A 72,089-nucleotide genomic window follows, 5' to 3' on the forward strand; every position below is an offset into this window, starting at 1 on the left:
TTAGACTAAGAGAATAAGAGGCTTTCAGAAAATGGACTATCTCATCTATGAGATCTTTTACACAGACCTGAATGGTAATGACTAAACAAAAAATCAGAAGAGAGACACAAATAATAAATAAAGAGAAAACTGGGAAAACCATCATAGAGAGCCACCCAGCTCAATTGGTAGTCTGGAATACACAGGGTGAGAAATAAGGGAAACACAGAACAACTATAAAACTAGCAATAAAATGCAGCATTAAGCCCTCATATATCAATAATCACTCTACATGTAAATGGATTGAATCCACCAATCAAAAGAGACAGAGTGGCTGTATGGATTAAAAAAAATACCCAACAATATGCTGCTTCCAGGAGACACATCTCAGCTATAAAGACAAACACAAGCTTAGAGTAAAGAGGTAGAAAACAATACTCCAAGCTAATGACACACAAAAGGAAGCAGATTTTGTCATACTTATATCAGACAAACTAGACTTCAAGATAAGAAAGACAATGAGAGACAAAGAGGGACAGTGTATAATGATAAAAGGGACACTCCACCAAGAGGACTTATAACACTTATAAGTATATATGCACTTAACAGGAACACCAAAGTACATAAAGTAACTATTAATTGACCTAACAGGAGACATTAACAGCAACACAATAATAATAGGGGACCTTAAACCCCACTTTCATCAATGGATAGACCAATCAGACAGAAAGCCAGCAGGAAACAAATGAAACCAAATGAAAAACTAGACCAGGTGGACTTAATAGATATATATAGAACACTGCATCCAAAATCAGCAGAATATGCATTGTCTCAAGTGCACATGGAACATTCTCAAAGATAGACCATATATTGGGAAACAGGGCAAGCCCCAATAAATTTAAGAAGATTGAAATCATATCAATCATCTTTTCTGATCACAATGCTATAAAACTAGAAATCAACTACAAGAAAAAAGCTGGGAAAGTGAGAAAATGGAGACTAAACAACCTGCTGCTGAACAACCAATGGATCATTGAAAAGTTAAAGGAGAAATCAAATATCTGGAGACAAATGAAAATGAAAATATACCATACCAAATCAGAAAATACACTCATACCAATGCAGTAAAAGCAGTGCTAAGAGGGGAATTCAGAGCAATACAGGCACACATTAACAAACAAGAAACATCTCAAATAAGCAATCTTAAACCACACCTAACACACTTAAAAAAGGAGCAAGTGAAGCCTAAAATCAACATAAGGAAAGATATAGTAAGAATTAGACCAGAAATAAATGAAATTGAAACCAAAAAAAAAAAAAAAAAAAACCAGTGGAAATGCTCAAAGAAACTAAGAGCTGGTTCTTTGAGACAATAAACAAAATTGACAAATCTTTAACGAGACTCACTTAAAAAAGAGAGAATGATCAAATAAATAAAATTAGAAATGAAAGAGGAGAAATTACAACAGACACCACAGAAATAAGAAAACACTATGAAAAACTGTATAGCAACAAATTAGACAATCTAGAAGCAATAGATAAATTCTTAGACTCATGCAACCTCACAAAACTGAATCAAGAAGAAATAGAGAATCTGAATAGACAAATCATAGTAAATACATTGAAGCAATAATCAAAAAACTCCCCCAAAATAAAAGTCCAGGACCAGATGGCTTCTCTGAAGAATTCTACCAAACATTCAAAGATTTAGTGTCTATCCTTCTCAAAGTTTTCTAAAAAATTGAAAAAGATGGAACCCTTCATAACATACTTTATGAGCCCATCATCATCCTGATCTCAAAGTCAGACAAGGACAACACAAAGTAGGAAAACTACAGGCCAATATTGCTGATGAACATAGGTGCAAAAATCCTCGACAAAATAGTGGCAAACTCAATACAACAATACATCAAAAAGATCATACACCATGATCAAGCGGGATTTATACCAGGGACACAGAGATGGTTCAACATCCACAAATCAATCAATGCGACACACAACATTAACAAAATGAAGAGTAAAAACCACGTGATCATCTCAATAGACACTGAGAAAGCAGTTGAAAAGATCTAACATCCATTTATGATGAAAACTCGCAATAAAATCGGTGTAAAAGGAAATTACCTCAACATAATAAAGGCTATATATGACAAACCCACAGTAAACATCGCACTCACTGGGGAAAAACTGAAAGACATCCCTCTGAGAACAGGAACAAGACAAGAGTCCCCACTCTTGCCACTCTAATTCAACATAGTACTGGAGGTTTTGACTAGAGCAATTAGGCAAGAAAAAGATATCAAAGGTATCCATATTGGCAAGGAAGAACTGAAACTCTCACTGTTTGCAGATGAAATGATTTTATATATAGAAAACCCTGAAGAATCCATAAGAAGACTATTAGAAATAATCAACAACTATAGCAAAGTTGCAAGGTACAAAATCAACTTACAAAAATCAGTTGCATTTCTATACTCTATTGAACTAACAGAAAGAGAACTCAGGAATACAATCCTATTTACAGCTTCAAAAAAAGAATAAAATATCTAGGAATAAATTTAACCAAGGAGGTAAAAGACTTATACAATGAAAACTATAAGACATTATTGAAAGAAATCAATGATGATGTAAAAAAATGGACAGATATTTCATGCCATGGATTTGAAGCATAAACATAGTTAAAATGTCCAAATTACCTAAAGCAATCTACAGAGTCAATAAGAATCCCAATGACATTCTTCATGGAAATAGAACAAAGGATCTTGAAATTCCTCTGGGGCAACAAAACACCCTGATGAGGTACAGCAATCCTGAGAAAAAAGAAGAGAACTAGAGGCATCATGATCCTTGACTTCAAAATATACTACAAAGCTATAGTAATAAAAACAGTACAAATAGTACAAAAATAGAAGCACATACCAATGGAACAGAATTGAAAACCCAGAAATAAAACCACACATCTATGGACAACCTAATCTTTGACAAAAGAGCCAAGTCATACAACGGAGAAAAGAAAATCTCTTCAATAAATGGCGTTAGGAAAACTGGACAGCCACATGCAAAAGAATGACATTAGGCCATTATCTTTCACCATACACAAAAATTCATTCAAAATGGATTACAGGCTTGAAGGTAAGACATGCAACCATGAAACTCCTAGAAGAAAATATAAACAGTACATTCTTTGACATCCGTGTTAGGATCTTTTCAAACACCGTGTATACTTGGGCAAGGGAAACAATGAAAAAAATAAACATCATGAACTAAAGAGTTTCTGTAAGGCAAAGGAAACCAGGAACAAAACAAAAAGACAACCCACCAACTGGAAGAAAATATTTGCAAATTTTATATCTGACAAGGGGTTAATCTCCAAAATATATAAAGAACTCACACAACTCAACAGCAAACAAACAAACAATCTGATAAAAAAAAAAATGGGTGGAGAATGTGAACAGACATTTTTCCAAAGAAGATACACAGATGGACAACAGGCACATGAAAATATGTTCAACATCACTAATCGTTAGGGAAATGCAAATCAAAACTACATTGAGAAATCACCTTACACCAGTTAGAATGGCTATAATAACCAAAACAAAAAATTACAAATGTTAGAGAAGATGTGGAGAAAAGGGAACTCTCATACACTGCTAGTGGGAATGCAAACAGGTGCACCCACTATGGAGATTTCTAAAATAATTAAAAATGGAAATATCATATGACCCAGCTATCCTACTACTGAGTATTTATCCAAGGAACTTGAAATCAACAATTCAAAGAGACTTATGCACCCCTTTGTTCATTGCAGCATTATTCACAATAGCCAAGATGTGATAGCAACCCAAGTGCCCACTGACTGATGAATGGATAAAGAAAAGGTGGTATATATACACAATGGAATATCATTCAGACATAAAAAAGCCAAAATCATCCCATTTACAACAACATGAATGCTTAACTATTATGTTAAGCAAGATAAGCCAGACAGAGAAAGACGAAAACTGTATGAGTTCACTCATGTGTGGAAGATAAACACATGGACATTAGAACAGATTAGTACTTACCAGAGGGAATGGGGTCAGGGAGTGGGCATAAGGGATAAACAGGCACAAACATCTGGTGACTGATAAATAATAATGTACAACTGAAATTTCACAATGTTATAAACTATTACCACCTAAATTAAAAAAATTGATAAATACTACATAAATACATAAATATGTTTGAAATGTTGATATATCATTATTATATACTTCTAAGATTTAAAAAAAGATCCAATTAGAAAGTGGGAAAAACACATGAAAAGACATTTCCTTGAAGAGGATATATAGGTGGCAAATAATAGGAAAAGATGCTCAGCATAATTTGTCTTTAGGAAAATATAAATTAAAACCACAAAATACAAATTGGAACCACAATATCATCACACATGCAATAAAATGGATAAAAAACATCATGCCAACACCAAATGCTACAAGATTGTGGAGAAACTGGATTTTCCAGATATTTACTATAAAATGACAAAATAGTAAAATATAAAATTCACACATTGGTTGTAAGATGTTAGAAGCACTTTGGGAAAAGTTTGTTACTTTCTTATAAAACTAACATGTAATTACTATACATCTCAACATTTGCACTCTTGGGCATTTATCACAGAGAAATGAAAACTTAAGTTCACACAAAATTCTATATGAGAATTTTCATAGTCACTTTATTTGTAATAACCAAAAACTGGAAATAGCCCAGATTTCTTTCAACAGACAAATGCATAAACAAACTGTGGTACATCAACACCATAAAATAGTATTCAACAATAAAAAGAACAAACTATTAATAATGCAACTAGTTGGATGAATCCCCAGGGAATTGTGTGGAGTGAAAAAAGCCAATCCCTGAAGGTTATATATGGTATAATTCAATTTTTATAACATTTTGTAATGACAAAATTTTAGAAATGGAGAGCAGATTAAAGATAAGCAATAACCAGTGCTGGGAAGGATGTGCAGAAACTGGTATTACATACAATACTGGCTGGAACATAAAATGATATAGCCACTTTGGAAAATAGTTTGGCAGTTTCTTAAAACTTTAAACATAATCATAACATACAACCCAGCAATCCCAAGAAGACTGAAAATAGGTGTCGACAGAAAGATTTATATATAATATAAATAGTAATATTACTCTAAATACTCTAATGGTAGATACTCAAAATGTGTATAAATTTGTGAACAGATAAACATTACGTGGTACAGCCATACAATGGAATATCATTCAATAAAAGAAATGAACTACTGACAAATCTTACAACATAGATGAACCTCAAAAACGTTATATTAAGTGAACTAAAGACAGACCCAAAAGACTACATATTGTATGCTTCCATAAGATAGTAAATCTATAGTAACAGAAAGGAGATTATTTTTTGCCTGTGGCTGGAGATTGGAAGTGGGAATTAATTGCATACTACTATGAGGCAAATTTTTGGGCTAAAGAAGACATTCTAAAACTGGATTGCAATATTGTTGCATAATTCTATATTTACTAAAAATTCATTGATTTTTACACTTCAAATAGACTATTTCTTCAACAAAATATTAGCAGACCAAATTCAACAATACATTAAAAGAATCATACACAACAATCAAGTGGGATTTATTCGTTGGATGCAAGGATGGGTCAACATCTCCAAATCAATCAATCAATGTGATATACCACATTAACAAAGTAAAAGATAAAAATCATATGATCATCTCAATAGATGCACTAAAAGCATTTGACAAAATTCAACATCCGTTTATGATAAAAACTCTCAACAAAGCAGGTAGAGAGGGAACATAACTCAACATAACAAAGGCCATATATGACAAGCCAGAGCTCACATCATACTCAATGGTGAAAAGCAGACAGTTTTTCCTCAAAGACCAGAAACAAGACAAGGAGGTTCACTCTCGCCACTTTTATTCAACATAGTATTGCAAGCCCTAGCAGAGCAATTAAGCAAGAAAAAAAATAAAAGTCACCCAAATTGGAAAGGAAAAACTGTCACTATTTGCAGATGACATGATATCACATATCCTAAAGATTCCATCAAAAAGCTGTTGAAACTAATAAACAAATTCAGCAAAATTGCAGGCTACAAAATCAACATGCAAAATTTGTGGCATTTCTTTAGCTTAATAATGAACTATCAGACAGAGGAATTAAGAAAACAATCCCATTTACAATTGTATCAAAAATAATAAAATAACTAGAAATAAATTTAAAGAAGGGGGTGAAAGACACGAATATCAAAAACTATAAGACATTAATGAAAGAAATTGAAGAAGGCACAAATAAATAGATCAAAAGAATTAATATTGTTAAAATGTCCATATTGGGGTCAGCCCAGTGGCATAGTGGTTAAGTTCACATGCTCTACTTCAGCAGCCTGGGGTTCGCTGGTTCGCATCTCAAGTGCAGACCTATGCACCACTCATTGAGCCATGCTATGGAAGAGTCTCACATACAAAATAGATGAAGAGTGCCACAGATGTTAGCTCAAGGCAACTCTTCCTCAAGCAAAAGGAGAAAGATTGGCAACAGGTGTTAGCTCAGGGCCAGTCTTCCTCACCAAAAATAAACAAATAAATAAAAATAAAAATGTCCACAGCATCCAAAAAATATACAGATTCAATGCAAACCCTATTAAAATTCTAATGGAATTTTTCACAGAAATGGAGCAAACAATTCTAAAATTTGTGCTAATGACAAAAGACCCCAAATAGCCAAAGCAATCTTGACAAAGAATAAATGTGGAGGCATCATGCTCCTTGATTTCAAACTATATTACAAAGCTATAGTAATTATGATATTGTGGTATCAGCATAAAAACAGACACACAGATCAATAAAACAGAATAGAGAACCCAGAAATAAACCCAAGTATATATGGTCAACTAATTTATGACAAAGGAGCTAAGAATATATAGTGGGGAAAGGACAATCTCTTCAAAAAATGAGATTGAGAAAAACTTGACAGCCACATGCAGAAGAATCTTACACCATACACAGAAATTAACTCAAAATGGATTGAAGCCTTGAACATACGACTTGAAACTATAAAACTCCTAGAAGAAATCATAGGTGCTAAATTCTTTGACTTAGGTCTTGTGGATGAATTTTGAATCTAACACCAAAAGCAAAAGCAACAAAAGCAAAAATAAATGAGTGGGACTACATTAAACTTCAAAAACTTCTATACATCAAAGGAAATCATCATCAAAATGAAAAGGCAACCTACTGAATGGGAGAAAATAATTACAAACCATATATCCGATAAGATATACAATATACAAAGAACGCATGCAACTCAATAGCAAGAAAACAAACAATTCAGTTAAAAACTGGGCAAAAGACCTGAATAGACACTTTTCAAAGAAGACATACAGATGGCCAACAGGTACATGAAAAGAGGCTCAACATCATTCATCCTCGGGGAAAGGCAAATCAAAACCACAATGAAATATTTCCTCACACCTATTAGAATGGCTGTTATCAAAAAGGCAAGCAATAACAAGTGTTGGCAAGGATGTGGAGAAAAGGGGACTCTTGTGGAATGTTGGTGGTGAATGTAAATTGGTGCAAACACAATGGAAAACTGTATGGAGGTTTCTCAAAAAATTAAAAATAGAATTACTATATGATATAGCAATTCTACTTCTAGGTATTTTCCCAAAGAAAATGAAAACACTAATTCAGAAAGATATACGCATCCCACATTCATTGCAGCATTATTTACAATAGCCAACATATGGAAACAACCTAAGTGTCCATCAATGGATGAATGGATGAAGAAATTGTGATATACATATATACAATGGAATATTATTCAACCATTAAAAAAATGGAGTCTTGCCGTTTGTGACAACATGAATGGATCTCAAGGGCATTATGCTAAATAAAGTCAGTCAGACAGAGAAAGACAAATACTGCATGATCCCTCTTATAAGTGGAATCCAAAAAAAAAAAAATCTCATTGATGCAGAGAACAGATGGGTGGTTGCAAGAGGCAGGGAGTGGGGAGTGGGAGAAATGAGGGAACATGTTTTTTTTTAGATTAAATAAATTAAATAAAAATTCTTTTAAAAGAACAGAAAAGAGGGCAGTGGGGCAGGAGGGAGAGGGCCAGGCATAGTGCAATTCCCCTTGCTCCATGGTGTTTTTGAACTGCATAGCCAAGCCGTGTGCAGCACTGGTGGTCTGGGAAGCTTCCCTGAAAGAGAAGTCAAGATCAGAACCTCAGGTCCACTACACTTGGGGAACTCCATTTCTGCCAGGCCACCTGTCTGAGTGATGCCTGGGCACTTCTGCCTCCCCAAATACCTCATGAAGCTGGAAGCCAGTTCATGCTCAGCTTGTTTCCAAGCTAGACTCCCAATTCAGCCAACCTTCAGAGGAACGTGACTCCTCTCCAATGACCCCTCTCTCACCCCTGCCCCATCACGCACCTACACGTGGTGTTCACAGAAGTCTAGCCTTTGCCCTTTTATAACTCCACCTCCCCAAGTAGCGCCGTCTCCAGGTTCTTGTTTCTGTCAGGACACTGGGAACTTCCTCTCAGCCAGGCATGGACTTCTCCCTCTTCATCCCAAGTGTTCAGGACCCTGCGATGCCTGTGTGATGGCTCCCCTAGAGCCAGGCCTTCCGGAGGACTGAGCCAGCTGGTTTAGAGAAGGTCTGGGACCTAGCCCAGGGGAGAGGTTGGATGAGTGCTTACTCAGGCTCCTTTCAGGATTCTCAGGGAGCAACTCTGGGCAGGCAGAGTGGCTAGACTGATGTCCAGGAGGCTGCACAGTTTCCATCTGTTTCTGCTGAAGCTAGAACTAGAGAAAAGTAGTGTAGGTAGAAACATTAGAGATTGAGGTGAGAAAGACCAGAGTGTGGACCCAAACTCCTAAAACAAGTGTTTGAGATCTTCATAATCAGATCCCACTTACCACTCCTCACATTCACTCCTGTCTCTCCACCGCTCTCATGCCTTTGCCTGTCCAAATCCCACTCAGCCTCCATGATCTTTCATCAGTCTCACTTCTTCCAAAAAGCCTTACCTGACCTATGTGGCTACTTCTTTGAAATCCAACCACACAGATTGTACTACACAGTATAGCATTTGGAATCTTAGCACTTCAAGCCTGGCAAGCACATCCCTAAGACTGTCAACTCTTTTCCTGATTGACTTGGTTTCCAGGCCTTGTCCTCTGACATATCCTTTTGCTTATCCCTGTGACACTCTGGGGACCAGACTGGACATGCTGTACCACCTGCAGACTGTCCTTGACATTGCACAGTGCTCTATCCCCTTCCTGCTTCTGACTGCCATGTTTCTGTTAATACATCGCAAGTTGATATTCACTTTTTTCAGCAGTCATAAAAGTGACAAAAAAGAATATAGGTTTAGAGCGAGAAGCAACTCTACTGTCTACTAGTTGTGTAACTTGGACAAGTCTGTTTATCTCCTGCCTCAGTTTCCTGTTCAATATAATGGAGTTGAAAATAGTACTTTCCTCTTGGGGTGTTTGTGGGAGTCTTGAGAAATAAGATGTTGGTAATTTTTCTAACTGTGCCTAGCATATAGCATGTTCAATGAATGGTTCTTCTGATAGTTCTGCTTCATTCAACTTCCTGCTCTTAAACAAAAAAGTAGATATATTTTGTGATGTGTACATTATATCTCAATAAAGCTCTTATAAAACAACATGGATGAATCTCAAAATCAGTTTGTTGAGTGTAATATGCCCTTCACAAAGAAGTGCAGACTGTATGAGTACAATCATATGAAGTTCTAAGACTGGCTGAACTGACTTATAGTGAAAAATATCAGAACAGTAGTTCCGTCCGCTGGAGTGGAGTGGGTATTGCCTGGAATGGAACATAAAGGAAATGTCTGATATGATATTTGATATCTTGACAGTAGTTTGCTGGTAGTGGGTGTATATAGACTTGGAAAAATTTTGCAAATATACACTTGAGATTTATATATTTCACTTTGTAAGTTCTACCTCCAAAACTATAAACAAATATTGATACGCATAATGAAATGTTTATGAGCGAAATGTGATGTTTACAACTTGCTTTGAAATCCAGAAAAAATAAGGTGGACTGATTAATGGGTAGAAATACGAACAGATGTGTGAATTTGCAAGTATCACAAGATGTTAATTATAGAATCTGGATGGTGAGACCATGCGTGTTCTCCATATAGTTCTTTCAATTTATTTATTTGAACATTCTTATAATGAAATATTGGAGAAAAGGAAACCAACAGGTATTACTCCAACTAAAACTGTTTGGTAAAGTTTGTAAGCCACTCACATTTAAGACCATCTTATCCCTTAATATATTTGGTCAGTGTAGGGATCTTACTGTTTTCATTGAGAAAGAAGCACTTTTCATTTCTACAAAATCCTTGATATCACTCAGAGGTTTGTGCAGTGCTATTATCTCAATCCTTCAAAAGAAGAGTCAGTATTGCTACCACATGTCTTTGCTTCCAACTAGGATTCTGAGTAAACTATAGAAAGAGAGATGACTGTGGAGCAGCAAATGGCTTGGAGGTTTACAGGATAAAACATCAGAATCTCCTAGTTGATCCTAGTTTCCTGTTTGTGGGCCCCTGGTTTACAGAAGTGAATTGAAGGCAAATGTGATATCTGGAATAAACATTTTTGGGACAATTATTTAATGCTTTATTTTTCCTTTAAAAGTCATAGCTCAGTACAAAAACATCTGTCAAGGCAATTGGCTGTAATGTAAAGAAAAATGGGTGAAATAGCCCAAATTGCATGCTTGTATTTCAAAACATTTAGGCTAAATACCTGATACTTTCTATTTTATAAACCATTTCTAGTCTTCTCATCCAAAATGTAATTTTAATAAGTTTCAATGCTACTTACTGTTAGCAAGTTATAATTACATTTCATTCTACCTCTTTATATTTGCTTCATTCTTTGATATAAAAGTGTGCTATTTTCCTTTTCTAGTTAAACCATTAAACAAAAAAAATAAAGACTTCTGTTATACTTAATAGTAATATCAATTTCTTTCTCTCTGTGTAATATGTGAAACTATATGTATTTATTTTTTATTGTACTATATGTTACTTTAAAGGTAGAAGGTCTTTATTTTTAATAACTAGAGTAACATTTTTCTTACATCTTTTTGGGAACTTTCTCCATTAAATTTAAATTATGGTCTTTTGAGAGAAGAGTCTTACATGTGCCTTTTTGTTGATTGCAAAAGCTTCTGTTTACGGAGAACATAGGAACATGACGTACAATAAATGGGCTGTCAAATGAATTAAATAAGCTGTTGCTAAAGAAACTTCAAAATGAGTCAGTAAGCTGCCTCAGCACATTTGGCACTGATGTTTTGTGATGGTCCTATGTGTAGTCATAGGATTTTGACACTGATAAGCAATACATTTCTTGTTTCAAATATCATTTAAAAGGTAATATAGGTTCACTTGCTATATTTCAGGTATCATCAGTAAGGCTTTGGGAAACGGCTGGCAGTACAAGCCAGTTCAAAGCACTGAAGTCAGCAAGGGATTCTAAACGCCAAGAACATGGAGAGTGAGCAAAGTCTAATGTAAAACAAAACAAAACCCTAGAGTTGCCATTATTCCAATGGGAGAAAAACCAACGTCATGTTTTTTTCAATGAGTTTTTATTTTAGAATACTTTCAAACTACAAAAAAATTGTGAATAGATAATAGAGAGAGTTCCCCACAGTCAGTTTCAGCTGTTGCTAATATTTACATTAGTATGGTACATTTGTCACAGTGAACTAATATTGATACATTATTATTAACTAAAACCCAAACTTTATTCAGATTTCCTTGGTTACTACCTAATGTTCCTTTCTGTCGCAGAATACCGTATTACATTGAGTCATCATATCTCCTTAGATTTCTCTAGATTGTGACAGTGTCTCAGACTCTCTTTGTATTTGATGACCTCAACAGTTTTAAGGAGTACTGATCATGTATTTTATAGAATGTACCTCAATTTGTGTTTGTTTGATGTTTTTCTCATGATTAGACTGTGATTATGGGTTTTGGGGAGAAAGGCCAAAGAGGTGAAATGCCATTCTCATTGCCTCATATCAAAGGTATATGTTATCACCACGATTTTTCACAGTTGATGTTGACCCTGATTGCTCGGCTGAGGTAGTGTTTGTCACGTTTCTCCACTGAAAAGTTCCTCTCCCTTCCCTCTTTCCAGACCATACTCTTTAGAAGGAAGTTACTATGTGTAGCTCACATTTAAGGGGTGGAGAGTTATACTCAGCCTCTCCGAGAGGAAGATATCTACATAAGTTGCTTGGAATTCTTCTGCATGGAAGATTTGTCTGTTGTCCCCAATTTATTCATTTATTTAACCATTTATTTATATTGGTATAGTCTCATGGATATTTATTTTATGCTTTGGGTTATAACCCAATACTAAATTAATTAATTAATTATTTTTTTAAAAATATTGGCACCTGAGCTAACTGTTGCCAATCTTTTTTTTTTTCCTGCTTTTTCTCCCCAAATCGCCCCCAGGGCATAGTTGTATATTCTAGTTGTGGGTCCTTCTAGTTGTGGCATGTGGGACGCCACCTCAGCATGGCCCGATGAGCAGTGCCATGTCCGCGTCCAGGATCTCAACCAGCGAAACCCTGGGCTGCAGAAGCGGAGCACGCGAACTTAGCCACTCGGCCACGGGGCCAGCCCCATAAATTATTTATTCTGTTGCTTAAATTATTGCAAGAATTAGGAGCTTTGACAGTTGTCTACCGTGCCCTTTTGACATACTACCATTGTTGTTGTGTGTGTATGTTTTGGTATTTCATTACCTAGCATTTCTACCACTGACAAGATGTCCCAAACTCATTTTGTATATTCCCTGCCCCAGTTGTGGAATAAGCCATTTGCCAAGGAACCCTAGCTCCTCTTATGGAGAACAGTATTGGAAAGCAAGATATAATCTCTGGGTGTGCTCATTGTTTCTGGATTACTATTGCTTCTAGTTTCACTCAGATAAAAGAGTTTGAAAATATGTGTGAATATTAGCCACTTTTTAAACACATTTCTATAAATATTTTATATATATTTTCATCTGTCTGTATATCTACCCGTATCTATCTATTTTGCATCTGTATCTATATTAAAACATGAGTTCATACTGTTGTCTCCAACTATAATTCAGTCCCACATGATCATTCTAACCTTGTCCACTTGCTTTTCTGTAACTTCGCACTCCAGTAGTGAGAAATCTGGTTCCCACCGTCTCCATCTATTTGCTTCACTGTTTCATTACATATACTTGGATAGTGGTTTCAGAATTTCAACATCATATCTTAACGACAAAATAAAATTATGTTAGGCAAGGTCATTCTTGAACTCTGGATATTTTTCTCTAGTAAGATAAAAGGCTCTGTACTAAGTACTCATAAGAAATATTTTATGCATTTAAGGAAAGTAAAATCCCATTAAGATGAATAATTGAGAGTAAACCTTAGTTTTTTACCTCCTATTCATATGAGTTATTATTAGTATTGCTACTTAAAAGTGAAGAGGTAATTAGAGGAAAATAGATAAGCCAATTCCTTGGCTTCACTGTTGTGGTCAGAAAGAATGAATGCACCCAGTTTATAATTAGGAGAAAGTAAATATTGCAATGAAGAGGCCCAGCTTTAATCTACCAGATATATGAAGACCTACTCCTTAAACATGAAGACGGTTTCCCTTATTCCCAGCATCATCAAGCAGTCTTGATGTCATCTTTTGGTGACTATTATGTTTAAAATTACAGAATCCTAGATTTTTAGAGCATAAATATCATAAAAACTGGAAACTAAAGGTATACGTCAGGTCTCTTTGCTTATTTTTTTCTAACAATTATCTTGGTATTTTAAAGATTAATAACTCTACAAGCATTAACACTATGTTTAATTCAACTTTACAAAAAGTCTGTGAATGTGAATCTAATGGGCCATTTGGTAAGTCTTCTCTAATTCATAACAGTAAGAGATGTTAATCATTGCATAGTCACATTAAGAATCATCTGGATTAGGCATCAGGTTCTGCATACTGTAATTGATGATTGTGAGCTGTTTATTCTGTTCATGTTCAATATAAATACATTCTGTTGGTAAATGTTTCTGACATTTGTGCTGGTCAGTAAGGAAGAAAATGAAAATGAACACTATCTTTACCACTATCCAATCAATGATTCAAAAACTTAATAGGTGTGGATGTTAAGAAGATATTTGATGCAAAAAATAACAGAAATTAAAACTGAAATCACTTATATTGCTTATTAACTCCTTAAAATAAGTCAATTAAACACAATATTTTCAGATTTTATTAGGGATAAACATTCTACCTATACTTCTAATGCAAAATAGTTTTAGAGACATCCTGTGTTATTAAAAGGAAATTTATTCCATATGCAAAGAGTTCAACTTTGGTTCAAATAACAGTAAAGCAATTTGATCTTTAATTTCTATGTATTTCTTTGTTTGCAATGTCTTTATGTTTCTGTTCAGATTGAATCTTATTAGCTGTCATAAGCCTATAATTAATGGCTTTTAGGTGGTTCTATAAGCATATCCAATTATATGTTTCTGTTAATTTTAGATATAGATATCTTAGACATATGGATACTGTCTTGCTGAATATGGTAAGATAATCCATTTATTCTTTCAACAAATATATATTCATCACCTACTATGTGCCAGGTGTATTGCATAATACCTTTTTCATTTTTTTTGCATTTGCCATAAAAGTTGAATAATAAAAGTAAAACTTTACTCAAAGATACATGTAAGGACACAATTGTGATCCTCTGAGAATAAGCACTTTTTCACACTGCGCTAGTATTGTGAGTAAATATAACAACCTATGCATTATTGTTTGTCTTTTTTTTTCCTTGCTGAACGAGAACTTCTTATACTTTTACATACTGAGCATACAGACTATATAATGTCACATTAGCTGTGCATTCCTAATTCTTGGCCTAATACTTGTAACTGCACTCTTTTAAAAGTTTTTCTATTTGAAAAAGTATTTCAAATAAAAATAAATGCACCATTATTATAGAAAAAACAGTCTTTTATTTCAAAAATAATTAATTCAGTACCTTGAATTTTTGACTTATTATATGTTGTTGGGCTGTGTCTAAGGCAGTGAGAGCCTCAGTTTTGCTCATTGCTTATTTGTTCTCTTTTCTCCACCTCTCCAAGATCGGGTGTTATAGCTGGGGAACAAAATCCTGGGAGGATGGATTTCTTTCTTTTTCTGTCTCAATAATTTAAACTAATTATGTGAATCTAAACCTCTCTTACAAATAGAAATATACTATGATTTATTGTTATTATTATTTGGGGGATTGGTGCTGTATTTTAACTGAGCCTTTACTCCTACTTACTCAGTTCTCTGGCTTTACCCAATTTTGATATGGCTCTCCTGGCAGCAGAGTGGTGTTCCATGGGCTGGATTCAATCCATAGATCTGTTTTGTTTGAGTCATAGAGTTTTGGCATATCTGAACATCTTAAAATCAGAATTCACATAAAAATCCAGATTTCTCGTGAAAGTTGTAAATCTGGTCTAGCTGGTTGTTGGTTTCCACAGGAGAATTATGGGCTGGGTGGAGTAATCGCTACTCTCTTTGAATGTAGAGCCATAGGCCTCACTGACTGCTTTTGGTTTCCCGAGACTGAGGGCAAGAGTCACTTTGCATTTGCTTCTGCATTTTTACTTTGCCTTTTTCAGAGTAAGAATTAGGAGAAAAATAAAATCTTTTCTTTTAATTTTTGTTGAGATTATGATAGTTTACAACCTTGTGAAATTTCAGTTGTACATTATTGTCAGTCGTGTTGTAGGTGCACCCCTTCACCCTTGGTGCCCACCCCCCACCCCACCTTTCCTCTGGTAACCACTAATCTGTTCTCTTTGTCTACATGTTTAACTTCCACATGTGAGTGGAGTCATACATGGATTGTCTTTCTCTATCTGGCTTATTTCCCTTAACATAATACCCTCAAGGTCCATCCATGTTGTTGTGAATGGGGCGATTTTATCCTTTTTTATGGTTAAGCAGTATTCCATTGTATATATATACCATATCTTCATTATCCAATCATCAGTTGATGGGCACTTGTGTTGCTTCCACATCTTGGCTATTGCACATAATGCTGCAATGAACATAGGGGTGCATGGGGCTTTTGGAATTGCTGATTTCAGTTTCTTTGGGTAGATACCCAGTAGTGGGATGGCTGGGTCATATGGTATTTCCATTTTTCATTTTTTGAGAAACCTCCATACTGTTTTCCATAGTGGCTGCACCAGTTTGCATTCCCAGCAACAGTGCATCAGGGTTTCTTTTTCTCCACAACATTTCCAACATTTGTTACTTTTTGTTTTGGTTATTTTTGCCATTCTAATGGGTGTAAGGTGATATTTTAGTGTAGTTTTGATTTGCATTTCCCTGATGATCAGTGATGATGAGGATCTTTTCATGTGGCTATTGGCCATCTGTATATCTTCTTTGGAGAAATATCTGTTCATGTCTCCTGCCCATTTTTTGGTTGGGTTATTTGATTTTTTCTTGTTGAGTTGTGTGAGTTATTTATATATTATGAAGATTAACCCATTGTCGGATATATGACTTGCCAATATTGTTTCCCAATTAGTGGGTTGTTTTTTCGTTTCAATCCTGTTTTCCCTTGCCTTGAAGAAGCTCTTTAGTCTGATGAAGTCCCATTTGTTTATTCTTTCTATTGTTTCCCTTGTCTGAGAATACATGGTGTCCAAAAAGATCCTTTTAATACTGATGTCAAAGAGCCTATATTTTCTTCTAGAAGTCTTATGACTTCAGGTCTTACCTTTGGGTCTTTGATCCATTTTGGGTTTATTTTTATGAATGGTGAAAAAGAATAGTCAATTTTCATTCTTTTACATATGGCTTTCCAGTTTTCCCAGCACCATTTTTTGAAGAGACTTTCTTTTCTCCATTGTATGCCCTCCAGATGTGCCATTTTATTTCTGGGCTTTCAATTCTGTTCCACTGATCCGTGCACCTGTTTTTGTACGAGTACCATGCATTTTGATTACTGTAGCTTTGTAGTATGTTTTGAAGTCAGGGATTGTGATACCTCCAGCTTTGTTCCTTTTTCTCAGAATTGCTTTAGCAATTTGGGGTCTTTAGTTGCCCCATATGAATTTTAGGATTCTTTGTTCTATTTCTGTAAAGAATGTCATTGGGATTCTGGTTGGGATTGCATTGAATCTGTAGATTGCTTTAGGTAGTATGGACATTTTAACTATGTTTATTCTTCAAATCCATGTGCATGGAATGTCTTTCCCATCTCTTTATTTCATCATCACTTTATTTCAGGGAAGTCTTGTAGTTTTCATTGTATAGGTCTTTCACTTCCTTAGTTAAATTCAATACAAGGTATTTTATCTTTTTGTTGTGATTGTGAATGGTATTGTGTCTTGAGTTCTTTTTCTGTTAGTTCGTTATTACAGTATAGAAATGCTACTGATTTATGTAAGTTGATTTTATACCCTACAACTTTGCTGTAGTTGTTGAGTATTTCTCATAGTTTTCCCATGGATTCTTTGTGGTTTTCTATATATAAGATCATGTCATCTGCAAACAGCAAGAGTTTAACTTCTTCACTCCCTATTTGGATTCCCTTGATTCCTTTCTCTTGCCTAATTGCTCTGGCCAAAACCTCCAGTACTATGTTGAATAACAGTGGTGATAGAGGGCATCCTCATCTTGTTCCTGTTCTCAGGGGGATGGTGCTCAGTTTTTGCCCATTGAGCATGATTTTGGCTGTGGATTTGTCACATATGGCCTCTATTATGAAGAGTTAATTTCCTTCTATCCACATTTTATTCAGAGTTTTTGTCATAAATGGCTGTTGAATCTTGTCAAATGCTTTCTTTGCATCTATTGAGATGATCATGTGGTTTTTATTCCTCAATTTGTTGATGTGGTGTATCACGTTGATTGATTTGTGGATGTTGAACCATCCCTGTGTCCCTGGTATGAATCCCACTTGATCGTGATGTATGATCCTTTTGATGAATTGCTGAATTCGGGTTGCCAAAATTTTGTTGAGATTTTTGCATCTATGTTCATCAGCGATATTGGTCTGTAGTTCTTTTTCATGCTGTCCTTGTCAGGCTTTGGTATCAGAGTGATGTTGGCCTTGTAGAATGTGTTAGGAAGTGTTCCATCCTCCCTAAGTTTTTGGAATAGCTTGAAAAGTCTAGGTCTTAAATTTTCTCTGAAAGTTTGGTAGAATTGCCCAGGAAAGCCAACTGGTCCTGAGGTTGAATTCTTTGAGATGCTTTTGATTGCTGTTTCAATCTCTTTCTTTGTGAGCTGTCTGTTCAGATTGTCTGCTTCTTCTTGACTTAGCTTTGGGAAGTTGTAGTAGTCTAAGAATTTATCCATTTCCTCTAGGTTATACATTTTGTTGGCATATAGTTTTTCATAGTATTCTCTTATAATCCGTTGTATTTCTGTGGAGTCTTTTGTTATTTCTCCTCTTTCGTTTTTTATTTTGTTTGTTTGAGCTTTCTCTCTTTCTTTCTTTGTAAGTCTGGCTGGGTGTTTGTCAATTATATTTGTCTTCTCAAAGAACCAGCTCTTTGTTTCATTGATCCTTTCTACTGCATTTTTTGTTTCAATAGCATTTATTTCTGCTCTGATTTTTATTATTTCTCTCCTTCTGTTGACTTTGGGCTTTGTTTGTTCTTTTTCTAATTCAGTTAGGTATAATTTGAGATTGCTTATTTGGGATGTTTCTTGTTTGTTAAGGTGTGCCTGTATTGTGATGAATTTCCCTCTTAATATGGCTTTTGCTGCATCCCATATAAGTTGGTATGGAATGTTATCATTTTCATTTGTCTCCAGATATTTTATCATTTCTCCCTTAATTTCTTCAATGATCCATTGCTTGTTCAATAGTATGTTGTTTAGTCTCCAGATCTTTGTCCCTTTCTCAGTTTTTTCTTGTAATTAATTTTTAACTTTATAGCACTATGATCAGAGAAGATGCTTGTTACTATTTCAATTTTTTTTAATTTATAGAGGCTTGCCTTCTTTCCCAGCATATGGTCTATCCTTGAGAATGTTCCATGGCACTTGAGAAGAAAGTGTATTCTGCTGTTTTTGGATGGAGTGTTCTATATATGTCTATTAAGTCCAAATGTTTTAGCTTTTCATTTAATTCCACTGTTTCCTTGTTGATTTTCTGTCTGGATGATCTGTCCAATAATGTGAGTGGGGTGTTGAGATCCTCTACTATTATTGTGTCATTTTTGATATCTTCTTTTAGGTTTGTTAATAGTTGCTTTATGAACTTTGGTTCTCCTGTGTTGGGTGCATAGATATTTATAAGTGCTATTTCTTCTTGATGGAGTGTCCCTTTCATCATTATATGTTGGCCCTCTTTGTCTCTCTTTAGCTGCCTTATCTTGAAATCTACTTTGTCTGATATAAGCATTGCGACACCTGCTTTCTTTTGTTTGCCATTAGCTCAGAGTATCATTTTCCACTCCTTCACTCTGAGCCTGTGTTTGTTATTCGAGCTGAGATGTGCTTCCTGGAGGCAACAAATTGTTGGATCTTGTTTTTTAATCCACCTCACCACGCTCTTTCTTTTTATTAGAGAGTTCAATCTGTTTACATTGAGGGTGATTATTGATGTATGAGGGCTTAATGCTGTCATTTTGTCACTGGCTTTCTGGTTTTCATGCAATTCCTTTGTTTCTCATCCTGTGTGTTTTGGTCTACCCATTGATTTCTACAGTTTATTATGCTGCATTTATTAATTTTTTCCTTATTTATTTTTTGGGTCTCTGGTCTGCTTTTTAGTTTAGTGGCTACCCTGAAATTTGTATTCAGAATCTTGTGTATAACATAGTCCATTTTCTGATGGCCTCTTATTTCCTTAGTCTAAACTGAGTCAGTCCCTTTCCTCCTCCTCTCCTAAGTTATTATTTTCACATCTTATTCCAACTTGTGTTGTGAGTTTGTGGTTAAAGTGATAAGATTGTCTTTGTTTTTGGTGTTTTCTTTCCCTTTATCCTAATGCTATCATTGAATATTTGCTATCCTATTCTGATTCTATCTGTCTCCTTACTCTGTTTTTGACCCCTTGAGCTTTTCTGGTAGGGGGGAATCTCGTGGCTATGAAGTCCCTTAGCTTTTGTTTGTCTGGAAAAGTTTTAATTTCTCTTTCCTATCTGAAGGATATTTTTCCTGGATAGAGTATTCTTGGGTGAAGATTTTTATCTTTTAAAGTTTTGAATATGTCATTCCACTGTCTCCTAGCTTGTAAGGTTTCTGCAGAGAAATCTGCTGAAAGTCTGATAGGGGTTCCTTGGTAGGTTATTTTCTTCTGCCTTGCTGCCCTGAGTATTCTTTCTTTTTCATTCGTTTTTGTCAGTTTTACTACTATATGCCTTTCAGTAGGTCTTTTTACATTGACAAATCTAGGAGATCTGAAATATTCCTCCACACACATTTCTCTCTCATTCCCTAGATTTAGAAAGTTCTCTGCTATTATTCATTTGAGCACATTTTCTGCTCCATTCTCCTTCTCTTCACCTACTGGGATACCTATAATTCTCATGTTGCATTTCCCCATTGAGTCAGATATTTCTTGGAGCATGTCTGGAGCATTTCAACATGTCTATCTTCGATTATGCTGATTCGCTCCTCTATGGTGTCCACACGAGCATTCAGGGAATCTGTATTTTGCGTTCTCTCTTCCATGGTGTCTTTCATCTCCAGTATTTCTGAATGATTCTTCTTTATAGCTTCAATCTCTTTTGTGAAGTAGCTCCTGAACTCATTGAATTGTTTCTCTATATTCTCTTTTACTTCATTGAGTTTTTTGATGATAGCTATTCTGAACTCACTGTCATTTAGTTTACTTATTTCTGAGTCCTCAGGGCATAATTCTGGGCACTTATTGTTTTCCCTTTTGTTTGGAGCTTGGATGAACTGCTTGATTCTGGAAGTACGGATTTTGCTCATAGTGATATTATTCAGTTGAAGTTATAGCCTATAACCACTAGGTGGGGGTCCAGAGCTGCGTATTCTGAGTCCTCGGCCTTCAGCCAAGATGGCATGGCACAGTGCAGGTGGTGGTGAGGGAGGCATTTTCTTTTGGGCACAGACATTGATTTCCCTATCAGCTCTCGCTACCTGGTCTCCTGTGGTCTTGGCTTGATGAGGTCACTCCATGTGAAAGCTTTCACCCCATTAGAGGGCTTCCCTATAGGCTGCAAGGGCGCTAGGGAGTCCTGGGTGATCCCAGAGATGTGTGACCCCTCCCCTTCTCCTTCCCTCACCCAGCCTCCCTCAGCAGTAATCTCAGTCTTTGGGGGGGGGGGGGAAGTGAAGTTCTCTCTTACCACATTTCAGCTCTTCCGAGGTGGGGATCCAGCCTCTCTGCCCTCCATCATTTGGCTGCTGTGACTCTCCAAGGATTCCTGTACTATTAGGATATTTTCTGTTGGAATATGGTTGCTCCTTTTTGTTGTGTGTTGGAGGGGAGAAAGTCTTGGGCAAGTTCACTCTGCCATGATGCTGACATCACTCCCAATAAAATATTTTTTGAATTAATATCTCTATCAAAAGTGGGAAAATAAAAGACAGAGGTCAATTTTTTTCACTATTCCAATCTCAGTTATAGTATTTGCCTGAAGTTCACACATATTTAAGTTTGTAACCAAATAATATAGGGACATTATTTTGAAATAAATAGGCACTTGTGAATGTATGCATGTTGGAGGTCTCATTAGATAAAGTCAATGCAGTGGCCACTGAATTAATGAGACATCATGCACTCTGTTAGGAACTTAAGATACAGAAATTAATAAAACATGATATTGTTATAAAATAGGAGTGCATGGTATAGGCAACTATAGTGGAAGTCCTTAATAATTGTTTCCTAATTCATTTTACATTCTTTAAATTGTACTTCCTTTTATTGTGTGTTGCATCATAATCCCCTAAGCTAGAGTTGAATTCCCAGTGTCATCAATAGTTAGTAAAAATATACACTAATATTTAGATGGTGGTCAAAATAAAAACTCACATATTCAAAGATACTCTCCATTTAAGTCTGCAAACAAACTTTCCAAATCTCATTGGTAGTACAGAGTGAAAAACAATACTTGATAACTGATTTGTTGAGAAGGGTAAGATTATTTCTATTGAGGAAAAAATAATCACTGGCAACAATTACAGAGTAATGCCTAGAGAAAAGGAAAAATTCCATCGGAAGTACTGTGATTTGATTACTTTTTACTGCTGATAGCCTTTTTCTCTTTAGAATGCAGATTGTGTTAATTTTTAAAATAAGATGACTGAAATATCATTTCTCACCATCTGAAGTTGGCAAATATTAAAAATCTTGTAAAGATTTCATAATTTATTGTGTAAAATCTTTTTCTCAAACTGCCTCTAACCAAGTGGAAATGGTTTCTTTGTACCTCTCTTCAAGCAAATGATCTTTGTAAGTAATTTTACTTTATTCTCAGTTTCATCTATAAATTATTGTTATTTCATAGTAACATTAATTAAGTTATTATTAGATTTCTAAGTAATGAGCTAAGAGTGTCACCTGAATAAAATGTTATATTAAAGGATGAGTGATTAACCACTACTCAAAGACAATACTCCATATTAAATTTATTCTTTCATCCCTAAGTAATATTACAAAACCCATTTAAGGCTCAACGCCTTCTTGAATATTCATGTACATCATTTTGTATCATTTCTACTGGATTGGATGATGGCCTAATTGCCCAAGTTATATGAGCTAGCACACGTATTTAACTCGCTGACTATTGTTCCATGTTCTATGTGCCTAGGACAGAAGAAGAGAAGGAATGGGAAGAAAAGGATTTACCATGTATCAGTTGCTTAACATTCATTAATTCTTTTAACCTTCCCAAGGCAATATGAGACAGAATCATTATTCTCATTCTGCAGATGAGGCAACCAGGGCCCTCTTTAGAGTAAACAATTTGCCTGAAATCATGCAGCTAGTACTTGAGTAGTGTAATCAGGATTCAGATGCAATTCTCCGTGAATCCAAAGTCCACGTGCTTTCTCTGTCCTTGTAGTGTCTTTGAATACACAGGATAAATTCTTTCCTCTTTCTTCCTTGTATTCTTTCTCACTCTCTGTAACAAGTTCTAAGATACAGCCCACCTGAGCAGCTACCACTCTAGCTATCTGACCACTCAGTGGACATCATATTTATGCCTTTGCTCACATCACTTGCATAGAACCTTCTAGATAGCCTCACAGGGGAGTGCCACATGTGAGCTCACCTAGGATAAGCACATCATGTAGAATGCAATTATATTGAGGACTCTTAGACCAATCTTTAATGAATAATAAATATAAGTACAGTAAAAAAATAGAGTTCAATAGATGCCCATTTGTTGAAGCTTGAGAATGAGAAGAAAAGTGAGGCTTATGTCAGATTTCCTCAATTTGATATGTATTATGAGAAAAATAAAACAGTCTTATGGCCATTTAAATTTGGGAAATAGTGGTCCAAAGAGATCTGAATAGGTTTCTTTACAGAGGATATCTGAGAGCCCTTGATATGCTAACATGATTGCAAGAAGGTATTTCCTAAACATATTTGACTATGAATGTTACATTTTTTTTTGAGACCATTTTAAGAAACTAGTGCTCCCCAATCGCTTTTTGGGAAACACTAGTTTATGCCAACAAAAAGGGAAACCATTAAGTTTCTGTCCATCTTTTCCTTTGATACACCATAATGAGTTACTGAAAATTACAACCTTTCCCTACTGTCTCCCATTTCATTCCTATACAATTTATGACTTTGTTCTTGCTCATCATTTTTCAGAAGAAGAACCTGGTGGGCATCAACTGGAATCTTACTCAATGAATTGCCTTTTTACTACTTGCAGAAGTCTTCATTTTATTGGAAACTCACCAAATGGAGGCAATGAATCTTCTCCCCTTCATAGATCTAAGCATTGACATCTTCTGTCTAATGACTGCTGTGGTCTTATATGGATTAACCATGATCCAGGCTTCTGTGACTGGTGATAAAATATTTTTGCTTGTTGAATAAGAATTGTAAGCGGCATGATGGCATTGAAACTTTGCAGCTGAGGAAGCCATGAAGCCTTCTCAGCATCATCTCACTATCCTCCCAAAAGACCTCTGTGACAATGGATGGAAGCATTTTTCTACTAAGAGTGGAGTCTGTAGGAAAAAACTTGCTCAATGTTAGAGCCTATCAGTAATAGACTCCAGTACAAACTCTTAATCTGTACCTTTTACCAAAAAGCTACATTCACTAGATTGCAAGATTTATCTTGTTTTGACATACTGGATATTGTTTAGAAAAGAAATTTTCTTTGTTTCTGCAAATTAAAAAATGCTGTGGCAATGACTGTATCACTACCATGCTATCTGAATTTATGTATTGGAGTATTTTAGAAATGTGATGAGGCTATAATTGAGTTAGAGTCATAAAGCCACTTTTTCTCTGGAAGATTTTAGTCATATATATTTCCCCAATAAAGATCACCTCCAATCATCAGTCTCCACATAGGTATCTTGGAAATGGTTATCTTAATAATTTACTCACATTATTATCTAAAGGAAGTTTTATATCAGAAATGCAGGAGAAGAATATTTTAATGAGTGTACACTAAATTTGTGAAATATCCACTGGGAATTAGAAAGCAGAGACTATTTTACCCTGCATTCCTGTCTTAGGAGTGGTAGGAATGTAATACAGTGTTAGTCTCAGCACTGGTTGACCACAAATAGTGAAGATACATGCAAAGCATCCAGCGACTGGAAGGACATTTCGGAACTAGCCCCAGGCTCATCTACCAGTGGAGATTATGTGTTCCTCTTTGTTCTTACTCACTGCCAGGTCCATACTTAAACACTCAAAATATCTAAAAGACCATTGAAAAGTAGCACAAATTATCCTGTACTTTAAGAACACAATTAATTCTCAGATTCCTAGGGTGAAGGGTACAAACACTGAGAAGGGATCCTCACAACCCAACTCTCTCTCAAAGGAATTGCCCAGCTCAGATACCAGGAGGGCGCTGTGCTTCTCTTGATTAATTTTTTTTCATGGTACAAAAGTGTTTAATAAGCAGAACATCAGTACAGAGAAACACATAACCTTTGAAACCAGAACAACCCAGTGAAAAGTCAGCACAGAGTCTGATTTTTACCTAAAAAAAATCAAAGTTATATATTGGGAATTGAACTACTATAAGCTGGCATAGAAGAAGATTTACACAATGAAGTCACCACTAAACCACTGCTTAGGTCCAGTCCCTGGCCTTCTTTTTTCTGCTCTGTATTCCAGAAACATTTCTTTAAAAGCCAGAAAATCCATAAACGTGAGCTGCACGTTGAGTATGTCACCAGCCACTTCATCTTGATGGTGCCGTACTGCTGTTGTGAAAGCCGCCATGTTAAATCCGGAAATCCCCTCCAGCAGCTGTTCTTCAATGTAATTTTCTACCAAAGAAATGTATTTGTTAAAAATAAGCGTGTTAGTTTATTCTCTTCCATGTCTTCAAACCCCTGGTAGTACTTGTCCATGAAATTTCTCTGTAATAACTGGAACTCGTCGTCCATGATGATATCTTCTAAATATCCTATCACAGCATCAAATTTTGCATCATAGACAGAGGAGGACAGCCCAGCTCAGTGGGGTCAGAACCTCCATGTGAGGTCATGGTCTCAGGCTCCTTGGCTACGGCCATGCGCCAAGCAGGCTTTCACTTCTGGCTGGCCTCTGTATGTGCTGCTCCCTTGATCATTTTTAATTTCAATGCACCCAAATGTAATCTGGCACCTACATGATCAAAGGGAAGTGACTATAATAATGTTGTTCTGGTTGGACTGAAGGAGCATGGTGTGGGGGAGGGAGGGCATCCCTGAGTCCCACTAGCTGGTTCCCTGCCTCGGTGCCCCTCCTTCACGAATCCTCCCCACACGGTCCCAAGGGCAGAAAGAAGACAATTTGAAAAGCTTGCAGTAAGGCTTCTCTTTAAATATATGGTTGGTAGTTTTCTGGGGTCATGCTCAGATGTGTTGAAGACTCTCCTCATTCAATGACATTGAAGGAACATGGAAAATATCTTTAGAGCCTCATTTACAATCTTGAAACCAATAGAACCTATTTTCTTTGGTTGTAGATTTAATCTTGAAAGTTTTAAATATGAGGCACAGTGAATAAAGTACCTGGATGTGTTAATCAAGAAAATTACATAAAAGTAACTTTATTTTTATTTTCCTCTATTCTTTAAACCTGCTTGGAGTGGGAGTTGAGTCATAGAGGAAACTTCTTTTCTCCCTGGTCCTCAGTGAAAACTTGGATAGGTTCCAGATTTTTTTTAAGTTTTAATTTTTTATTGAGGTTACATTGTTTATAACATTATATAAATTTTGGGTGTATATCATTATATTTTGATTTCTGTGTAGACTGTGTGTTCACCACCAAAAGTCTAGTTGCCATGCGTCACCATACACGTGTGCCCTTTTATCCCTTTCATGCTCCCCCCTCCTCTTCCCCTCTGATAACCAGCAATCTAATCTCTGTGTCTATATGTTTGTCTGTTGTTGTTATTGTTTTCCCATATTCCACAAATCAGTGAAATCATACAGTATTTGACACTGTCTGTCTGTCTTATTTCACTTAGCATAAAGCCCTCCAGGTTCATCCATGTTGTCGCAAATGGCAAGATTTCATCTTTTCTGTGGCTTAGTATTCCATTGTATATATATACCATATCATTGTTATCCATTCATCTGTTGTTGGGCACTTAGGTTGTTTCCAAGTCTTGGCTATTATTAATTATGTTGCAATGAATGTAGGGATGCATACATCTTTTTGATTTAGTGTTTTTGTGTTCTTTAGATAAATACCTAGAAGTGGAATAGCTGGATTATATGGTAGTTCTATTCTTAATTTTTTGAGGAATTTCTATATTGTTTTCCATAGTGGCTGTACCAGTTTGCATTCCCACTGGCAGTGTATGAGGGATCCCTTTTCTTGACATCCTCTCCAACATGTGCTATTTCTAGTCTTTAATAATAGCTGCTTTGATGGGCATGCAGTGATATCTCATTGTAGTTTTGATTTGCATTTCCGTAATGATTAGTGATGTTGAGCATCTTTTCTTGTGCCTGTTGGCCATCTGTATATCTTCTTTGGAAAAATGTGTATTCAGATTCTATTTTTTAATTGAGTCATTTGCTTTTGAGTTGTATGAGTTCTTCACATATTTTGGATATTAACCCCTTATCAGATATATGATTTACAAATATCTTCTCCCAAATGTTAGCTTGTATTTTTGTTTTGTTGATGGTTTCCTTTGCTGTGCAGAAGTTTTCAGTTTGATGTAGTCTCATTTGTTTATTTTTTCTTTTGTTTCCCTTGCCTGAGGAGACAAAAAGATACTGCTAAGACCCATGTCCAAGAGTGTACTGCCTTGGTTTTCTTCTAGAAGTTTTATGGTTTTAGGTCTTACAATCAAGTCTTTAATCCATTTTGAGTTATTTTTTGTGTATGGTGTAAGATAATGGTCTACTTTCATTCTTTTGCACATGGCTGTCCAGTTTTCCCAACACCATTTATTGAAGAGACTTTCCTTTCTCCACTGTATGTTCTAGGCGTCCTTGTCGAAAATTAGCTGTATGTGTATGTATGTGTGGGTTCATTTCTGGGCTCTTGATTCTGTTCCATGGATCTCTGTGTCTGTTTTTGTGCCAGTACCATGCTGTTTTGATTACTATAGCTTTGTAGTATATTCTGAAATCAGGGAGTGTGATACCTCCAGCTTTGTTCTTATTTCTAAGGATTGCTTAGGCCACAAATTTTTAAAAATGCATTTATCGTAAATCATATATACATGCAAAAAACGTTAGAATATTTATGTATACATTACATAGATTATTAGACCCACCAACAGAATTAAAATATAGACTATTATCAGAGGGATAAGAGTGAATAAGGGAGGTGCTAGGCAAGAACATCAAAGAATCCCTCTATTCTTACCGAAGATTCTATAACTTTTCATGATTAAAGACTTCTCACTTTATTGTATGATTTTTGCTGATTTCCAGAGCACTGTGATGGTTGTTTTTGTAGGGAGAGCTTTTGGAGAGAGTTCTCACTCTCTCTGCTTTACTAGTAGTCTTGCTTCTGTACTTTTTTTTAAAAACTGCTTTATTGAGGTATAATTCGCATACCATACAATTCACCCATTTAAATTTTACAATTCAATGGATTTTAGTATATTCACAGAGTTATGTAACCATCACCACAGTCAATTTTAGTTACTATCCTCCTAGTCCCCTACTGCTCTCTCCTCCCCTCTGTCAGCCCTAAGCAGCCACTAGTCTACTTTCTGTCTCTTACAGATTTCCCTATTCTGGATTATAATATGAATGGAATCACACAGCACGCGATCTTTCGTGACTGACCTTTCACTTAGCACAATGCTTTCAAGGTTCGTTTATGTTGTAGCATGTATCAGTACTTCATTCCTTTTTATGACTAAATAACACCCTATTGCATTTTGTTTATCCATTCCTCAGTTGATGGACATTTGGGTTATTTCCACTGTTTGTCTGTTAAGCATAGTGCTGCTATGAACATTCGTGTGTAAGTATTTGGATCTGAGATTACCATAGTCCTGTATCACAGATCCTGTTGATCCTCCCTCCCTCTCAGCTATTGGTCTCACTGGTTTCCAGTAACACAAACTCATCTCGTCGCTTCAGTTTTGGGGATGATAACTGCCCCCTTTTCTTGCTAGTTCTGGGGAGTTTTACCAAGTTTTGTTGGTTTCCCTTATGCCTTCTCATAAATTTATACATACTCTCTCATTAAACTTGCCTCAGTTTTCCTATTTGAGTATACAAACTTTTTTTCCATTAAAAGCTCTTGCTAATACATCTCCTTTTAAAACTTGAGGTAAAGGGAACATGTGGTAACCATTCCTTCTCATTTTGGAGGGCATTGTGGTTCAAAATACTTAAACAGCTCTTTCAAATATACTCTTCATAAAATCTTCCTCCATTCCAAATCTGCACCCTCTAGACTCAGTTCTTAAGGTCAGTGGGAATTATACATTCAGGTTATAATGTTTTATGCTGTAAATTCGTTAAAGGTCATTGCTCTCACATATCACTTTGGTTTCCATATAACTATGTATTGCCACATTCAATACCTCCAATTTAACATCTTCTCACATAAAGCAATATTAACTTTACGTTTGTTCACTGCCAAGTTTTGTTGATTTAAATTGCTTAGTTACTATGTAAATTCTTATGAAGCAAAGTCGGCTATTATAGATTTCCTGCTGAATTTTAAGTTAATTTCTTTTTGTGTGCTTGGGAAGAGCAGTGGGATTTACTTTTAAATTGTGCTCAACAAGAAAGGTATTATTGTGTAATTCCTAACTTTTTTAGTAACTTTATAATCCAACAATTTCATTAACCCTCAAAATGTCCTCAGACATTCTTACTTGTCTGCTCTCTTCCCTCACATGAGTTGGTAACCTGCAAAGAATAACACAGATTTTCCCTAAAGGTATTCCACTATTGGCATAAGTTAAGCTTCTTCTGAATCATTCAGTGCTGAGAATGTTTTACTGACTCTCAAACACTTAGTACATATGCCTATTTCTGGGGGTGATTGACCATTTCTTATCCTCATTTATTTTCGTAGGACATTGATCTCTTTTCATTTATTCATTCAAACAGAGCTTTGATGATTTAAATTCCTGAGATCTGTGATATTCTGCCACGCTGAAACTGGAAGAATTACTATCATCCTGATAGGATCTTATGAGCCTCAGACACCTTGTCTGAAATAATATTATTATTGTTACTGTCCAAGGGAGGTCATCTGCCTGCTGCAAGACATACCGATACTCAAGAGACAAGGTGGTAGGAGAGAAAGGGTTTTTTATTACAGCTTGCTAGCAAGGGGGAAGATGGCCAACTAATGTCAGAAAGAGCCATCTCCCAGAACAAAGACTTCAGGCCAGTCACATATGGGGCTGGTCTCCAGATGGGAGACGTGGCTGATCTCTGGTGGAGGCAGACATCTGGTTTGAGTTCCTGATAGTCTTTTGTTTTACTGGATGTGCATCAGAGACCAGAGCAACATCCTATATCCTGGTCTTTCAGTTGTCATTGATGATGGCTATCAGCATAGGCTCTCTGCCTGGGGTCATCACATTCCTAAACAACTCAAAAGAACAAAGTTATCAACTTATTACAACTGGGAGGGGCCATAAAATCTTCAAATCCCTCACAGACAAACTCTTATCTAGGCAAATTAAAGCAAAGATTCAAAGGGGCTGGTGAGTCAGGGTTGTTAATCAGAAGTCATTCAAAGTTACAATGTGGTTTCTTTTCTACAATATGGCTTTCCTTATGTCAACCTTGTGTTGAGCTAGTATCATTATGGAAAACTCAAGAAATATATATTTAAATGATAATGTTTATTATGAATTTGTCTAATCTAATAGAAACATCTTTTATTGATATTTACTTCAAAAGTTATGCATTCAGTCTTATAAAATAAAATAAAGCTACCTTGAAATTTGGCTAAGAAGATTTCAATGGTGTTTTTTAAAGGATGATTTAATGCAATAGAGAAAACCAAAGCAGACAAGAATTAAACAAAAGAGGTAGGAAGCAGAACGTGTAAACAACATGTCAACAAATTAGGCTTCGAAGAGTCTGGCAGAAATAGGGTATCCTATAAAGGAAAGTGGAAGTGAACAAATGAAGGACATTCAGATCTCACGTGAACATGTGGATGATGGCAGAAATGTGAAAAATGGATCATCAATATGAACACAATCTGTTACCTAGGCTTTGTTACCACTTTCCTTCAAAAAACAAAGTAATTCTCTTGGAGAATCTGTGTGATGCACTCAAAACTCAAACTTCACGGAGAGTAGCATTTTATGATTATTATGAAAGTATATGAGTGATATGAAGCCAGGCATATAAGTTGTATTTGTTCCTTCTAAACACTATGACAACCCTTTAGCTGACACAACATGAAGTGCGTGGCTTTCTTTAACTTCTGGTAAAATAAAGCAATGCTCAAACACACAATCCACTGATCTCACCCTCTCATTCTGCCCCCTCCCACTCCCCACCACCATTCTCTGAGGATAGATTCTTATACCTTGAGTTAACCAATGAATATAAACAATTTTTAACCTTTAAATCACATTGCCAAATTGCTTCCAGAAAATTTTTTACTAATTTAAAGCTCCAGCAGTAATCTACAAGGGTACTCATTTTACTACATTTATCAATGTTGACTATTATCAAGTTTGATGTGTATGTTAATTTAATAGGACAATAGTATATCTGTTTTTATTTCACTTCTTTGATTAGTATTATGGTTGATTTTTAAGTAAATTTATTGTTAATTTTCAATTCCTCTTTTATGATTGGTCTTTTCACAACGTTTGTTTATCTTTTATTGGCACCTTACTGTTTTCTTTTGATTTATCTTTAATATCTCTTTGTATATGAAACATATTAGTTATTTTTTCTATCACATTTATGTCAGAATACTTTTCCCAGTATATTGCTGCATTATAATATTTCTACTTTGGATTTCTTCCATTGTATTTATGATTAAAATGTTTTTCCCCATGAAACTGGTTAAATAAAGATTCAACTCATTTTTAGTCTAGATTAGTTTCATTTCTTTTTTGCTATTATTTTTACTATTTAGTACAATAGAATGTACAAAGATGTAATTTCAGACAAACACTAGAAAATAATTTTATTTTCCAAATATCAGGCAGCTTTTGTATCAACATTTTTTGAGTAATCTGTTACTTTCCCCATGGATTTTTTCTTTTTGGTGAGGAAGATTGGCCTTGAGATAACATCCGTGCCAATTTTCCTCTACTTCATGTGTGGGATGCCACCACAGCATGGCTTGATGAGTGGTGAACAAGTCTGTACCCAGGATCCAAATCCATGAACCCTAGGCCACCAAAGCAGAGTGTGAGAGCTTAACTACTATGCCACTGGGCTGGCCCCAACTCCTTTCCCCATGGATTTTTGATGATAAACATATACCCTACATTAGCCTATAACCTAATAACTAGGGTTTGTTTCTGCCTCATTTGTACTGTTTTATTCAACTAAATGTCTCTTCATTTATTTATTATCAAGCACAGCTAAAACCTTTCTGTAATTTGCTTTTTTTCCTTAAAAATTCTTGACTATTTTATTTATTCTTCCAGATAAATTTTGGAATCATTAAGGTTCAGTTTAAGACAAAAATTGTAAATTTGAGTGAGGTTTTGATAAACAAATTAGAGAAATATTGAAATATCTATAATTTCTACTGTTTTCATTTTCCACTGAATTTTTATGATCTTTTTCTTTATTTGCTCTTGCAGGTTCTTGCAGGGTTATTCCTAGTTTTTCTAATTTTTACTCATTGTGAATAGAATTTTATTTTATGTCCTAATTTGGTTTTATGGCATCATTGACATATAAAAAGCTTTCTCTTTACTAGTAGCATCCAAATCTAAACTAGTCGTGCTTTAACCAGATTGTAAAGTCTTCTCCAGTTTCAATGGTGTCTTAAAGGCACAACAATATTTTTAATAATATAATGGCTCCTAGAAAGAGCTCTATTCTCTTTCCAGGTATCTATTATAACAAGACTAGAACAAGTGTTGAAACTAGTGGACAGGACATTGTAGGGGAGGAAGACATTTCCCCTACCCTCTCTGGGTTCTTCTGGCTGGAAAACAAATTAAATTCACATGAGACAGAATAACAGGAGAAAATTAAACAAAGCTTTATAACATGTATATATGGGAGAGGCTCAGGCAAGCTGAACAACTCACCAAAATGGCTGAAGCCACCACCTTAAATATCCTCCTCAGCTAAAGACAAAGGAGGATGTTGGCAGTAGGGGGAGTCAGTTACAGGAGGTTATCACACAAGTACAGTAAAAAAGATTCAGATTTAAGTCCTTGCCTTAGGCATTGATTAAGAGTTTCTAGAGATAAGGTCATTCCCCCTTCTTCCTGGTACAGAGAGGGAGACACCTTTACAGATGGAGATTTCCCTTAAAATGTAAATGTCTCTTAACAAAGGGTAAGTAAACTCTGCTTTTCAGAGTTGCCTTCCTATCTGCAGTTTATTAAAAGTAACCAGCCCCAAATAACCCTCATGCCAAAGAGATATATCTTGGGGTGGCCAATTCCAGTCCCCCACAACATCCTCAATCAACTAGTTGTCTATTTGTAGCACTTACTTGATTGTAGCATAGAGGCCCTTTTGTACCACAAGTTGACATTTAGTCAATTGTGGGACTCTGTCTTTGTCTTATTAATTAATTATTTCTTCCTTTTACATAGTTTCTCTTTCTGTCAAATAAACTATTTGAAGGGTCCTTTGTAGTCTCCCCAAATTTCTTGCCTACATATCATTGTTCATACAACTATCCTGCTTAAGATACCTCTTTCCTTCTATTTTTTTATATTCAATTTCTATATTTTTTTCAGAGATTAACTAAAATGCCAACTTACCCATGGATTCCTTTTTAATCCTATTCACCAAAGTAATTCTTCTCTAAGTTCTAAAACTGTTTTATCTGAATTCTTTTATTATGTCAATTAATATGTTTTGGTTATGGGCAACAAAATTTTCTAACTTAGGCCAAAAAGAAAAGATTTAAGGTAGCTCATAGAATCAATAGAAAGGGGAAGAGTCTGACTGTTCTGGAGAGCTAGGTAATAAGAATAAAGGGAGACCTGAAGGATGCTCATGGGGAAGATTCAAGGCCAATCATTTCCATCCTTGTGTCAGTTCATTAAAAATTTAAAACATCTGGAGAGGGTGTCTGATTGAACTTGCTGGAGTAAAGCACCTTGGGTAGAAAAGGGCAGAGTGTCATGATGGGTGGACCCACCAAGACTGGGAGTCCCACTAAAGCAATGGGAATGAGGCAGTTCTTCTGTGGAAAGTAGGGTATTCAGTTAACAAAAGAAAGGGAAAAGAATGCTGAATTTTAGAAAGCAGAAGACAGTCACTACACTTATTTTACTCAATTACTTTTGACTTCTTATTCTAGATATGTTGGTAAGTTTTGATGTCTGTGTTTTATTAATTTTTGGATACTTATCACATCAAGCACATAACACACACTTATATTTATTTAACAAATGCAAACATACATAAATGTGACTTCTCATTAGAAGATAGGGAAAAACTAAGAGATGAAATGTCCTAAGCAAACCTTTAAGCAATATATGTAGTAAATGTTAGATGAGGTCTTCACCTTCATGTACATTCACATGACTCATTTCTTAGGGTATTTTCTTTATTTTTTAAATCTTTACTTTTATTATACTCATATTTCTTAGTTTCTAGGGTGCTTTACTTTCTGTTCTTAAAACATTTCCTTTTTTTAGAATTTACTTGGCGTTAAAAAGGGAGCAGAATTCTTCTCTTGTGGAGGTATTTCACTCTGCTTCTCCTGATGCCTGTGATGAATGAGAATAAATTGGGAGAAAAGATTTGTAACTTTGTGTTTAGATTATGAATTTAGTCACTGGGACCCTATGAATAAAACTTTTAGTTTATCCATTCGAAGATTTTCATTCTTCAGTGATTTAAAAACTTTTATAAGCATCTCCTGTTAGAAATTGAGGAATTCAAGTGGAAGGAAAAAGTCCCTATTACTGATGAGCTTGTGGTCTTCTGGAGAGCTCGATGTCAAGTGGTGAGGGCTTTGTTTGGGACAGGCACAAGTTACTGTGACAGCAATGGGCAGGCATAATAACTCAGACTGGGGAGGTATAGAAAGAAAAGTGTCCTGGAGGTGGAGGTCGACATCAAATCGAATCTTAAAGATCACAAAAGTTATCCAGGTACAGAAGGGGATAGAATTTCAGGAAGAGATAGTTGCATGGGCAAAAGCTTGGAAGCATAGAGGGCATGGTATATGTGCGGAACTGCATATACTTCCATTTTTATTTTATTAGCTTATATAGAACTTAGCAGCCAGCCCTGGTGGTCTAGTGGTTAAGACATGGCATTCTCACTGGTGTGCTCAGGTTCATTTCCAAGTCAGGGAACCACACCACCTGTCTGTTGGTTGTCATACTGTGGTGGCTGCATGTTGCTGTGCTGCTGAAAGCTATGACACTGGTATTTCAAGAACCAGCAGGGTCACTCAAGGTGGACAAATTTCAGCTGAGCTTCCATACTAAGACAGACTAGGAAGAAAGATCTGGCCACTCACTTCCAAAATATTTTGGCCATGAAAACCTATGAATAGCAGTACAGAATTGTCTGATATAGCACTGGAAGGCAAGAAGATGGTGCAAAAAGATCGAGCAGGGCTCTGCTTTGCTGTACACAGGGTTGCTAGGAGTCAGAATCCACTCCACAGTGCTAACAGCAACAAAGGAATATAGTGTGTTTCAGGCTCTGATATAAGTATTTTATAAGTTTTAATCAATTTAAGGTAATTTAATGTATGTTTAGAATTGGGGTTGGCAAATTAACAGCCTGCAAGCCAAATCCACCTCATCATTTGTTTTTAAAAATATAGTTTTATTGGAAACAGTCATGCTCATTTATTTATGTATTATCTATGGTTGCTTTCACATTACAATGACAAGGGTGAGAAACTGTAATAGAGATCATATAACCCACAAAGTCTAAGATATTTACCATCTGGCCCTTTACATAAAAAATTTGCCAAGCCCTAATGTAGCTTGAGAGGAGAGACAAGAGACATAAGGCTAGAGAGAGAAGGCCAGATTACAGAGGTTGTCAGCTTAAGGGAGGAGATTCACTTATAATACAGAATTGCTTGTGAGTATAACTGTACCCCAAAACCCCATCATTAAGACTGCTCAGGGAGGACTGTGAGTGTTCTTGTCAGACTATGGCAGTATCTCATGGTCTACCCAGTTCCACATTAAGTGGCAAACTTCACAAAAGCTATGTGTTTGTACCTACAGCTGAGGTTTTGGTTGACTTCTGAGCTTCAGCATAACATTTTCTAGATTCAATCTAATTTTACAAAAGATAAAATGATGCTTGGACTGTAGATAAGTGTTTTCTTAGCCAAAAGACAAATCTCAAATATGTTTTTCTGCATCAATGACATTTAATATGTCATACAAATGTCCTATTCATACATAGCACCTCATACATAGGTCCTTATATACATAAGGTCACATTCGTGGGTCCTTACTAATCTGTTGACCTAGGTAAATTATTTAAACTCTTTAAGCCCCAATTTCTTCGTCTTACTTAAAAATAATGTTTTGAGGATTCAATGAGATAATAAATGTATAGCTCTTAATACAGAGTTTGGTACACAGTGGCAGCTCAATAAATAACGTTTATTATAAAACCACAAAGCTTTAGAGGCCTCTCTACATGTCTCTTTAAACCTGTTTTCTTGCAACCCAATATTTTTTATTGAAGAAAAGCTTATAGTTGGAAGTCAACAAACTTCACATCCTCTGAAAAACTCAATTGAGTGAACAGCTTGAAGATTGAAAACACAATAAAAGTGCAAACAGCTAATAGTTATTGGATTTTTTTCCCCAAATAAACCTGGGCACAAGGCAGAAATCATCTTTTTGAGAAGAGATCTGATTTCAGTGAAGTCTGGAAATATCATCAGAGGAAACTGACATATTGTTTTTGCTTTCAATTGTCCAGGCTCAATAAAAGTGATGAAGAATGGGAGACTATGCAACGATTGTGATGCAGAGAAAGACAAAAAATAATAGAATCAAGGCATCATGAAGTGTTCCCCTTAGCCACTCACCCATTTGTTATTGTCCTAACCAGGGAAGCAAATCCTGTCATACAACTGAGTTCCTGGATCCACCTGGAAAGTGGCACAGTCTCCAGGTCTTTAAGCTTACTCACGTTTGGTGCCTATTAGTCAGGTCTTGTCAAATTCCAGGGATTACTCTCAGAAATAAAAACATTAGAATTAAAGGAAGATATATTAAAGTTTCCATCCTTGATAATTAACAACCTAGAATATTAACCTAACAGAGGGGAAAGATGGCTAGGAAAAGAAAGGGAAAAATGAGGCAAAGCAAGAATGTGCACTTACAAGATCCTGCTACTCACAGGTGTTGATCTGTTTTGGAAGAAGCCATTCAAATCTAGCAATCTGGAAAAGTCTTCGGAAAACTTTCTCCTTCATGCTGTCATCTTCGTCTCGAGAATCCCAAGAGATTCTTTGTTTACATGTCGCACAGGCACGGAGTCCAGGAAATGGCTGAGTCACATCTTTTTAACTGAAAAATGTGAACTCAAAGGTTGATTCTTTGCAGCTTTACTGCAGTTGCCCACTCCCACTCCCTTAATGGTTCCTGATAAGAACTCTTTCCATGAGGTTCAAGAGCAGTCACACCCTGGTGTGGTTTCCAGGTCTCTGGGCTGAAGTTCATACAAGGGACACTGTAGTTTATTCATGGGAAAAACTGCCTGTACCTGTTAGTTATAAACTTGAGTGGCCTGCATAAAACTTCACGGGAAGTCTTCATGTAACTTTGTAAGCTTTTTTGACAGTGTCATTTGTTCATTCAATGTTCTCTGATTATGGAGGATGATAAGGGCAATGGAGTTCCTGGATGATGGGAAAGATTTTCATTACTTTCTCTGTAAAATTTATTACTACACAAATAGGAGAATAATTCCCCTGTGAGAAATACAAAGTCTAGGGGCCGGCCCCAGTGACCTAGTGGTTAAGTTTGATGCTTTGGTGGCCCAGGTTTGATTCCTGGGCGTGGACCTACACCACTGTCAGTGGCCATGCTCTGGTGTCAGCCCACATACAAAATAGAGGAAGATTGGCAACAGATGTTAGCTCAGGGTGAATCTTCCTCAGTGAAAGAAAGAAAGCAAGAAAGCAAGCAAGAAAGAAAGAAGGAAAGAGAGAGACAGAAAGAAAGAGAAAGAAAAAGAGAAAGAAATACAAAGTCTAGAGAAGACAGTTGACTTTCAACAGAGAACAGCATCTAGCCATCCAGAAAATAGACAGACAATAGTAAGAACATATTCACATCCATCTGAATGGAGCAACTGTATAAAATCCATCTGCAAGTATTCAAATAGACCCTAAAGCTTTAGTTCTTTCCTATATCCCACCTTACAGTTTTGCCAGGACTATGGGTTTGGCAGGTGGAATGTGTGCCAGAAACATACTCAGCAAGTTTTGAGTGAAACTGCCCTATTAGTACTGGCTTAAGATTGCAGGTATTTTTTTCCTTTGATAGAGTGATAAAATTGAACAGTTCTGGTTAATGAATTACGTTAGCCAGTATTATGAGAATGGAAGAGAGTGTAATTCTTTCCTTAGGAATAACGGACAATTACATGAATGCGTGGGAGATATTGCGAGTTTGATTTGAGACCACAGCAACAAAGTGAATATTGCAATAAAGGGAGTTATACTAAATTTTGGTTTTGCAGTGCATATAAAAGTTATGTTTATACTATACTGTAGTCTCTTAAGTATGCAATACCATTATGTCTAAAAAAACAATGTACATACATTAATTTAAAAATGTTAACCAGCATCTGAGCCTTCAGCAATTTGCAATCTTTTTGCTGGTAGAGGATTTTATAAAAAACGCAGAATCTGTGAAAAACAATAAAATGAGGTATGCCTGTAATTTGTCAGGATGTAATCAATGACTACCCTGTGTATAAGAGCAACCTATAAACAGTGAGACCATCAAAAATTTTCCACGGCCTTTTGGTTTATATTGTGAATCTTATGACACTGGTAAACAAAGAATTTACCAAAGTTCACTATTTTTGTGTGTATGTGTAACAAATAGAATCTTTTTTTTAACTAGAATTTATTTCTTTTATTTCTAGTTTAAGGCCCCATTCAGCTGCAGTGACAATCATCTTATCAGCAGAGGCCCTCCACCTTCCTCAAATTTACGGGCTATGTCTGGGTTAGGGAATTTCTGAAGTGCCAAGATGAGGAGAAGCTGGAGACATCAAGTCCTCGCATCACTGGTCCCCACAGGGATTCTGAGATGTTCTTTGCCCGTCCTGAGGTTTGGTTTTCAATCTTTTGGTTTCAGTGCTGACAAGCCTGGCCCCTCCAATCATGGTGACTGCCTGGCTTGCGGGTCCAGATGTCTGTGGCTTCCTTGCCCTGTGATGTGGCAGAAATCTCTGTGAGGCTGCCCTTCTGCCTAGAAATAGCTGAAGCATCACCTCACAACTTGTTAGAAATGCAAATGCTAAGTGTACCCTCTCCCCTGAAATAACTTCCTAAGTCAGAAACTCTCAGACAGTCAGCAGACTGCAAGCTCTCCAAGGCTCGCTCTCAGAGGCTCTGCCCGGAGGGAGTAGGCAGACCTTATTGGTTTCTCCTCCCCTGGGGTGCGAGGGGTGTTAGAATCTTACTCTTTCCTCTTCTCTCCCTTTCTCTAAAAGAAATTAATAGACTTTATTTTTAGAGCAGGTATAAGTTTATAGAAAAATTGAACAGATAGTACAAAGAGTTGCCATATATCCCCTCTTCCCATCACTCAATTTCCCCTGTTATTATCTTGCCTAGTATGGTTTATTTGTTAGAATTGATAAATTGATATTGACACATTATTACTAACTGAAGTCCATAATGCATTTTAGGGCTCACTCTTTCTGTTGTAGTTCTATGGGTTTTGGCAAATGGGTAATGTCATGTGTCCCCTAACACAGTATCATGCAGAAAGCCAAACTTAATTTTAAATAAATTAAAGTGTAGAGACCACAAGGTTTTCCCAGGGAAAATGAATTAGACAAACGAAGTTCTTAATTACTATTAAATGCTTTGAGAAAGAAAATGTAGTTCAGGAAATAAGATAGTTTACAGATTTAGAATAGCTTACTTCCAGAAGAGAGAACACAAAAACATACTGCATGTGATGTTCAAATTTACTAATTAAAGGTAGGCTGGAAGCAAATAATGTTTATTTAACTGATTAACTTTGACTAAAAATCAAACAAGATGATAGTCTTGGGTTCTCCAACTTGATTGAAGACTAAATTCCCTGTTAACTTAGCCTGCGAAGAAATCAGATCTTTTTTAAAAACAAGCATTTTAATGTTAATTCTGAAACATCATTTGCAAGAATTTTCATATCAAATAACATGACTTTACCCCGCTAGTTCAAGTCTGTTAATTCACACTCAGCATTCGCAGACACAGCTACAGACTACCTACCAGCTCTCAGCATATCCTCCACAACACACGGCCTTGTCTCCTTGTCTGGCAGGATATACACATATGTTCTGTGACATTAAGATCATCTCTAACTGCTTGTAAGGATGATAAATGATCAATATGATATAATCAAGTGGATTCTGAACTTTCTGGCCACTTATTTAAATTATTTTGTTGACTGGTTGAGAACAAAGGTACCAGGGGGCCCTCTGCTGGACAGCACACATAAGAAATGAAAACAGATTTTGGAAGGATAAAAGGAGATTATTTTGGGGTCTTCCACTCTCCACCTCCCCCACACCAAGTCCTTTTAAAGGATCAGGACTTGGAAACGTAAGGGCCTACACTTCAGGCCTGTAGGATAGAAAACTGAGGACTGGGTGGGAGAGTACAGCTATTAAATGCAATGAGGCTGATGGCTGTTTTTTTCTTTTTTCACCTTTATTAAGATATAATCAACAAATAAGATTGTAATGTATTTAAAGTGTACAACCTGATTAGTTATTATACGTGTACGTGTTGAAAGGATTCCCATCTTCGAGTTAGTTAACACATTCATCACTTCATACACCTTTTTTTTTTAGTGAGAACATTTAAGTTCTACTCTCTTAGCAAATTTCTGATATACAATACAGTATTATCAACTGTAGTCACCATGTTATACCTAATAAGCTTCAGACCTTATTAATCTTCTAATGAGAATTTGTGCCCTTTCAGCAGCCTCTCCCTATTTCCCTCCCTGAAAGCCTCTGGCAACTTCTGTTCTACTCTGTTTTTATGAGTCCAACTTTTTTTTAAGATTCCACATGTAAGTGATATCATGTAGTATTTATCTTTCTGTCTTGGGCTTATCTCACTTAGCGTAATGCTCTCTGGGTTCCTCCAAACTGTCACAAATGGTAGGACTTTCTTCTTTCATAAGGTTGATTAATATTCCATTGTGTACGTATACCACATTTTCTTTGTCTTGTCAATGGACACTTAGGTTATTTATATACGTTGGCTTTTGTGAATAACACTGCAGTGGACACAGTAATACAGATACCTCTTTGAAATAATAATTTCATTTCCTTTGCATATAAACGCAGAGGTGGAATTGCTGGATTGCATGGTAGTTCTGTTTTTACTTTCTTGAGGAGCCTCCGTACTGTTTTCCATAGAGACTTCACAGTTTACATTCCCACCAACAGTGGACAAGGGTTCTGTTTTCTCCACATCCTCTCCAGCATTAGTTATCTCTTGTATTTTTGATAAAAGACATCCTAACAGGTGTGAGATGATATCTTATCATGGTTTTGACTTGCGTTTCCCCGATGATGAGTGACATTGAGCATGTTTTCATGTGCCTGTTGGACACTTGTACATCTTCTTTGGAGGAATGTCTATTCAGGGTCTTTTCCCATTTTTAATTGGAATGTTTGATTGTTTGCTATTGGGACGTATGAGTTTCTCATACATTTGGGATATTAACCCCTTATCAGATAGGTGGTTTGCTAATATTTTCTCCCATTCCATAGATTACCTTTTCATTTTGTTGATTGTTTCTTTTGCTGTGCAGAAACTTTAGTTTGATACAGTTTCATTTGTTTATTTTTGTCTTTGCTTTTGTTATAAAATAAAAAACACATTGCCAAGACCAATGTCAAGGATCTTACCCACTATGTTTTCTTCTAGGATTTTATGGTTTCAGGTCTTACATTCAAGTCTTACATTTTTGTGCATGGTGTAAGATAGTGGTTCACTTTTGCTCTTCTCCATGTGGTTGTCAAGTTTTCCAAACCCCATTTATTGAAGAGATTATCCTTTCCACATTGTATATTCTTGGCTTTTTTGTCGAAAATTAATTGACCATATATATAGGTGGATTTATTTCTTGGCTCTCTATTCTGTTCCGTTCATCATTGCATCTGTCTTTATGCCAGTACCATACAGCTATGATTACTATAGCTTTGTAATAATGTTTGGAATCATGAAATGCGATGCCTCCAGCTTTGTTCTTTCTCAAGATTGCTTTGGGGTCTTTTGTGGTTCCACATGAATTTTAGAGTTATTATTTCTACCTCTGTGAAAAATGCCATTGGAATTTTGGTAGAGATTGCATTGAATCTGTTCACTTTGGGTAGTGTGGACATTTTAACAATATTAATTTTTCCAATCCATGAACATTGATTATCCTTCCATTTATTTGTGTCTTCTTTGATTTCTTTCTTCAGTGTCTTGTAGTTTTCAGTGCACAGGTCTTTCATTTTCTTGGTTAAATTTATTCCTGGGCATTTTATTATTCTAGATGCCGTTGTAAATGAGATTGTTTTCTTAATTTCTTTTCCTGATAGTTCACTGTTAGTATATAGACATGCAACTGATTTTCGCATATTGATTTTGTATCTTGCAACTTTACTGAATTGGTTTATTAGTTCTAAAAGTTTTTTGGTGGCATCTTTAAGGTTTCCTATTTATAAAAGATCATGGTATCTGCAAGCAGATACAATTTTACTTTTGCCTTTCTGATTTGGATGCCTTTTATTTCTGATTCTTGCCTAGTTGCTCTGGGTTGAACCTCTAGTATTATGTTGAATGAAAGTGGTGAGAGTGGTCATTCTTATCTTTCTCCTGACATTAAAGGAAAAATTTTCAGCTTTTCACTATTGAGTACAGTTTTAGCTGTGGGCTTGTCATATATGGCCTTTATTATGTTGAAGTCCATTATATTTACTATTTACACCTAATTTATTGAGAGTTTTTTTCATGAAAAATGTTGAATTTTGTCAAATGCATTTTCTGCATCTAGTAAGATGAATATATATGTATTTTTTTTTTGTAAGGAAGATTGTCCCTGAGCTAACATCTGTGCCAATCCTTCTCCATTTTCTATGTGGGATACTGCCACAGCATGGCTTAATGAGCAGTGTGTGGGTCTGTGCCCAGGCTCCAAACCTGTGAACCCTGGGCTGCCAAAGCAGAGCATGAGAACTTGACCATTACGCAACTGGGCTGGCCCCAAGATGACCATATATTTTTATCCTTAGTTTTGTTAATGTGGTCTATCACATTTATCAATTTGTATATGTGGAACCACCCTTTCTTCCCAGGGATAAATCCCACTTGATCATGGTGTATGATCCTTTTAATGTGCTGTTGAATTTGGTTTGCTATTTGTTGAGGTTTGCTATTTGTTGGTTGCTATTTATTTCTTCTATGTTTATCTGGGATATTGGCCTGTAATTTTCTTCTCTTATATTGTCCTTTTCTCACCTTGGCCTCAGTGTAATGCTGGGCTTATAAAATTAATTGGGAAGTGTTCTCTCTATTTTTCAAAGAGTTTGAGAAGAATTGGCATTAATTCTTCCTTAAATGTTTGGTAGATTTCACCAGTGAAACTATCTAGTCTTGGACTTTTGTTTGTTGGGAGGTTTTTGATTACCAATTCAATCTCCTTACTAGTAATTCCTCTGTGCAGATTTTCTACTTTGTCACGATTGTCTTGATAGGTTGTACATTTCTAGGAATTTGTTCATTTTTTCTAGGTTATCTAATTTGTTGACATATAATTGTTCACAATTGTCTCTTATAATCCTGTATATTTCTGTGGTATCAATTATAATGTCTCCTCTTTCATTTCTGATTTTATTTGCAGCCATTCCTCACTTAATGACAGGGACACGTTCCAAGAAATGCATTGTTAGGTGATTTTGTCATTGTGAAAACATCATAGAGTATGTTTACACAAACCTAGGTGGTATAGTCTACTACACACCTAGGCTGTATGGTACTAATCTTATGGGACCAACATCATATATGTTTTCTGTCATAGACTCAAATGTCATTATGTGGCACATGGCTGTATTTGAGTCCTTTCTCTTTTTTTCTTAGTTAAGTCTAGCTAAAGGTTTATCAATTTTGTTTATCTTTTTAAAAAAACAGCTCTTAGTTTCATTGATCTTTTCTGTAGCCTTTCTGGTCTCTATTTCATTAATTTGCTCTAATCTTTGTTATTTCCTGTTTTCTACAAAATTTGGGCATAGTTTGTTCATATTTTTCTTGTCCTTTGAGGTGTAGAGATAGGTTGTTTATTTGAGATTTTTCTTTTTTCTTAAGTAGGCATTTATTACCATAAATTTCCCTCTAAGAATTGCTTTTGGGGCATCCCATAAGTTTGGTATGTTGTGTTTCCATGTTCAATTTGTCTCAAGATACTCTTTGATTTCCTTTTTGATTTCTTCTTTTACGCTTTAGTTCTTCATGAGTATGTTGTTTCATCTCCATGTATTTGCAAATTTTCCAGTTTTCTTTCTGTAATTGATTTCTAGTTTTGTACCACTGTGGTCAGAAAAGGTGGTTTATATGTCTTCAATCTTCTTAAATTTATTAAGACTTGTTTTGTGGCCTAACATATAATCTGTTCTGAAAAATGTTGCATGTGCGCTTGAGAAGAATGTGTATCCTGCTGCTGTTGGATGGAACATTCTATATTTGTTTGTCAGGTCCATCTGGTCTAACATGTAGTTAAGTCCCATGTGTCCTTATTGATTCTCTGTCTGGATGATCTATCCATTGTTGAAAGTAGGTATTGAAGTCCCCTAGTATCATTATATTTTTGTCTATTTCTCTCTTCAGTTCTGTTTATTTCTGCTTTATGTATTTAGGTGTTCCTATGTTGGTTGTAGCAATATTTATAATTGTTATATTCTCTTGATGAATTGAGCCTTTATCATTATATAATGACCTTTTTTGTCTCTTGTTACAGGCTTTGGCTTAAATTTATATTTTGTCTGATGTAAGTATAGTTACCACTACTTTCTTTTGTGTTTTGTTTGTGTGGAATATCTTTTTCCATCCTTTCTATCTATTTGTGTCCTTAAAGCTTAAGTGAGCCTCTTGTGGGCAGCATATAGTTGAGTTCTGTTTTTTTAATCCATTTAGCCACTCTGTGTCTTTTGATTGAGAAATTAAGTCCATTTATATTTAAAGTAATTATTGATAGATATGGGCTTATTATTACCATTTTGCTACTTGTTGTCTGGCTTTTTGTATTTCTTTTATTCTTTTTTCTTGCTCATTTCCTTTGTGATTTGATGATTTTCTGTGGTGGCATGATTTGATTCCTTTCGTTTTATTTTTTGTGTATCTAGTATAAGTTTTTGCTTTGTAGTTACCATGAGGTTTATACAAAATATCTTATAGTTATAACAGTCTATTTTAAGATGATAACTTAACTTTGAACACATACAAAGGGTCTACATTTTTACACTCCCTCATTTCAAGTTTTTGATATTACAGTTTACATCTTTTTATATTGTGTTTTCATTAACAAATTACTGGTTATAATTATTTTTAATACTTTAGTCTTTTAGCCTTTATAAGAGAGTTATAAGTGATTTGCCCACCATCACAATATTAAAATATTCTGAATTTAACTATTTTTTACCTTTATTAGTGAGTTTTATACTTTATATGCTTTCCTTTTACTAATTAGCATTCTTTTGCTTCAGCTTGAAGAACTAACTCCCTTTAACATTTCTTTTACGGCTTGTCTAGTGGTGATGCACTCTTTCAGTTTTTCTTTGTCTGGGAAACTTTTTCTCTCTCCTTTAATTCTGACTGACAGCTTTGCTAGATAGAGTATTCTTGGTTGGTAGGTTTTTCTTTCAGCACTTTGAATCTATCATTCCACTCCCTTCTTGTTGTAAGGTTTATGCTGAAGTGTCTTCTCATAGTCTTACGGGGATTTCCTTGTATGTTGCTGGGTGCATTTTTCTTGTTGCTTTTAAGATTCTCTCTTTGTCTTTCGCTTTTCATAATTTAGTGATAATGTGTCTCAGAGTAAGTCTTTTTAGATTCATCTTTTTTGGTAAGTTTTGGGCTTCCTTGATCTGGATGTCTGTTTTTTTCCACACGTTAAGAAACTTTTTAGTCATTATTTCTTTGAGTAAGCTTTCTGTTCTTTTCTCTCTCTCTTGTCCTTCTGGATCCCTATAATGTGAATATTGGTGTGCTTGATGGCATCCTATATGGCCCTTCATTCTTTTTTCTTTTTGTGCCTCTGGTTGGATGAATTCTACTGTTCCATTTGTATTCACTGATCCTTTCTTCTGCTTGATCTGGTCAGCTGTTGAAACCCCACTCTTAGGCAGCAAATGGGAAAGTCAGGGTGCTAGGTATGCAGTCTAATACATATCAGGGCGAAACAGAAAGCTGGATGTTTTTGCTCCTCACTCTGTGCTGAGCCAGAGAGAATAGTCACTGGGAGTTCCTGTGCTCCCAGATGGAACTGCCTCTTTGTTTTGTGTGGTCCCAGGGGACCTGTGTATGCTGAGCCCTGTCAGCACCCAAAGTTAGCAGCTAGAACTACCTGTTCCCTTGATAAGCCACCAAGAAGACCCCAAACTCAGACCTAGAGAGAGTAGGAAGAAGTCCATCCCACCCTTCTTGTAACTCCACTCTCTGCATTCTAAGAACAAACACCACCTTCAGAGGGCTGATATCACAGATTTGTTGCTCCACTCCCCCATCCTAGACAGAGATATTCCTTACCATTAGCAAACTGGTGTATTAAGAAGCTGTATATCTCCTTCCTGTTCATATTTGAGTCTCCACTCATCCCTTTTGAATCCCTTTTCCAAAGAATCCCCCACATCAGTAAATGGCACCATCATCCATCCAAAGGGTCCCCCAAATACTTAGGAATCAACCTAGACTTATTTTCTTCCTCATATCCACATCCAATCTGTCAGAAAACCTTGTTGCTTCTGTGACCGTAATGCATCTCACCTTCACTCACTCATCTCCATCTCCACACCACCTCTCTCGTCTAAGTCACCATCATCTTTCACTTGAGGTACTGAAGATGCCTCTTACCTGGTCTTGGCTTTCACTTTTGTCCCCTCTCTCCACAATCCATTCTCTGCTCAGCAGCAGCCAGAGTGGTTGTCTTCAAAAGCAGATCAGATTTTGTCCCTCACGTGCTTAATTACCTTCAATCCCTTCCAGGGCACTAAAAATAAAACCTAACCTCCTTACCCCCATTTAGCCCCTACTTACTTTCCAAGTTTTCCACTTTTCCAGGTGGACCACAGTCCACCTCACCTTACTCTATGTGCTTCAGTTACCTTGACCTTCCTCCTCTCCCCAGGAATGGCTAGCTGCTCGGCTCTTGTCCTCATAGCTCCTTCTGCTGGGATGCTCCCATCCCACCCCAACTCTTCACTTGGCTGTGCCTTCTTCATGTTCTGGTCTGATCTCACATATCAGTGCTTCAGAGAAGCAGTCTTTGACCAGACTCTGCATGCTCCCACCTGTTCCCCTTTACCCTTTAAGACATCCCCTTATTTATTCCATTCATAGGGCCTACGGCAAGCCCAAATTACCTTGTTAATTTATTTTTTTCACTTATTTGTTCCCTGTTACCCCAGTTGACAGCACCCAGAGGGTGATAGCCTTGTCTACCTGATTTCACTGCTGTATTCCAAAGAACTGAAAGAGTTAGCACAAATGGGATTTGGCTTATTGGAAAAATGTAGATATAAAGGAAGATACTGATTTTAAGATTCTGTGATAATACCCTCAAGGTCCATCCATGTTGTCACAAATGGCCGGATTTCATCATTTCTTATGGCTGAGTAGTAGTCCATCATGTGTAAATACCACATCTTCTTTATCCATTCATCCCTTGATGGGCACCTAGTTTGCTTCCAAGTCTTGGCTATTGTGGATAATGCTGCAATGAACATAGGGCTGCAAGTATCTTTATGCCTTTGTGTTTTCAAGTTCTTTGGATAAATACCCTGCAGTGGGAAAGCTGGAGCATATGGTAGATCTATCCTTAATTTTCTGAGGAGTCTCCATACTGTTTTCCATAGTGGCTGCACCAGTTTGCACTTCCACCAGCAGTGAACAAGTGTTCCTTTCTCTCCGCATCCTCTTCAACATTTGTTGTTTTCTGTCTTGTTAATTATAGCCAATCTGACCAGAGTGAGGTGATACCTCATTGTAGTTTTGATTTGCATTGCCCTCATAGCTAATGATGTTGAGCATCTTTTCATATGCCTGTTGGTCATCCGTATATCCTCTTTGGAGAAATAATTCAGAGGGAGAAAGTCAAATACCATATGATCTCACTCATAAATAGAAGACAAAAACAACGACAAAGAAATACATAGCAATGGAGATTGGATTGGTGGTTACCATAGGGGAAGGGGGGAGGGAGGAGGGCAAAAGGAGTGATCAAGCTCACATGTGAGGGGATGGACTATAATTAGTTTTCAGGTGGTGGACATGATGTAATCTACACAGAATTCGAAATGTACTATGATGTACATCCAAAAATAAACAAATAAATGAAAACAGAAAGAAAAAAAGATTCTGTGAGATTCAGGATTATTTAAGTTCTAATTTTTGCAATTTTTGGAGGTTGATGCGAAAATAGAGTCTACAAAATCCAACCTACATCTTTGGGTCTTTTCTGGGCATGTTGTGGCGGATAGTCAGCATCTGTGTGCCTCCTCCAGGGGAACCCTCTGAGTTTCTCCACACTGTTCCCCTCCCAATCTGGATTTTCTTTTCTGTGTGTTTTCATCACCACTGTTTACTTTTATCATTGATCTTATTACACAGTATTGCTGCTGTGAACTTATATTTGTGACTTCCCCACTAGTGTGAATTTCTTAATAGTAAAGGCCACTTCTTACTGATTTTTGAATGCTTAGAGCAGTGGCTAGTACAATATATATGATTGATAAATGGTGCATAAATAAAAGAGAGAGTGTACTACAAATCATAATCACAGCTTTTTTTTTTTCTTGGTGAGGAAGATTGGCTCTGAGCTAACATCTGTGCCAATCTTCCTCTAATTTTATATATGGGTCACCACCACAGCATGGCTTGATAAATAGTGTAGGTCTGCTCCCAGGATCTGAACCCATGAACCCCAGGCAGCCAAAGTGCAGCAGGCTGAACTTAACCACTATCAGAGCTTTTATCAATGACAGTATGGCATGACATGTAACAGGGAATTTGCCCTTGAATAATTTAAGGGCCATGAAAATTCACATATAAAGCTAATGTGTAAAGTTATCTGATATGATAATTGGTAATTAATGCCAAAACAGCATTCACTATCTCTATCCTGAGCAAGATTTTCCATCCCATTTTGCTGCCTACTTCTACTTTATCTCCAAGGTGCCACTTTGATCTCTTATGCTTCTATGCTTAGAAACCTACACTTTTAAGGTACTCACAATTGAGAGCTTATTAAAAAAATTATTTAGTGAAGCCCTCTTAGACTCGGTAAGTTTTCACTCACGTCTCTAATGCACACATCTCAGTAACCACAGATACAATACAAACCCATAATTCAAGTGCTTTTCTGTTCTATTTTTCCTTTCTTTCAACTTGAAGTATTAGACACTAAGAACTTGTTGAATTAAATTGGCATATATTTCAGCTTCCTCTCCTCCTGTGGATTTCTTCTCACAGAATCTCTTAGGTTCTGAGATTAGTAGAAAAGAGGGGCCATAATTACCTAACTGATTTTGCATTGTCCCTTCACTGTGTTTTCTTGGTCATTTAGATGGTGTAGGCAACAGCATGTCTTCCATTCTTGCATATCTACCTGGGTACTTGAAACACATTACCTGTGTGTAAACCACTTGGTTCTGACAAAGCCAGCTGTGCCTCAGTAGAGGTTTTCCAGTCCTAACTTATTCAATCACTTTACTTTTAAGGTTCTCATCACTGCTATTCTGAAACAATCTCCACAGAAATAGAGTTAACGCCTAAACTGAAAGTAATATGGGCTTAAATAGCAAGTTACTTTGACCTTTAGCGTAAAGGTCCTGGGGAGTCCCCTGTTTTTTTCCCCCGATTTTAAACTTTTAACAAAACGAGTTGCTTGTGTTTCATCTGTTCTGTTGCATTTGACTCACTAGAGGGAGGCAGAGGAATAGATTTCAAAGAAGCTAAGCCGGAAACTACACAGAAAACCCACCACTTGTTTAGGTTAGTGTTCTAAAAACAACTTGGGTCCAAATGTCAAATCTAATAGTGAAGCAAATTAAGATGCTTGTTTTTCTGTGCCCTCATCTTGAGGATAAACTTATTATGGACAATTCAGCCAATGCATTCATTGTCTGGGAGCTGATTACTGATTGAATCTGATGTCTTCTGTTTCTATGTCAATTGAAGGCATTCACAAATAATACATATATTTTTTTTCCTGCTCTTCCGTCCTTTCATTTTCACTGGAAATATCCTAATGAAATCACTTCCTTAATAGTCCCCCAAATTTCTTCTTGCTTATAGATGTAGAATAATATTTAAAACGTTTTGAAGTTGGCACTCAGCCATGAACATCATTAAGAATCAAAACATATGTATAGTTTCTGGCACTCATATTAAATAATATGGCAACCTACCAGTTACATGGCTTCCCTTTGCCCTTTTAAGGAGTGGATGACTGACTGTATTTTGAAAAGGAAGAGATTTCAGGTCAGCTGACCATGAGAGTTTGGCCTCTGGGATTTGAGTATCTCATGTTGTTTTGCCAAGCCTGTCAATCTATCCCTTCCCCACAGATCTCTCTCTCTGAAGATGACTGTGCTACTGAAAACAGTAGGGTGACTACATTCCTTAATAAAGTGAAACTAATGAATAGCAATGACTATATTTACTCCAAAGGTAGTAACATCTTTAATTGTAGGCGAGATTTTGAAGGAGGTAATATTTCTCTTCAGAATTACCCCTTCCTTTTCCCCTCCTAGGTATCCACAGGGCAGGGCAGTCTCTCTCTCTCTCTCTCCCTCTCGTGGATTCTGACAGCTCTATCTTCCCTCCCCAATGAAAGCATTTCAGTCTCTATTGCTCTGGAGTCATTTAGACATATTTGTTTGATTCCTGCATTGTTAGTAAAAGAAGGGTCATCAGTAAGATATGAAATAAATGTACATTTAATTGATTTTGATATTTCCTTCTTTGTTCCCTTCAATCAGGGCTCCTTCCACCCCACATTCCAAGGGTCTGTGTCCCAATGCTGATCCACAGTTACTAGGATACCCACTATACACACTATGCCCATGACTGTTGCTCTTGGAGTAGCACTCCTTGCTCTGGATCTGTCAAGGTTTTCCCTTAAAAACCCATTTGTTCTGTAACTCCCTTCTCTCAGAACCCACTAAGTAAGCTGATCATTAATACATACTAAGGTACCGTTATATATATACAGATATATATATCTCTGACATATGACATATATATATACATACTCTGACATATGATTGTTTTAGAGGTTTCGTACATTTGTGGGATCTTTCTGGATACACACACATTTTTACTCAGAGGGTTAAAACTTTAAGGATGATGTTTTGGGCACTGGAGCAAGCCACTGAGCAAGGCTCTTTGAGTTAAGTTTCTGAGGCTGCCCTCCCGTGTGTCTGTTCTCTCTGTCTCCAAACTCAAGCTGGGTCCATTGTTTCAGCGTGTCTTACTCTGCGAGGTCACAGGAATGAGTCATTCTGGATGAAATGATCTCTTCTTTCTTCCCACACCAGGCACTGGCAACCCTTAACCAGTTCTGTCTCACATGTGGGCCAAAACTTTCCACCGAAAAATACAAAATTGGCCCTTGGAGAGAAAAGTAGTGTGGGCCTCTTGTATGAGATCCCTGGGGTAGTAAGGCAAACACATCTGGAATGAACTTTAAATATTTGCTGACAGGTATGTCTAAAGGACAATTTTTTAAAAAGTGAACACAGTTTTTGCCCCTGCCCTGCAGTTTTAAAGGGAGATGGAAAGAATTATGGCAGAAGAAGACAATGGCAGGCCTTTTCCTGGGGTGAGGGTACCCCCAGGAAGCTGAATTGTGAAAAGCAAAGGGCAGTGGTGGGTGTCATTCCCTTCTTTTTAATTACAGAACAACCAGCATGTCATTTCATTCTAAAATGGAATACTCTTCTTATTTCATTAAATATGTACATTCCATAAAATATGGATTAGCAGTGGGCTCTGCTGGTGATCAGTCTTTCCAATCTGACCTAAATTGTTCCTGTTGGTTTTATGATCCGGAAAGCAAATGTATGCATTCCAAAGACTTTTTCTAGGATATTTTAAATTATTCCATTATACTATGGAACAAATCGTTATGTTTCAACCCTGAAAAAAAACAAGCCCATTACACTGCAGAAAGAAGTTAGCCATTAATTAAACGGAAACCTGGGGCCTGATCCACACAACAATTGCCCTCCATTTGTCGAAGTATGTTTTGCAGTTCTGGTTTGAATCCTCTGCTGTTGCTGACACTGTGGCCTGTTGAAGTTTGGATGGCTTGATATGTTATCTTTCTCATACAAACGAGCTGGGGTTTGTTTAAAACACAAGTAAACTAATTGTTGGTTCTGTGTAGAAATTATACAAGGAAACTTGAAAATGTATGACTTTCAGTGAGGAAAGAAAATGGCATGCAAAGAGACCATAAATGATAATTCACATAATCATAGAATGTGATTAACTTTAGCATTGTGAGTTCATTTAAAATATTGGTCAACATAATAGATTTTATTTTTATGATCTCATAGAGGAAAATGTGTTTTCTTTGCTAGAAGGTTCTTAGTTTCCCTGGCTGTGTCGAGGTTTATCAAAATGTAAAACCTATTGGAAAGAGCCCACTCTCCCCTCCTCTTGATAAACTAGAATTGAAAATGCAGCTGAAGATTAAAAACACCGTCTGCTATATGGTATTACAGCAAATCCAACGTCGTGCATCATTTCTGGGGGAACTGACTGAGTGGAATCCTAAGGCGTAATTTTCCTTGCTTTTATTAAACTAATGAATTTTTTATTCCTGAATAGCATAGAGAGAGGGTGCACTTTCATGTAGGATACACATTCTCTACAGATATATTTAGCTTATTCATATTTAAAAACATTCTTCTCTTTTAAACTTTCTTTAATGTTTATGTGTAATTAACATTTACATAAAGCTTTGCATTTCAAGACACTTTAAAATACATGTTCTCTTTTGATCTTCAAACTAACTTCAGAGGTAGGTCTCACTAGCCCCGCTTTGCAAATGAGGCAGCTGTAACTGGAGAGATTATATTTCTTCCCCAAACTCACATGAGATAGTAAGTGGCAAAGCGGCGTGCACATCACAAATTCAAGTCCTTGGTTTCAAGTTTGGCATGCTTCAGCCGCTCCAAATGTCAATTGCCATTTAGACCCTTCTTGTGGTGAGCACCACATGTTAACCATATGCATCTTTCCCTTCAATTAAAGGACTACCCACACATTTGCAGGGAATCCATACATTCTTACTTCTACTTTTAGATAAAATTAGCTTTTTGCTATTGAGATGAAATATAAAATTGCTACAATCTTTCGATTTTGAAACTAACAAGGCAGTTCCACTCTCAGCCCAGACTCAGCTGTGATTGCTTTCACCGCTTATTAGCTGAGCTTTGCACCCACTGGTCTGCTTTGTTAACGTGTAGACTCCTGGAAGGCATAGCCTTTATTATCAGGACTGTGCCCATGGCTAGCTTGGTGCTTTGTATATAGCTGAAGTTCGAAAAATGTTTGTCATTCATAATGCTTAAAAAGCTGTCATCTTCCCTGGGTACTAAACTAGATAAAACTCCCTTCTACTTGAATGAGTTTAACATTTTATGGCAAATATACACAAATTTTGAAACTGATGAAATTAAATCATGAAAACTAGATTCCTTTTACTGTATCTCACATTTCATATCCACTTTACATGTTGATGAAATTACAGTTGAAGGAAGTTTTGAAGATCTATTTTGCTCATCTGATTCCTGGGATCATTAGAATTCTGGATGCCTGCATTTACCTCAGGATCTGCTAAATAGTGAGTGCTTGTTGACAAACATCCTGTCAGAGGGCTGACTACTATCTCCTGGTCCTTTGAGATTTGGGGAACAGCAGTGTCAGGTGCTCTCTCCAGCTCCCTTCCAGGACATGTCGAGCATTTTCTGAGAGCGAGCTCTCTGGAGCTTACCCTTGTAAACTCTGGGGAGGAAATCTCAATTTGAAATATATTCTACGTACAAAAAAATCTCTTATTTAGGTTTGGATTGTTACATGGCAGTAGTTGATGATTTGAATACTGCATTTAAAATTTTTTATATGACTTTTAGTTATTAACCTAAGGAAAGCCTATCTTCTCCAGGATTCTTCATCAACTCTCCCTTCTGTCTCCTAAATCTTAAATTTCTCTCTTTTTTGATGAGTCCACAAGCCAGTGCCCCATTCTAAAAGCATTCCCCAATCCTATTGTCACATCACGCAGCTACTCTAATTTCCCACATTTCTACACTTCTAAACTTTCTGGAAGAATAATCAGTCTTCCCAGTTCTCTCTTGCTCCACTGCCAGCCTCTCTTCATCTAACATGACATCTAGCATGCCTATTGCTATTGTGGAAAGAGCTTTAATAAAGTAGCTAATGTCTTTTAATTGCTCAATCTAATCAGGGTTTAATTTTTCACTTTAAATTTCTGTTAAATTTTAATAATGTCCTATTACATATTACTATACACATATAAAGTGTAGGAAATATACAGAATAATGTAACACATCCACGAATGTAGTACCCAGATTTTATCTTATGTTAATATCTTACCATATTTTCTTCAATATTCCCCCTTTTAAGAAATAAAATGGTGGTATCTAGACTTGCAGTGATGATCTCTTTGTGGTGTATACAGATGCCAAATTATAAAGCTGTACATCTGGAACGTATACAATCAAAAGGGACTGAAAAAAAAGAAAGACAATGGCTCAGTACATTTAAATCCTCACTTCATCCTTTTTCCTTATTTTCAGAACCTCTCTCTTCCACTTTTCTGTAGCGCTGACAATGTTGATTCATTCTTTTTTTTAACATCCTGCTTCTCCTTAACACTGCCATGTTTCCTATATTCTCTTCCTACTAGTACATCTGCTACTTTCATCCATGTTTTTCATTCTTCCTTCTCCATCTGTCTTTTAATTGTTGGTTTTCCCACGTGTTCCATCTTGGTTCTGTCCTGCTGCTTTACCTGTAATCAAGTGATGTTGTCCACCTGCCCGACTACTTCCTGTGTGTCCATGTTTCCCAAATCTATGTTTCCAGCTTTGACTCTCTTTATTAAGCACCATTTTCATTTGAACACTAGACTCAGATTTCTGGGTGTGGTTCAGCCTCACCCAAATCCACCCCTGTTGGTCCCTTGAGCCTCCTATGCAGCAACCTCAGTGTCCTTCCACGTCCATTTCTCTCATCCTTTATTATTTGCCAAATATTAAAAGGCCATCTCAGGAAGATTCCCTGTATTTCATCTCCTATCCATCATGACTACCACTGTGTTAATGCTTTTCCTTATCTATCATCTTAGCTTGACCCTATCATCCACCTCCTAATTGGCTTCCCTCATTAGACATTTGTGCTACATGTCATCAATTATCTTACTGTCAGTTTTCTTCCCAAAAAAGTCTGGTTATGCATTGCTAATACTTAAAAATTTCCATTGACCTTTGGTCTTACAAGGAAAAAGTCATGGATTTCTTTTGTCCCATGTGACAACCTTCACATCTGTTTGTTATCCGCCTCACCACTTCAGCTCCTGCCCACCCTGTTCCTCTGCACCTAGTTTTTATCTACATTGAACCTGATTTTCCCACTACCCACGCAGAAGCACTGCCAGGAGGCCTTGCATCAAAGTTGCGGACTAGACTGAGTGTGAGGCCTGCTTCCTACCTCCATTCTAAACACGGAGAAACTGAATAATTTATAACAGCAAAAAATAAAACAAAATAAAATTCATAGCTGAGCTTAAAGGTAAGAAAGGGAAATCTCCAGGTGCCTGACAACCAGAGTGGAATGTCCATTAGCCCTAAAAGATATTGGAATTGGATCTATGTCTTCAGGTGGAGTTTTCACACCCACTCTATCCAGCTGTTTAAGGTTGCATTCCCTGGGCTCCATGTGAAATGGAACTGAGATCCTTGAATGAGGGGGAGTGAGATGAGATGTTTTATATGTGAATTGGAACTAAAATAAAATTGTGCTCTCTAGGCCAGAGAGGCCTCGTGAGGCATGGCATCTGCCTTGGACCAGGGATGTGGAAAAAGACGCGAGCAGAAAGAAAACAGGTATACAGATTTGTGCTCTGCATAAGTATGAGATCCAGTCTTAAGTTTTTTACATGATGAGGAAATCATGAGCTGAGAAATTAACCTTAAATACTTGATTAGTGAAACCGGTGCAATTCATAGTGCCTAGTGAGAGGCAAAAACTTCCCCGCGGTGAGATCTTCATCACCACACCCGGCAAGACTCACACTGAAGATAAGCTCAAAGTAAAAATTCAAAAGCAAAAATACAACACCGAGAGAACTCAAGATGGATGAACTATCAATCAGAGCAATCTGAAAACAATTCTAAAGAAAAGTGTTTAAATTATTCAAAATGCTGAAATAGGAGTTGAATTCATAAGAGAAGTATAAAACATTAGAAAATAAACATTAGAAAGAGAACTTACATATCTGAGAAACTTCTGGTTCTAGAGCAGGAGTGTCCCTTAAGAGAAAAGGAGAACCTAAGTGTCTACAGTAGACCTGGAGAGGGAAAAACCAAGTTAGAGTTTCCAAGGAAGAAAAGCAGCAAGCCAGAGGGCCCCCTGCCCTGCCTCTCTGCACCTCCTGCTGTCACCTGTCCGTGCCCTGCACCGCATCTGCCAGCACTTGTTTAGTCCCACTGAAGTCAACGCAGCGGTGTGGACAGGCCTGCCGGGGAATGTCTATAGACCCCAGGTTCTCCACCTGGGGCCATATTACTCCTGCAGGGGGCATTGGGCCATGTCTGCAGACACGTTTGGTTGTCACAACTGAGAGAGTTAGTACTGGCCTCTGGTGGAAAGAGGCCAGGGAACTCTAAACATCCTATAGCGACAAACAGCCCTACAACAAAGAAATTCTGGTCCAAAATGTCATTCGTGCTGAGGTGGAGAAGCACTGCTATTGACAAATAAAATACTTTAAATGCTATCTTATTAATATCACACTATGCTTTTCGTGCCTTGTTCTTGTGGCTTTCCACTATATCCAGAATGTGGTCTCCCCACGTCCACCTGATGAACTCCACTCATGCTGTATCGCCTCTCTCTAGTGGAGAAGTAATGGCACAGTTGATGGACATGGACACAGGTGGTAAAGGAGAGCGATGGTGGGGGAGAGTGGGAGAAGTTATTGTGAACAATTTTTCTATCTTACTTGCTGGAGAGATGAAGGATTCTGCTCAAATTTAATGAAACGCCAAAGGATAAAACTAAAAACTCTTAGTTTAAGAAGATCAAATATATATTGAGATCTAAATATAATAATATAAAAAATTGTGAGAAGGTGTGAGAGAGAGGTAGTAGAGGTGTGTTAAACTACTTGTCTTATTTTTAGCACAGAAGTTGATAGATGCAATTCAAATTTGATATATCCAGAAACAGAAACAAATTCCATAGAGTTATAGTGTTAATCAGTAGATGCACTGAAAGCAGAACTATTGAAATAATAGGACTGTTAGAATTTCTTGACTATATGAATACAGTATTTCTAAATTTAAAATAAAACAATTTTAATACCAAGTTTTAGCAAGACTGGGTCTGTGAAAATAAATGGAATCATCTTTCTGGAGGGCATTTTGGCAATATGAATCAAAGGCTTACAACATCTTAGATCCTCCTACCCTGTAATTCTGCTTTGAAGTATTTATCCTAAGGAAATAATTAGACATGTAAAGATAGATTTATATTCAAGAATATTCGTTGAAGTTATTTTTATATGCAAAAGTTAAAATTCATATTAATTGAAGTGCCAGATTAGAGATCAGCCAAATAAATTATTGAACATCCAGACAAAGGAATAGAAGGTACTATTAAAAATCATGCTATCAAAAATCATTCAGAGACACATACAGAAACCGATCACAATATAATGCTACATGAGGGGGAGGCTATTTTAAGAGTATGCTCCCAATTATGTTAAATATATATGATTGTCAGAGGCATTTCTGCGTCCTTTTCTCATGCAACTACTTTATCCTCAGAGAAGAATAAGCTTAACTATCAGATTTTCTGATATAAATTTTTCTGTAGGAGGAATTAACATGAGGACTACGTCAATACTTCTAAAAACCTTCACAGAATAATGGTAAATAAGGAAAAAGTACATTATTCAAGGACATGTGGATTTTGATTATAACTGTAAAAAAAACAGATTAGGTTATGGAAAAAAATATAGGTATCTGTAGAAGAAATACATCAAAATCTTGATAGAATATAATTCTAGGGACTGGGGCAGTGGGCACTGTTAGATTTCTTCTTGATTTGTATTCCAAATCCTTCATAGAAGGAAAAAAAGTCTTTGTGTAAGCATCTGGGTTTTTTTCCCCCACAAATAGGCATTGGTTCACTTTCTGGTAAACATTCCTTCATTTTACCGTGGAAAGCTACCTGCCTCCATTCACAGACCATGTCCAAGAATCAGGGTGGAGCATATGACCCAGGGCATTGCATTTTCCTGGCTACAGGGATTGATCCAGAGAGAGACATGTGAGCCCAACATAAGCAAAAAATTAGAGATTTCTGAAAAGAGCTCTTCATTGCCGTTGGACATGAAGTCTAGAGGATGCGAGATCAAGAGCTGCCGTCTCAGAATCTGCAACTACAAGAAGAAAGACTCTATGATTGTGGAGCCAACCCACAGAGGAGAGCAGAGCACTGGGTCTTGCTCCAAGACAAAGACAGCGCGACTCTGGACTTGGTCACATGAGCTGATGCATTCCCTTTATGCCTGAGCCAGTTGGGGTATAGTTTTCAGTCATCTGCAATCAAAATGATCCTGATAAAATTTTTTGTTAGAAAAATTTTTTTTCCTGTCTTTGATGGGTAGTTTATCCTGGAAGTTGTGGTCCTTTGGTCATAAATCTCTGAAAAGAGTCATAAAAATTCATTTTGGAGAGTGATTTACTATATTATTATTTATATTATATATTATACATTATTATATATATGAAGATATTTTTCTCCTTACATTTGTAGAGAAATCAAGATGCTCATTCATTCTCATTAAGGAAAATATTTAAATTTGTGGTTATTCATTATATCTCTGTAATATCTTCAAATATATATTAATTGAGAAAACAAATGCCATATAAACAAATTTTCTCTCTCATTTCTTCCAAGTCTTCACTCTCAAAGTAGTAAGAGAATGATGCAGTTTTTAATCAATTCAGGCAGAAAAATGAGTAAAGGCACTTTTGAAGAAAAGTTTCTTCTTTTCTCTTACCTCAATGACAAAATAAACCAGAACATGAAAAATTGACTTCCAGTAATTTTTTCTAGGAAACAATAAAGATTTCCTCCACTTTAGACTCCAAAATAGGACAGTGTCCTTCCTTTTATCCACACTTACTTGAATAGAGGACAGAACCCCTGGTTGAGTTTGTGCAAGTCTGACAATTGGGTTAAGCTTAGTCAAGCGAGAGTCAACAATAACACTGTGTACCGATAAATGATCTGTCTTTCTTAGCAAGAATTCTGAAGCCGTCTGTCTGGTTTAATTGCATGAGGTTAACTAGTGAGAGGAAGATATGAGTTAAGCAGTTTAATATATTACAGATCTGTTAACTCTGGTATTTATCTGTTTTTGACAATCTCAGAGGGCAAGTCCTAATGTCCATTGTTGTGGGTTTTACTTTTTACACATTTAATCAAAGAGATATTGATCCCCCAGAAACTTGGCTTTCTTAACATCACTGAAATTTTCCCTTTTTCTTAGAAAAGGTCATATGACCCAGTTTCCATCCTCCCTGTGCATTCTCCCAGGGCAGCTCAAGCTTTTAAAATTAACAAGGATTTCACGCATAGCAGTGGTAAATAGATGTCATAAGAATTAGGCCGACTGGGTTTTTCTTGATTGGGCTGAACCAGACTCTGAAAGAAGTTAGTCCCCTAAGAATCTTATGATCTTTCTTTTCATGTCTGAACAATACAGCTTGAAGGTTGGCTCCCTGGTGTGATGGGAAAGTAAGGGCAGGCTTTTAGCTAATTCTCAGTGTGATTCAACTTGATTTTTACCTCATGCCTATCATTCTTGTTGCTGATGGAACTATACGCCTCTTTCTCTCTCTCTTCAATTTTAGCTATACTACATATGGTAATGCTAATTAACAAGCACCGTTTCAATACAATCTGGGACATGATACATATGAACAAATAAAAATTAAGCCAAACTGAGCTCAGTGCCCAGAAAAATCAGGCATAATCACTTGTAAACAACTGAGGAGATATACATATATATATATATATGTATATACATGTATGTATATATCTATACTATAACAATATAAATGATTAAAATATAAAACAACTCAATATGTAGAATATTCTATAATTTTTTAAAAATTAAAAAATGTGGTCATTTCCTAGCATGAGGCTGGCAGCAATCGCTTTGAGTCTTGGACGTCCTGATGATGATAGCAATGATGGTGATGATGACAGTACTGGTGATGTTTCATGATAAATTTTCAAGTCACTCATCACATCCAAGTCACTCCCTCCATCACTTTATTCATTGCGAGTCATCCTGCATGCTTCAGTCAGACTGCTTCAGATGTGTAGTGACCCTAAATGAATCAGCCAAACTTTCAGGAAAATGTCAACCATTTTAAGATTTTTTGTAAATATAAGGTACTTGAGAATGCACTTTTTTTCCAGTTGGTATGAGAGAGAAAAAATTTAAATTGAACAGAGCATTAGATCATTTGAACATGGATACTTAAAATTTTAAAGACCAGAGAAATGCAAACCAAAGTAGATATGATCTAATTTTTTTCTGGACACTGAGCATCTTTTACATTTTAGTTAGGTATACAGAAATGCTCATAATGTAGCAGTCATAGTCAATGTTGTTGGAACTAGGGTACAAGAAAAATAAGTCAGAATTTGCCTTCTTCTCAGCTTAGCTACACAAATAGTAGAGTAAAGGACAGGTAGACTCCTTGTTGAGCCTATTGTACACTACTAATTTGAAAAGAAAAATGCTATAAAAATAATAGAAACAGATATTTGCTTTAATCGAGAGCTAATGGGCTTAGGAGACAAGAAAAGTTTTTCTAAGCAGAGATTTAAAAATATTCCTAGGCAAATTTTAGCTGTACGTAGGATTTGATTTGGAAATGAGAAATAATACAATAAGACATCATCAAAATTTGTCTTAATTTCTACCACTAGTGGAAGAATGTAAAGGAAGAACTCTTAAATTGACAGAGTGGGCCTCTGGATTAATGTTTCCCTTTCAAATGCCTGGCTTCTTCCACTATGCACGACTCGAAAATTACAGTAACCGTAATTACTGAAAGAACCATCTCAAATCATCTTTAGTTGCAGCAAACTGTAAACATTTATGGAGTTATGTATTTGTAAAATGTATTTTATATTGGAGAAGCAGTATGATATAATTCAGAAATAATCATTGCAAGAAAGATATCTTGATCAATCAATTATTAATAAATTATCCATTTTAATTGTATATGTAGTAAGTACTAGGTACTGCCCACGAAATGGAAAATACAATAAATACAATAAGACAAAAGTCATTCCTGCCTTCCTATCATTTATGATTTAGCAGGAAAGACACACGTTGGACAAATAATTACAAATGTGATGATGTTACAGGCTTTTAACATCAGCCCTGATATCAGTACCCCACATTGAACCCAGCGTATATGGGGTTAAAACTAAAACCCACCACCCCCTTTCCTGCTTTCTAGCTCCATTCATATGTAAATACTTATTTCTTTAAACTTTGACTCTTTGAGCTTTACAACTAAATGGGAGTTACAAGTTGTTAAAAGCCCAGGTGGCCTGGAGTTGGAGGCACACTAAAGTTTAGCTAATCATGTGTTCTTGAGTTTGCCAGGAAAGCCACTGTCTCAAGAATATCAAGGGGTGGAGGCTTCCCAGACCTCAAGTCCTCACTCCAGGCGCTGGAACCCGCCTCAAACAGGAAGACGAGCCAAGAGACAATGGCGAAGGACCCCCACCTGCCATCCTCCTATCTCACCATCCCCCCCACCTGGCTGCAAGCAGCCTCTCAAGGCCAAACGCAGGCTGGTGGAAAAGCGCCCAGCTGCAAAGCTACATGTTCCCCTCCCCTACCCAAAACCCCAAATAAAAATCCATACCCATTCCTCATCCGGGAGCTAGCAATTTTTGAGGCATGAGCCCTTGCTTTGCTCCCTGTGCCTGGCATAGTAAAAACCTTTCCTCTTCCACTCAAAACTCTGTTCTCGTTATTTGGATTGGCATCGGGTTCAGAGACCGAACTTTTGGTTACAATGAGTCTTAGAAGAGTGGAAGGTCAGCATGGCTAAAAGAGCTTCTATCAAGGGACTGTAACCAATTCCAAGGGCTCAGGGAGGGCTCTATTGAGGAAATAACATTTAAACAGAGACCTACAAAGATGAGTAGATATGACATGATCAAAGACATAAGAAGAGTATCCTAGGCTAAGAAACTAACATGTGAAAGTCCTTTCAGAAGGAGAGAGCATATACGAGGCATAGAAAATAAAGATTCCATATAGCTAGAACGTAGAGAATTAGGGAAGCGCTCAGCAAAATTAGGCTGGAGAGGCGAGCCATGGATTTGGCATTTTATCAGATGTTAAAACCATAAAAGGATTTTAAGCAAGATCAGATTTAAGCACAGTTAGATTAGCTTTTGAATAATAACCTAGAGGCTGGCCCCGTGGTCGTGGTCGAGTAGTTAAAGTTCCACGTACTCTGCTTTGGTGGCCGGGGTTTATGGGTTCGGATCCTGGGTGCAGACCTACTCCACTCATCAGCCATGGGGTGGAGGCAACCCGCATACAAAATAGAGGAAGATTGGCACAGATGTTAGCTCAGGGCTACTCTTCCTTAAGCAAAAAAGAAAAAAGAGGAAGATTGGCAATGGATATTAGCTCAGGGTGAATTTTCCTCACAAAATAAATAAGTAACCTAGTTTTAGCCCCAGCTCTGCAACAAGTAACCTCTCCGTACTTTAATGTTGTCCATCGGCACAATGAGGCTCACATGCTGTGTGCAGACCCTTTCTACTCTGAGTCAAGTGTGAATAAGTCAGAAACAGAGGAAGGAAATTGCTAATGGAAAGGGAAGAGATATGAATTTCTCATGGTGACTTCCTATTTGTGTGTGTGTGTGTGTTGTCTTGGTGGTAGTGAAGATTGCTTATTACGTTGATGCATAATAAAGTGAAAAATGTCTATTTTCTTCATTGGCCCAAGTGCAGGTGCCGTGCCATTATAATTGCTGAGATTGTTTACATATTGGCTTTTAATGACGCATTTAAAAATATTCTTCCCATTTACTGACTTAGGCAAACAATTTATGTTTTCAAATGTGGGCCCATGTATTATTCCCAAGCTTTCATTTATTTAAAACACATCACTCTAGTTTTTATATTCCCCTCACAAGGGAAAAAATAGAATTCTGGTTGTTTAAAGACAGAATACCAAAACAAGATGAAATAAACTACTTTCATAATAAGAGATTAATTTCTTTTCATCAGGAGGAAAGGACTAAAATAAGCTGGTTTACAAGTTGTGCCTTGTGCTACTTCGTCCTAAATGCTCTTCCAGTTATAAGCCCTTAGGACAGGTTAGGGATTTTATCACAATTATTTTTAAAGTCCTCTTAACTAAAGCTGAGCATCAAAAGTGAAGCAGATGTTATACTGGAAATGAATAGCATATACGATGAAAAATATTGTTACTTTCCTTCCCAACAGTCAGGGGAAAGATAGGCTTCTTGGTAACCCACATTTTCTAGGCAAAAAGTGAGGAGTGAGATGGCACCATTGCAGATTTCAGGTGTGGAGCCTTCCTGGTGGCCTGGAAACAGAAATGATACCTGAGGACTTGGAGAGTGTAATTCAGACTTAATTCCAAATTTAAATAAAGTTATAGAGGAATACAGATTGGCATTAGGAGTGGCTATTTCCTTTCTAACTTCCAGAAAATGATAGCGCCGGCTTTGAACTTTTAATCTTTGAGAATGGTTTGGAGAAGAAAGTGAAAAATGAAAATGTATTTAAGGATTTAACTTTAAAAATCACACATCTTCTTTCTATATAAAAGCACTTATTGTCCTGCATTATTTTCATAAAGTACATTTTGTCATTATTTTAGTGAGCCTTCTGCTCCCAATCGTATTTTCAAAAGCTTGTTAATAGGAATATCATAGAATCATTGATTAATTGCATCATACAGAGTTACATTTTGCTTAATCTACATTTGTTATGTGCATTATGCTCAGAGCATGCATGTTCTACCCACGGACCATATTAGGATCTTTAACTGGAATTTACTGTGTTTGTTTTACATGAAAATTGAAGTGAGAATTGAAAACGTGTTGAATTGGGGCTAGAGATGAAGCGTAGAGGTTGGCCTCAGGGAGTTATGGGGTCTGTAGAACCATCACTGAGTAGCTTCTGCCTTTGAAATCTTTTTCCAGTCAAGATAGTAACTGGAGCCCAAGATGAGTGACAGGACTTCTGAGTCTGAAGCTGAGAGTGGTCCAAAGGATAACACTCTAGAGCAAAATGGAAATCAATAATCAGGAAGATAGTAAAACTAATGCTGCAACCCAATGACCTCTTCAGAGGCTGCCCCACGTAAGGCACAGCAGGATGGAGTGTTAGGATATCAGAGTAGAGTAGAGCGTGGAGGCAGGGTTTGGCTTTTCCTGAAGTGGAGGATCTGTAGCCGGGTGCAGGCAGTATAATGGAAACTCTGCATCCTTAGCCCCATATGCAGAGGTAGCCTGGCTGGCCCAGATTCCTTATACAGACAACTGCAGAATAAGTATAGATACCAGTGGTCAGTGGGGTGGAGTAGCTTTGTGAAGTGGGGTTGTGGGGATATTCAGAGGGGCTTAAAATGTAGAATTTGTACTCCTTGGTCATATGAACTACTTTGTGTCCAGTCTAGAGCTGTAAGAGTCCTCCACCCACATGCTCCACCATTTCCAAAATCACCACAAACAAAGAGACTTAATAATCATTTGCACCAAGCTATTCAAAAGGGTCTTCTTCGAACAAGCAGAGACCTTACAATACTTTAAGCTTTGACCCCCATTTTATCTAGAGGGGTCTCTCCTTTGAGCTTCCTCCAAGAACATGTCATAAAGAAGACACTGCTGCTGGCCTTTGGCTGTTCTTGGCAACTAGAGTCAAGAGAAGCAGCTAAATTTCTTAGGATCTGAAAATGGGAAGGTTGTCAGAACAAGCTTCTGGGCAAGTAGGTATTTGCATAACTAAAAGTGTCATGTTGTATAAAGTTGAAAAAAACACATTGATCAGATTTGGGAGAATTCTTTGTGACACAAACCCTAAGAATTCCTAAAGATATTTTGGTAAGATATTCACTAACAAAAGGAAGTGAAAAAACATAAAGAAAGAAACGGAAGAAGTAACAAACGATTATTTTAAGCCAGAAAAAAACCCAGTACCAAAAATCAATATAAGATTCTCTCTTTGGACAGGTATAAGAATCCTGCTTCCAATATATACAGTAATTAAGTGGAATGCTTGAGACTCTTTTAAGTATTAATAAGGGAAATTTATTATCATTCAGCCCTTTCATTTACCCATCTGTGACAATGAAGATAGGGTTACCAGCTGGGGAATACCTGTTTTCACAACATAAGAGCTAACAAAATTTGAACATAAAATATTGGACTGAACCTTTGCAGTTATCTGCATAATTTAAGATTGAGGCATAATACTGACTTCATCTCTACAAAGCAATGTGTAACTTGGAAAGAAAATAAAATACTAGATAGGAAACAGATATTTAATCTCATCCAAAAAAAATAGGTCTTCATCTTATTCCAGAATAGTCTCATATGAATATTCATTACAGAGAGAAAAACTTCCCATCCAGATGATTGTTTCAAAGCTCAAAGTCAAGATTTTTATAGAATAACATATGGTAAAGTGAATGTAGTGTTTCTAAGTGGAAATTTCCCTCTAGTAGTTCTTGGGAAATTCATGTTTTGCAGAATTCCTAAGTTCTGAAAACAAAAAAAGATTAAGAAATTGGGAAAGCAAGAAAAAGTAGTTTAACTCTTCTGTGAGAATTAGAGGTTAACAATCAACATAGGGAGATTAATTAGTTGATCTAAAGAATCCACTGACACTAAATCAGAAGCCGGCACGGCACATTGAAAGTTCAGGTCCACGTTGCGGGAATGCGACAGAGGCAACCACACTCTGATCTGTTAGTCCTGCTTGTGATTGTTGACACGTTCAAAGCTAGCTGATGGTGAGCTATTTTTACACATAAAACAAGTATTAATAAGTCTATGTGCACAGTATATTTTATACTATGAGTGATATTTCAAGAAATAACGTTGAATACAAAATGAGTCCTTAAGTTGACAATTTTGACTCTTGATTCTGTGTGGTGCTGCTAACTGCTAGGAGACCTAGACCACTGGGTTTTTCAAATGCAACTCAAGTTTGCTGGTGTTTTCAGTCTTAGAAATTCAGCATAGGCATTTGCTCTTTAACAGACAGAATGCAAAGAGTACAAGATAGGAGTGAGGTGCAAAGTAAAATCAGGAACTGATCTAAATCAGAATCAGCCAGAGCAACATCAACTCTGACGCCAAACCAAAATCAGACGAAGTAGACAAAAATATTTTCATCTTTAAAAAAGAAATGAGTAAAACAAAAGAAAAAATTTTTTTTTTGGTTCTGGAATATTTGTCATGAAACAAGTCAAAACGATCAGAGAGAACAGTTAGTTTTCCATTTTAAAATTTCATTTTAAGAACAACTTTTAAATATTGAGTATTTCTATCTTTCAATTTTAAATGCCTTTTATTAACATTTATTTTGTGTTGATATTCTTTTCTTTTGACGTTTTCTATGATCAAATGTCCACATCAGATAGGGATTATTTTTACATGTTATTGAAACATATAATCTTGTCACCATATATTGATTCATAACAATAAATCATTTATTTATTATATTATTAATAGAAAACCTCTAAAAATTTTAGTTTAAGAAAAATTGTTCACTGTTTATTATTATAGTCACCAATTATTATTTTAAAAGCTATAAATAAAGTGTTATGAAAATACAGCATAATATGATTTTAGGAATTGCTCAACATTCCAGGGAATTCTTGTATCTCATTCCTATAATTTTGATATCTCACTCCTAGTTCCTAAAGATTAATATTCCTAAGATTAATATATTTTGTGAATTTAGAAGACTAAAGATTCTTTCATCTTCCCATCTCCCTTTCTCTTCCTCCTCCTCATTCTCGTTCTTCTTTGGTATCCCCTTTTCTTCACACTTTATTATCATTGGTGTCATTTGCCAGTTTCATGTTATGTTGTCCCTAGTGTGTGCCTCATTTTATCCAATATGTGGGCATCTACCAAATCCCAGTCAGTCCCACTCTAATTTTAGGTGAAAAGTATGTTAGGATCTTATCATTTCCAGGGACCTTATACATGTATTTGTCTTCATGTTATATTTACAATTTTAGTCTCAGGTGCTTATTCTGATTTAATCATATTTCTCAGTATAGCAACTGATAATCTTGGATCTGACATTTTAGAATTCACTGTCACTAGGTTACGCTTGCGGTGTTTGGTGCCGTAACTCACTGGTTTATAGTTATTCATTGATGTGATGCCTTTGATAAATCTATTCATAGGTCTCTTGGTCCTCTCACTTATTAAAATCTTATTAAAGATTTATTAAAATCTCTCACTGCAGTAGTTAAATGAAAGTTCCTGGTTATATGAGAGGCCATTAACTCAAATCTGGTTTAAGCTTAGATTGCAAATAATTTTCCCAAGCATAAAGACCAAATATTTCTCTAGTCTTTGCATGTAGGCCCCATTGCAATGTGATATTCCTGCTCCTCTCAGCAAAAGCTGGTCTGTTTTTCTATCCCCTTGAATCTAGATTGGCCTTGTGACTTGTGTTGACCAAAATAATGAAACAGAAGTGATGTTATGAAGCTGTAAGATGCTATGAAGCTTCCATTTTTACCTTCTTGAAACCAAGCTGCCATGTGAGAAAGCCCAGTCTAGCCTGCTGGAGATGCTATGGAAAAGGAAACGGGCCCCTCGCACACAGCCCCAGACAACCAGCAAATGAGAGAGTCTTTTCTGGGCCAGCCCCCAGCAGAATTTCCAAGTGGCTCCAAGTGCATGAGAGAGACCTGTCAACTCTAGTTCATCTGTGCCCAAATTTCCAACCTGTGGGCTGGGAGGAAGTAAATCATTGTTGTTTTAAACATTAAATTTTGGAGTGGCTGGTACTCAGCAAGAGGTAATGAATATAGAATTTATCAGTTAAAAGTAGGAGGCTGCTATATCAAAAACTAAATTCATATGGTCTTTACTTTAGAAACAAATGGTAGCCAAAGACTGGAGAAGCAGAGAGGATATTGTTAACTGAATATGAAAAAACAAATGGCAAACCATTAGTGGAGGGTAAAAAAGTTTAAGAAAATTATCGAAGGCTAAAAACGGGCAAGCTGTGTCATTTAGTTGTAGAAGAATTGTGTCTTGAGATAACTTGAATAGAAAAGGTTCCTAATAAAACATGTGGATCTGGCTAAGGCGATCTCTAGGCAGAATGTTGAAAAGATTGGTGAGGTACTTCTGTCTGCATGTGATATGTTAACTGCATGAGAGAGCCAAACTACAGAAGGATATTTTCAGCTCGAAAGTAGAATTAAGAGCAAATACCGTGTGTCTAAGACTTTCTGAATTTGAAAATTAAAGTTTTTCATCCTCAGTCTGCAAATGATTCTCATTGCAAGAAATGGCCTCTGGATAAGGATCAAGTCAAGGGTGTAGCTGTAAAACCCTTGTGTACAACAGTGGTTCACAAACGTCAGCATTCATCAAAATTACCTGGATGGCTTGTTAATACACAAGGTACCTCCTCTTTCCTGAAAGATTCTAATTTAGTTGTTTTAGAGTGGGGCCCACAAATTGCACTTTTAGCAAGTTCTCACGTGATACTGCTGGTCTGGAGATCACGATTTATAAAGCATTGACCTAGACAGATTTAAGTCTGTGACAATTAGACTTGCTAATATAGACAAAACGACTTCCAAGAATCTTAAAGATGCTGTCCTTCAAAAACCTGACATGCCAAAAATAGAGAAAGATTTGTCTTGAAAAGAGTTATAGATGTGACTTTTGGGCATACAGTCAACCCCATTAAGATTCTTAGAAACTTAGAAAACAATAAAGATGTATTGGTGATAGCTTTGATTGCTTGAACTAAAAGGACAGAGACACTTGAAAATGGAAAGACGTCCCTGGACACCCAGCTTTCCGTGGGCAGGAAGGTGACTGACAAAGCTTTGCAGCTGCAAACATAGACTATTACTATTTTTTGAATAGGAATGACTTCTCAGAGTGTAAAACCAAAGAACACAGGAGAACAGTGCATTAAGGAACCACTTCTAGGGAACAGAGGTGGGAACATTCAAGGAACATTCTCTGCCACAGAGAAGTGGGCCCTGGACACCTGTCTGGGCTGTGTTTCAGAATTCCATAGGTTAGTGACAGCTTTGGGCTTCTATTCCTCCTCAGTTTGGGAGTGTCTATTATAGTTCTTGTCTCCCTAACTCACCATTGAGTACATGTGGAGAGCTGATAACCTGTCTTTTGGGTTCATGGCCTTTAGACTGAGATTGGATGTGTCTAAGGAGCTGCCCCTGAGGAGCTTCATCCACCTCTGAAACTGATGCAGGGCCAGAGATCCTCAACTTAAGTTGAATGCTGTAATTGGGATGGGACTTACAGGGTCTCTGGGATGATGTGAACATTTTGCAGAAAGGAGTAACGTGAATAATTTAGGACAAATGGGAGATTGTAGTAGATTGCAAAATATGACAAAAAAATTCCTCCAATCCTTATATACCACCACCCATTCAAGGTAAAGTCTGTTTCTCCATCTCCTTGGATGTGAGCTGAGCTTGTGACTTGCTTGGACCAATGGAATGCAGCAGAAGGGATGTTGTGAGCCTTCCAAGCTGAGGCCTCCAGAGGCCATGTTCTCCTCATTTACCTTTTTGGAACATAGATGCTATTAGAGAAAGCTTGAGCTAGTCACAGAGGAGCCTAGACGGGGAGAATCCAGACAGTTCAGTTGCTTTTGAAGACTTCACAAAAAAATGTGACCCATGTTATACTGCTGCAGAACAAAATTTCTGCTGTTGTGATTTGGATGATAGAAATTAAATTTTGGAATAGTTTGGTACATAGTTATATATACATTGGGATATACCAAGACTATGTGCATTATAAATAAAAAATACAGAAATTCTAAGGTCAGAAAAATTCCCATTATACATAGTTTTCTCTGGAGAACAGAGTGTATCTTTTAAAAGCAAACAGAATTACCTCAAAAATAAATAACCTTGCCCAGAAGAGAGATGGTATGTTACCAATGGTATCATGTAAGCACAGTATCAATGTCCATATTTGACTATACTTCCAATTTGATTTAAGTGTATAGGAAGAAAAAAGGAAGTACCTCTTCCATTTTTCATTCACTTCAGGAAGCATTTATTGACAACCTACTACATAAAAGATCTTGCACTGAGTACTATAAATATGGCAGTAAACAAAACAAAAATGCCTGTCTTGAAGGAGCTTAGACTTACAGTGGGGAAGAAAGATGATGAATAACAAATAAGTTAAATAATGAGTATGCTGAAAAGTTGTAAGTACTGAGGAGAAAATATAAAGTAGAGAAGGCAGATAGGAAGTCTTTGGAAGACGGTGGTTAAAATTTAGGTTAGTCCTCACTATCAGGAAGGTCTCACTTAGAAGCTGAGTTTTACATAAGTACCTAAAGGAAGTGATGGAGAGCCATGAAGGTATTAAAGGGAAAACAATGTGCGAAGGCCTTGAGTGTAAACGTGTGTGGAGTGTTGGAGTAAACAGCCCAAGGCAGGTTAAGCAAGGATGGTGTGGCTGTTGAGGCCAGAAAGGTGATAGGAGAGGGATGGACATCAAGGCCATAGTCAAGATTCTGGCTTTTGCTCTAAATGAGGTAGGAAGGCATTGGAGAATTCTGAAAATAGGTGTTCCATGATTTGACAGGATTTTTCACACGTTTCGCATGGTAACTCTGTCTGCTCTGTTGAGAAAAGACTGGAGTCAAATGGCACAAGATATATGAGAGGTGGTTGAGGTTGGTACCATGTTGATAGTGAAGAAAGTGGTACCAAGAGGTCAGGTTTGGGACCCAGTATGAAGTCAGAGCCTATGGGATTTGCTGACTGATCCAATGCAGAACTGAAAGGATGAGAAGAGTCAAGGTTGATTCCAAGACTTTTGGTCTAATCAACTGAAACTCTGTGAGTGTCATTAACAGAGATGGGGGAGAAGGAAGTTTTGGGGTGGCAAATCTTAGGAACTCACGTAAGGTTCAAGGTACTTAATAGCCATCAAGTGTAGATGTGAAGTAGTCAATGAAACGCATCTGGAATTTGAGGGAGATGTCTTAGTGGGGAATAAACATTTGAGAGTTTTTGGCTGTATTAGTTTGTTAGGGCTGCCATATTAAAGTACCACAGACTGGGTGGCTTAAATGACAGGAATTTATTTTTTCACAATTTCAAAGGCTGGAAGTCTAAGATCAA

At 36.7% G+C, this 72,089-nt stretch overlaps 1 long non-coding RNA gene across 5 annotated transcripts; it reads right to left on the reverse strand.

Moving 5' to 3' along the window:
- Window positions 1-4,473: 4,473 nt before the first annotated feature.
- Window positions 4,474-37,403, reverse strand: LOC139045479 (uncharacterized). Of its 5 annotated transcripts, XR_011503808.1 has the most exons (6): window positions 37,232-37,403; window positions 24,023-27,512; window positions 21,453-21,668; window positions 13,234-13,363; window positions 8,471-8,845; window positions 4,474-8,235 (listed from the first exon to the last, which is right to left on the reverse strand). It is a non-coding gene; the product is annotated as an uncharacterized lncRNA (long non-coding RNA). The 5 variants fall into 5 exon arrangements; XR_011503809.1 differs by having other exon boundaries at window positions 4,474-8,845; window positions 37,249-37,403; XR_011503805.1 differs by having other exon boundaries at window positions 4,474-8,845.
- Window positions 37,404-72,089: the final 34,686 nt, after the last annotated feature.

The sequence above is a fragment of the Equus asinus genome, chromosome 6 (genome assembly GCF_041296235.1).
Source record: "Equus asinus isolate D_3611 breed Donkey chromosome 6, EquAss-T2T_v2, whole genome shotgun sequence".
In the NCBI taxonomy this organism is placed as follows: Eukaryota; Metazoa; Chordata; class Mammalia; order Perissodactyla; family Equidae; genus Equus; species Equus asinus.